The 60,948-nt window shown below is 45.5% G+C and overlaps 1 protein-coding gene across 1 annotated transcript; it reads right to left on the bottom strand.

The window, feature by feature from the left end:
• Positions 1–15,358: 15,358 nt before the first annotated feature.
• LOC116971768 (extensin-like) lies at positions 15,359–25,737 on the bottom strand. The gene is made up of 3 exons (XM_033018873.1): positions 25,729–25,737; positions 22,276–22,857; positions 15,359–15,427 (listed from the first exon to the last, which is right to left on the bottom strand). Exons 1-3 carry the CDS (start codon positions 25,735–25,737, stop codon positions 15,359–15,361), a joined length of 660 nt encoding a protein of 219 aa, XP_032874764.1.
• Between the last annotated feature and the right edge of the window lie 35,211 nt (positions 25,738–60,948).

Here is a 60,948-nt window from a genome sequence, read left to right as displayed (position 1 = left end):
TCCTAGGGAATATCCTGTCCGGACCTGGAGACTTATCCACTTTTATATTTCTCAAAAGTGTCATTACTTCCTCTTCTTTGAATCTCATAGTTTCCATAGCTACTCTACTTGTTTCCCTTACCTCACATAATTCAATATCCTTCTCCTTGGTGAATACCGAAGAAAATAAATTGTTCAATATCTCCCCCATCTCTTTTGGCTCTGCAGATAGCTGTCCACTCTGACTCTCTAATGGACCAATTTTCTTTCTTTTTTTTTTCTTTTTTTTTTTCAGAGCCAATAAAATCATAGGAGACCCCTTCCACCCCTGCAACGGACTGTTCCAGCTGCTACGGTCAGGCAAACGCCTCCATTGCCATGCTGTGAGAACGGAGAGGTTGAGAAGAAGCTTCTTCCCAGAGGCTATTAGGACTGTAAACTCCATCTCACCAGGGACTAACCTTTTACTGTACCACTCTACTGCTTTTGTTTTAAATTGCTGTTTTTTTCCCTTTTTCCTTCCGCCTACAATATTTAATATGAAAAAGAACATGTGATTCCGTTCCATTCTGTTTGTAGTTTGTTTGTTTGTCTTTTTGCACAAAGTCCGCGAGCATTGCCACTTTTCATTTCACTGCACATCTCGTATGTGTATGTGACGATTAAACTTGACTTGACTAGACTTGACTTAACCTTCCTGTTCATCGCGGTGTGTCTGCATCACCTTGGCTTTGAACCATGTGAATTTCAGACAGCGCTCCCCCGCTTTCCCTGGCCCCCATCTTTGCGATGTGTGTGTTTCACTCTTCCGGTTTCACTTTCCGGTTTTTCAGCAAATGCCGCGAGATTGACTCGTCGGCAGTATGCTGAAAAATAGCGTAAGTGAGACGGGCACTTTAGCCCTCATCCCGTGTAGGATTTTTCTACCTTTTTGAGGTAATCTCTTATTCTTCTAATTTTCCAGTGAAAGTGATCTTAAACTAGTCTTAATCTCTCTCAATCTGTCAAATTACACCAGGTTAGGTGTGGCCTCAATCTGGCAATGGAGGAGGCCCAAGACAGAAAGGTCGGCATGGGAATGGGAATGGGAAGGGAGATTAAAATGGATAACAACCGGGAGAACGTAGGGCTTGGTGGACTGAGTGTAAGTGTTCGGCAAAATGATTGGCGAGTCTACGCTTGGTCTCACCGATACATTGGAAGTGACATTGGGAATCAGAGATGTAAAACTTGTACCTTGTGCTTCTTCGCTCACCTCCATCCTAGGACCCCAGCAGTCCTTCCAGTTGAGACAGGTTCATGTCCACCTCGTCTAACCTCATCTACTGCATCCTGAGTTGCCAATTTGGTCTCCAAAGTAATACGAAACATCGCATATCCATGTTCTCCTAAGATGCTACATGACCTGCTGAGGTGCTCCAGCTTCTGCAGTTCCTTGTCTACATTCCACAACCCAGTAGTCAATCCGGTTGTTGGAGAGAATTGTGTATTTGACCCGAATCGGGCAGCACACAAAGACCATGTTGTAGAGCTGTGGTTTCTCGAACAAGTCAGGTTATTCAAGGCCTTAAGGGCCTGTCCCACATGCCGGCATCATTGACTGATGTATCAGGTCACTGAAAAAGTCGCGGCGTGATGATGTATCGACGCACAGTGTTTCCTCAAGTGCAACACATTTTTTTTGTTGCAGCTGGATTTTGAAATGTTCAAACTCTTTTGGCGACCCTGATATGACGCGGGCAGTCGCCGAAAAAATCGCCGAGGGCCAGGCCCTTTAACAATATATACTGGGATAAGCTTGGGGAGAATCCAAAATGTTTCAAAGATTCACAGCACCCACTGCCTCTTGTATTGTGTTTCAATGGTTCCAGGCAGATTTTTACATTTTTTAAATAATACATGTTATCATAGTTTCTTTGTGGTCCTTAATCTTTGTTTTCTCTGTCACCTTCAACTTTCTGTTTCATCTTAACTAATTAAAAACCCATTGTCTGACAAATGGGTGACAGAGCACCCTTCTTATCTCACGATTAGTTTTTATTGTCCTTGGCCTGGCTCTCAACATTCTATGTTTATCTCTACTCTAACTGGCTGCACCTTGTGATCTAAACACCTCCTAAACCTATCTATTGCCTCACCTTGCAAGACTTTCAAGAGTCGTACTGAGTGCAAACATGCCCTTCAGCCCAACTAGCACACACCAGCCAATATGCCCCATCTACACTCGTCTCACCCGTCCGCTCATGACCCATAACCCTCTAAACCAATCCTATCCATGTACTTGTTCAAATGTCTCTTGAATGTACCTGTCTCAATTATCTCCATTGGCAGCTCGTTCCATACACCCTTGGGTTCCTATTAAATCTTTTCCCCCCCTCACCTTAAACTTACATCCTCTTATTCTTAATTCCTTTGCTCTGGGCGAAAGAAACTGCATTTACCTTCACTATGTTGGCCTCTTTTCCATTCGTGCTTTCCCAGTATGTACACTCTTGGGTTAATTACAGTACTAAATTGCCCAATATATTTAATGTTTCCAGAATTTCCTACATCATTGGTAAATCTGCATTTAATTGACCTCAAGACTAATGTTTTCTTCTTCCGGTACTCAAATCGGAACTGTACACAGTATCCCAATGAAATTATCATCAAAACCCCGCATAGATGTGGCTATGTTTTGTACTTTAGGCCAGCAAACTATTTGCTCTGCTAATTACTTCCACATTGCCTTTCTGTATCTCATGGTCTGGAACAAGAAATCCTTCCATGTACCAACTAGCTTCTCACTGTTGCATCTTGTTCTTCTATACTTCCCACCAGAATGCGTAACCTCATGTTTTCAAATATTCTATTCCATCTACAACCTTCTTGTCCGATCCATTAACCATCTGTCTCATTATGTGGACTCTTCATAGTTTACTTTTCTAACCATTTCCGTATCACCTGCACATTTGCATTCATCATATTCTGACATTTTGTTGATAACAAAGTAATGATATCTGTAGCACTTGCTACTATGAGTTTGTCCAAAATGTGAAAATTGACATTTAATATTTCCCGTTGTTTGCTGTCCTTAACCAATCTCTATTCATATTCTTATGTTACCAACAACTCCACGAAATATCTTACATTATCATTTCTATAATTAATTTGTGTTCTGAATTAATAAAGGATCTTTGACAGGGCCGCTAGGTGAATTATTTAACATGACGATACTAGTTTATCAATAAGATGTGTTTTTCTTTTGTGCAGCAATTCCTTATTTTCCCCGCACTTGTGTAAAAGTTACCAAATTCATAAGTCAAATCCCAACGTGACTCAGTGGTGGAGTTGTGATTGTATTGCTGCTTGCTGCTTGGATTTGACTCCATAGAGCTTTAAAAGTATTATGTATAAATATAGGAACATGAAAGACAAGCAAAGGACTGCAGATCCATCTAAACTGCCCCTTATAATTGCTTAATACATTATTCATTCCCAGGAAGCCATCTGAGAAAAGTGAAAGCACAGATGTTTGAAATGAACAGGTCAGATTTATTCTGAAGGCAACTTCCTCAGAAAAAGGTGATCCCTACCCCACTCAAAAGATGCTCCAATTCTTGTAAAAGAATACAGTGAAGTAACGTACACCATGCAAGCTGGTAACTTGCTTCAATGGTCCAGCGAAATAATATAACCGTTTATGGCAATAGTGTTTACATTAATGAGGGTTAAGCATAAAGATTTAGTTTGGAGATACAGCGCGGAAACAGGCCATTAGACCTACCGAGTCCGTACCGACCATCGTTCCTCACACACTAACGCTGTCCTACACACACCAGTGTGGGAGGAAACCGAAGATCTCTGAGAAAACCCACCCCGGTCACGGGGAGAATGTACAAACTCCATACAGACAGCACTCGTAGTCAGATTCAAACCCTGGTCTCAAGAGCTGGAAGGCAGCAACTCTACCGCTGCGCCACTAGGCCGCCAGGGTTGACAAGGGCAAGGCTGTATACGTTGCTATTTGGACTTATGCAGGGGCTTTGATAAGATTCCACGTGGTAGGCTGCTCCGGCATCATGTAGGATGCAAGAAGAACTAGCTAACTGGATGCAGAATTGGCTTCATGGAAGGAAGCAGAGGGTGATGGTGGTGGAAGGCTGTTTTTTTCAGACTGGAGATGTTTGGCTAATGGTGTGCCTGGGGCATTGGTGGTGGACCCGTAACTATTTGTGGTTTACATCAATGATTTGAATGAGACTGTACACAGCAGAGAGCCAGAAAGTCATACAGCATGGAAACAGACCCTTAGGCCCAACTTGCGCATGCATACCCACCAAGATGCCCAAACCACACTGGTCTCACTTTCCCAAGTTTGACCAATGTCCCTCTAAACCTTTCCTATCCATCTACCTGACCAAATGTCTTTTAAATGTTGTTATATAATCTGAATCAACCAGCTGGTAACTCGTTCCATACACCGACAACCTTTTCAAGTGAGGAAGAGATTTACACTCTCTGTCTCCGAACAGGTCTACTACCATTAGGTGCTCTCAATGTGAGAGATGTTTTCAATGTGACAACTTAGATAAACAGGATACTGTTTTGTGGGCACCCATGTTCTTTGACCATCTTGAGTTTCCAGTCGAATGTCACTTCAACTCCCCTTCCCACTGTCATCGGTCTTCTCTACTGTTACAATGAGACCAAACAGACACTATAGGAACATCTCATGTTCTGCTTGTGCAACCTACAACTCAATGGTACGAACATTGAATTTCCAGTTTCAGGTAACCCACCCCCCCCCCCCCCCCCCCCGTTTCTTTCCCGCTCCAACAGTCCACCCATGGTCTTCCTCCCTTTGTTCACCTTTTCAAACCTTGCCTCACCCCCCCCCCCCCCCGCAACCCTTGCTACCAAGGTGTGTTAACCTTCACTACCTGATTTTCATCTGCTCATCATCTACATACCTATTCCACCTACATTTCTGCTCCCATGGTTCACCTTTCTTATCCCCTCCCCTACCTGGTTGTATCTGCCTCCCTTTCCTGGTTCTACCTATCACCTTCCAGTCTCTGCCTCAACATTCCCCCATCCGTCTCCCCTACATGGCTCTAAATACCCCTCACCTTCACTCCCATTCTCCTGGTTCCATCGGTAGACAAAATTGCTGGAGAAACTCAGCGGGTGCGGCAGCATCTATGGAGCGACGGAAATAGGCAACGTTTCGGGCCGAAACCCTTCTTCAGACCCTTCTTGGAATTAATGTAATCACTATTGCCATAAACCATTCTTCAGAAATAGTTTCGGCCTGAAACGTTGCCTATTTCCTTCGCTCCATAGATGCTGCCACACCCGCTGAGTTTCTCCAGCAATTTTGTCCTCCTTTGATTCTACAGCATCCGCAGTTCCTCTTGAACACTCCTGGTTCCATCTGTCATCTACCAGCATTGTTTCACCCTTCTCTTTCACCTCTTTACACTCCTTAATTTTCCTCTTCACCCACTCCTGCTCCAAGGCTTTAATTTTAAATATGGACCATTCCTTTCTCAACACTGAGTTCCTCCAGATTCTGGTATCAATAGTCTCTTGTTGCACTTCTTGGAAAAGTCAGTGTCAGCTTCAGTCAAGGACTGGAAGGTTAGGTTAATTATTGTCATGTATACCATGGTTCAGTGAAAAGTTTTGTTTTGCTTGCTATTCAATCAAATCGGATAAGACCTTGTATAAATACAACCAAGCCAAATCCATGGATGAGGAATAGAGTGAAGGAAAGATGCAGAATAGAAAGATAGAAAATAGGTGCACGAGTTGAGGTACAGGTGCCCTTCAATCCAGTGCAGCCATTCAATATGATCATGGCTGATCATCCAAAATCAGTACCCCATTCCTGCTTCCTCACCATACCCCTCTATTCCGTTAGCCCAAAGAGCTATATCTAACTCTCTCTTGAAAACATCCAGTGAATTGGCCTCCACTGATTTCTGTGGCAGAATTCCACAGATTCACAACTCTCTGGGTGAATGCTAGATTTACAGGTTGAGAAGATATTTAAAAGAGTAGGGGGTTAGTGATAGATTCTGCTCTGGGACCAACAAACAAAGAGTCACCATGTTTTGGCACCATCATTCTTTCAGGAATCAGGAATGTACTTTGTGACATAGACTGAAAGCAGCAGCTTTGGACTTACCCATATTTAAATTGAGGAAATGTGTGGTCTTGTAGCAATGAATGTTATACATAAATATGAAAACTCAAAAGTGGCAAAGAGGTCAGTAGTTGTAAGAAGATCATAATATGGTGAAGTTGGGTATTGTCAGGTTTGCTTGTGAAAGGATGCATTTACAAGAGATGTCAAATGGAGAGAACTGGCGGACTGTGGTGGTAAGTGTTTGAAAGGGAAATTCACTGGAGCTTCCAGATGATCAGGAATAGAGAGTAGACACAAAATGCTGGAGTAACTCAGGGGGACAGGCACATCTCTGGTGAGAAGAAATGGGTGGTATTTGGGACCCTTTTTGAGTGATTTTAGTAGTGGAGAGAAAGCTGGAAAAGAAGTGAGGGCGGGGCAAGTTGAGGGGGATATCATTAGCAGATGAGGGGATGAAGATGAAGAGGAGACTAAAGGGTATCAGATAAAGAGAGAAGCGGAGTGAAATAAAGAGCCAGAGAGAGGAATATAGGTGGAAGGGGATGTGAGGAAAGAGGGCCAGGATAGTGGGAGAAGTGGATGTGGGACACAGGAAAGAGAAGTGAAGGAGGAATGTTACTTAAAAGTTTAGAATCCCATGTTCATACTGTTGGGTTTTCACACGTCCTCACTCTAGCAATGGAGGAAGCCCTGCGCAAAGGTCGAAATGGGAATGGGAAAGGGAGTTAAAATGATTAGCAACCGAGAAATCTAGAAAGTCTTGGTGGACTAAGCACAAGTGTTCAGTGAAATGTTCGCCTTATCTATGGTTGGTTGTGCCAATATAAAGGAGGCCACATCGGGGGCAAGGAGTGCAGTCAAAGTAGGTAGAGAGGTAGACATGACCCTCCATCTCACATAGAAGGGCTGCTGGGGTCCCTCGATGGATGTGAGCAGGGTGGTGTAGAGACTGGTCTTACATCTCCTGTGGTTTCAGGGGATAATACCTGGGAAGGGGGCAGTTTGGGCTTTAAGGAATGAGTGAACCACAGATTTGCAAAGGGAGCCGTCTCTGCGGAAAGCCGTAAGGGGTGAGGATGGGTAGATGTAACTGGTGGTAGGATCATGTAGAATTAGTGAACATGGTTAAAAAGGATACAAATAAATAAATAGGTGGAATAGCATGATTTGGTGAACTATGTAGAAAACTGCAGGTAAGTGTAGGAGGATGAGGATTGGTTCAGCACATTCATGGCCACAAACTATAACATGTTTCACTTGGAAAAGGGATATTTTAATTGTGAAGGTAAAGATCTAATTGAAGAGCACAAATGCAGGGTCACTGAAACAGCTAATATGGTTTTTGGAAGCAACAATACATTCAATACTTTTGAAGAGATTGGAGTTTGTCCTTGGCATTAGAAAAACATATTAGATAACCTGAGCATGAAATACACAATCTCGATGTAATGTCTTTCAATCTATAGTCCAAATGGAGCCAGCTCAATAACCTGGCTCTCAACACCAGCAAAACCAAGGAACTGATTGTGGACTTTGGAAGGGGTAGGATGGGGACTCACAGTCCCGTTTATATCAACGGGTCAATGGTGGAAAGGGTCAAGAGCTCCAAATTCCTGGGCCTGCATATTTCCGAAGATTTCTCCTGGTCCCAGAACACTGATGCAATTATTAAGAAAGCACATCAGCGCCTCTACTTCCTGAAAAGATTACGGAGAGTGTGTTTGTCAAGGAGGACTCTCTCGAACTTCTACAGGTGCACAGTAGAGAGCATGCTGATTGGTTGCATCATGGCTTGGTTCGGCAACCTGAGCGTCCAGGAGCGGAAAAGGCTGCGAAAAGTTGTAAACACTGCCCAGTCCATCATCGGCTCTGACCTCCCGACCACCGAGGGGATCTATCGCAGTCGGTGCCTTAAAAAGTCTGGCAGCATCATTAAGGACCCACAACATCCTGGCCACTCACTCATCTCTCCGCTGCCATCAGGTAGAAGGTACAGGAGCCTGAAATCTGCAACATCCAGGTTCAGGAATAGCTTCTTCTCCACAGCCATCAGACTATTAAACACAACTTCAAACAAACTATGAATTATAACAGCCTATTGCACTTTATCTGTTTATTTATGTGTATATATATATATTCTATGTATATGGACACAATTATCTGATCTGTATTTATGCCGACAATATTCTGTTGTGCTGCAGCAAGCAAGAATTTCATTGTCCTATCTGGAACACATGATAATAAACTCTCTTGACTTGACTTGACTTGACTTGACTTGACTTGACTTGACTTGAGCTTCCAATTCGAGGGGCTGGTATTCCTTAAAGTTATTTCATTGAAATAGTGGCCCACATAACATAAAGTTTTAACTAATCACCTTGTTCACGTGTGAAGATACTCCACAGATGCACTTTAACAACATTTATACTTTGGTATTTGTAAACTTTTAGTCTGAAAACAGATAGAGAATTAAGCCCGTGTCCCACTTTCCCGAGTTACTCACGAATTCTCCCGAGTTTTCCCCTTGATTCAAACTCGGAGATGCCAGCAGTAGGTACTCGGGGCTATTTTTTTTAACGTGGACATTTTTCAACATGCTGAAAAAACGTCCCGATTTACCTGATGCCCCGAGTACCTACGGCTGGCATTATGAGCCGCTACGAAATATCTACGGACTCTTACGGACTCGCTACGGACATTCCCCGAGTTTGAATCAAGGGGAAAACTCGGGAGAATTTGTGATTAACTCGGGAAAATGGGACAGGGGCTTTAAAGTGTCATCATATTAGTTTAGGTTTCAATTCTGTTGCTACAATGGAAATGCAACATTGACCAATTAACCTTAAATACGTTACATTTGATTGTATTTGAATGGCTTTTATAGGAGTGCTGAGTACAAACATTTGATTCTTCAAGTTCAAGTTTACATTTATTTGTCACATGTACCAATAGGTACAGTGAGACGCGAGTTGCCATACAGCCATACAAATAAAAACACATCACACGATAGAATTTAACACAAACATCCCCACACAGAGGAATCAACGTTTCCCACTGTGAGAGAAGGCAATAAAGTTCAGTCATCTTCGTCTTTGTTCACTCGTGGTTGGGGCCTTTGAGGCCTCCGCAGTCGCCGCTACGGTGGCCCGATGTTCAGGCCCTCTTGCCGGATGATGGAGCTCCGGGGTCGGAAGAGCACTATCAGCGGATTGGTTCTCAAGCTTAAACTGTGTGTCACTAATCCCAAATTTATTGTATCAAACCAGAATTATTCAATCTAAGTTTCATTTAGAGACACAGCATGGAAACAGACCTTTCAGCCCATTGAGTCTACTAGGACTATCGACCACTCTTTCACAGTAGTTCTATGATAACCCACTTTCTCATCCATCCTACATTGAAACATATAAGATTGTTAAGGGCTTGGACGCCAGAGGCAGGAAACATGTTCCCGATGTTGGGAGAGTCCAGAACCAGGGGTGTCAGTTTAAGAATAAGGAGTAAGCCAATTAGAACAGAGACGAGGAAACACTTTTTCTCACAGAGAGTGGCGAGTCTGTGGAATTCTCTGCCTCAGAGGGCGGTGGAGGCAGGTTCTCTGGATGCTTTCAAGAGAGAGCTAGAAAGGGCTCTTAAAAATAGCGTAGTCAGGGGATATGGGGAGAAGGCAGGAACGGGGTACTGGTTGGGGATGATCAGCCAAGATCACATTGAATGGCAGTGCTGGCTCGAAGGGCCAAATGGCCTATTCCTGCACCTATTGTCCATTGTCTACATATTGGGACAATTTGCAGAGGCCAATTAACTAATAGACCTGCACAACTTTGGGAGGTGGATGGAAACTGGAGCACCTCGAATAAACCCTCATGGTCACGGGAAGAACGTACACACTCGACATGTGGTGTGGACAGTACTTGAGGATCCCCGGTCACTGGTGCTCATCCAGCTGCATATTGTGTCCTGTTTAATCATTTATTTATCCCCATTGCAAAGATATTTAACACAGTTTGTCAAAGCGATTCAGATTGAATTGGATTGGCCTCTTTCCGCACATGCTAGCTGACGGGCTGAGTGTTTCCAGCATTGGCATAAAATATATTTTGTAACCGTTTCAAAGAAGAGCAGGGAAGCTATCCTCAGTGTTCTATGTAACATTTGTCCAATTAACATTACTTATAAACAGATTAACTTTTCATGGTCACATTGCTGATTGGAGAAGCTTGCTGTTTGCAAATTAGCTGCAGTGTTACTAACTTCAAAAAATAATGAATTGGCTCCAAACCATTTTTGGCATATCCTGAGGCCTGAGGCTGTGAAAGCTGCTCTGTAAGAGCAATTCCTTCTTCCTATTTCATTAACTGAATACAACTTTGTGATGAATGCCTGAGGTCTGAATATGCTTGTATCCATGTATGAATGAATGAGGTGCTGACCATAACACATGTTACATGTAAGGAAACAACTGGAAGGTGTAGTTATCAACCTTCCTTCTGAATAAATTCTAATAGTTGCTGAACAAATGGTGGATTCAGATACTTTTCCTGCAGTTTTCAATGAAAACAGAAGAAGCTTGCATTTATGTAGCACCATTTACATCTCCACTCATGTTGTAAACCAATGACAAGGATTTTCTGTTTCTAAAGAAGAACAGAATGAATATAGAATAGGAGGACATTTGGGGAAAGTACAACTTTCATTTCAAAATCTGATTAAGAAATTAATGGAGGCTTATTCTATCTTGGAAATATTTGTGCAATTGCCATTATGGTTTTATTGAAAACTGAATAACTCTGACCCATTTATCAAAGAGCAGTTAGTGTTGTCTCAGAAAGATGCTGGTGCAGTCAGAAATCAGGATATGCCATCAAAACGGCCAAAAGGGACTTCTGCTCCAAACTGGAGGATGAGACAGATGTTCGGCAGCTGTGGCAGGGCCTGAATGCAATCACCTCCTACAAGGCGAAGAAACCAGGAGGCAGCTCGAATGTCGGCGAAACATCACTCCCTGATGAGCTCAATGCGTTTTACGCACGCTTTGATAGGGAGAATACTGATGTGCCTTCCCGATCCCCCATTCGCTGTGATGGCATTTCAGTTTCAGTCACAGAGGCCGACGTCAGGAAATCCTTCAGAGGGGTGAACCCCCGAAAAGCACCTGGACCTGATGGTATACCCGGTCGTGTTCTAAAAACCTGTGCGGATCAACTGGCTGGAGATTTTACAGACATTTTCAACCTCTCACTTCTGAGGTCTGAGGTCCCCACCTGCTTTAAAAGGGCATCAATTATACCAGTGCCCAAGAAGAGTAAGGTGACGTGCCTCAATGACTATCGACCAGTGGCACTAATGCCGGTGGTGATGAAGTGCTTTGAGAGGTTGATCATGGAGCAAATCAACTCCTACCTCGACAAAAACCTGGACCCACTGTAGTTCGCTTACCGCCACAACAGATCAACGGTGGATGCGACCTCGCTGGCCCTCCACTACGCTCTGGACCACTTGGACAACAAAAACTCATATGTCAGGCTGTTATTCATCGATTACAGCTCGGCATTTAACACAATCATCCCCTCCAAGCTGGTTACCAAACTCGCAGAACTGGGTCTCTGCGCATCCCTCTGCAATTGGATCCTCGACTTCCTCATTCACAGACCACAGTCTGTTCGTATTGGTGGAAATGTGTCAGCCTCGATAACAATCAGCACGGGAGCACCTCAAGGCTGCGTGCTCAGCATCCTGCTGTACTCACTCTATACTCATGACTGCGTAGCCAGTCACAGTGCGAACTCCATCATCAAGTTCGCTGACGACACCACTGTTGTGGGACGTATCACTGATGGGGATGAGTCAGAGTATAGAAGAGAGATCGAGCAACTGTCCATATGGTGCCAGCGCAATAACCTGGCCCTCAACACCAGCAAAACCAAGGAACTGATTATGGACTTTGGAAGGAGTAGGAGGGGACCCACAGCCCCATTTATATCAACGGGTCGATGGTTGAAAGGGTCAAGAGCTTCAAATTCCTGGGCGTGCACATCTCTGAAGATCTTTCCTGATCCGAGAACACTAATGCAATTATCAAGAAAGCTCATCAGAGCCTCTACCTCCTGAGAAGATTACAGAGAGTCGGTTTGTCAAGGAAGACTCTCTCTAACTTCTACAGGTGCACAGTAGAGAGCATGCTGACCGGTTGCATCGTGGCTTGGTTCGGCAATTTAAGCGCCCTGGAGCGGAAAAGACTACAAAAAGTAGTAAACACTGCCCAGCCCATCATCGGCTCTGACCTTCCACCGAGGGGATTTATAGATAGAATAGAATAGATAGAATTTATTTGCCACGCAACCAGGGTCGGTGGAATTTGGGTTGTCAGCAGCGGTACAATAATAAAGAACACAACCACAATAAAAATGTAACACAAACATCCACCACAGCATTCATCACTGTGGTGGAAGGCACAGAACTTGGCCAGTCCTCCTCCATTTCCCCCCGTGGTCGGGACCTCCACCCTCCGCAGCCGTTGCTGCGGGCGTCCAGATGGTAAGGGACAAAGTCAAAGTCAAGGTGAGTCCAGGGTCGGCTCTTCCCAACCAGAGACCGCGGCTTCAGGCTGGTGTAGGCCGCAGGCCGGCGGTCAAAGTTTTAAAGTACCTGCCGTGCCGTAGCCGGAAGCACCACAGTCTGCAGGGCCGGTGGTCGAAGCTCCCCTCCAGGGGTGATGGTAAGTCCATGCTTGACCCGCGGTAGAAGTTGGCCGTGGGCCGGCAGTGATGGCTTCTTCTTCCCCCGGGTCCCCCACGAGGGATCCTGGGCTGTAGACGCTGCCCCAGCTGGAGCTGTGCAGACCGCGCGCGGCTTCAGGCTGCCGGCTGCCCCGGGCCAGCAAAACGGAGCGCTCCCCTCCAGTGAGCCCCAACGAGGGCTCACCCGCTCCACGCCGAGAGTCCACGCTGCGCCCGCCGCTGAAGCCCCGGGCGCGTCTCCGGTAAGGCCGCGCCGATCCTTGCTGTTAGGCCACGGGGGAGGCGACCTGGAAAAAGTTGCCTCTCCGTGGAGGAGGCGGCCAAAACGGTTTCCCCCTTACCCCCCCACACCACCCCCCACACAAAACACACCGAGAAACATCAAAAACATACTTTAAAACATACTAAAAAAATAAAAAAAGTTGAAAATACTAACGCGCTGCTGACAGGGCTGCTGCCACTGCAGCGCCCCCTACTTTATCACAGTCGCTGCCTCAAAAAGGCTGGCTGTATCATCAAAGACCCACACCATCCTGGCCACACATTCATCTCCCTGCTACCTTCAGGTAGAAGGTACAGGAGCCTGAAGACTGCAACAACCAGGTTCAGGAATTGAATTGAATTGAATTGAATTGAATTGAATCCTTTATTTGTCATTCAGACCTTTTGGTCTGAACGAAATGTCGTTGCCTGCAGCCATACATGTAATAATAAACAACACACAATAAACACAAATTAACATCCACCACAGTGAGTTCTCCAAACACCTCCTCACTGTGATGGAGGCAAAAGTCTTAGAGTTACTGTCTCTTCCCTCCTCTTCTCCCTCTGTGCTGAGGCGATACCCCACCGGGCGATGGTAAGTCAGTCCCGCGGTTCAAGCTCCGCGGCCCGGGGGTGGTCGAAGCTGCCGCCCTCTAGTCCAGCGGACGCAGCTGTTGCCATGGGAGCTCCGGAAAACAGGCACCAGCCTGAGACCTGAGAGCTCCGACGATGTCGTCCACTGGCCCGCGGCCGAGCCCCGGATTCAGGTCGCTGCCGCCAGAACGCCGCCTCAGCCACCGGAGCACCGTCTCCGCTCCGCACCGGGCCGCCCTCACGGGAGCATCTCAGCCCCGCACCGGGCCGCCCTCACGGGAGCGCCTTCCAGCCGGGACCCAGGCCGCCCTCACGGGAGCTTCTCAGCCCCGCACCGGGCCGCCCACACGGGAGCGCCTTCCAGCCGGGAGCCGGGCCGTCCTCACGGGAGCGTCTCAGCCCCGCGCCGTCCGCCCTCACCGGAGCGCCGAGTTGTGCCGCTGCCCGAACGCCACCGCAGCTCGAAGGCGGCCAGCCTCGCGTTGGTAAGTCCTGGCTGGCTCTACCTCCGGAGCCTCGAGGTCGGTCGCAGGTTGGAGGCCTCAGCTCAGACGGGGGAAGAGAAGGGGGATACGACAAGAAAGTCGCATTCCCCCGAAGGGAGAGACAGAAAGCCCAGTTTCAGCCCCCCCCCCACACACACATAACACAACCTAATAACCAAAAGTTTAACTGAACAAGACAAAAAAAAACAACACAAAAAAAGTAAAAACAGACAGACTGCAGGTGAGCTGCAGCCGTTTCACAGCGCCGCCACTTCCGGAATAGCTACTTCCCCGCAGCCATCAGGCTATTAAACCTGGCTCGGACAAAACCCTGATTATTAATAACCCATTTTCTGTTATTTGCACTTCATCAGTTTATTTATTCATGTGTGTATATATTTATATTATGGTATATGGACACACTGATCTGTTTTGTAGTAAATGCCTACTATGTTCTGTGTGCTGAAGCAAAGCAAGAACTTCATTGTCCTATACAGGGACACATGACAATAAACTCACGAACTTGAACTTGGCTTAGGCTGCATCTGTTGAGGGAATGGACTGATGATATTTTGAGTCAGGCCTGAAGAAAGGTCCCGAGCCAAAATGTATAAGAAGGAACTGCAGATGCTGGAAAATCAAAGGTAGACAAAAGTGCTGGAGAAACTTAGCGGGTACGGCAGCGTCTATGGAGCGAAGGAAATAGGCAACGTTTCGGGCCGAAACCCTTGTCGCTTATCTGTTCCTTCCCAAGTGCTGCCTGACCCTCCAGCATGTTGTGTCTTGCTGAAGGATTGGGTAGGGAAGTGGTTGCGAGGTTGCAGAATCGATATGTGTATGTTGGTGTAAGGTGATGGAACGACATAGTAGTATGGTATACCCGAAAATTGTAGTTAAATGCATTTCTTCTGTCCTGGGGTAAAGATCTCAGCAGAGTTTGTCCAGCTAGAAAACTGACACAGCCCAATCCAATGCAGTATTTTGTTTGTTATTATATCCAGTTTAATAACTCTATGTGTTTCGTATTATAAGTACACTGGGTAAAGTCAGGAACATGTACAGTGGCTGTAAACAGGGCAATAACTAAGCAGCAGGATGTCTCCATTTTACTGATCTGCCAGGAGAGTGTTTAATCATTGATACAGGAGCTAAACTGTCAGGGTTTACTGCTCCTTGGGCACTACCTTGCAACACAGGATCTGATCAGATGAAATCTCCCAGCAACCAACCATCTGCAAAAGCCACATGAAAGAAACAAGTTAAATCAGAGGAAGAGAGGAAGTAGGTTGGACAGGTAAGAGCAAGCACTTTGTGTTATTTTAAGTGCCCCCTGGAATTGGTTTCATCCAGAAACAAGGAATTCATATGTGGGGATCTTTGCATAAGGTTTCCCTGTTCCTAATCATTTTAGTTGCTGTAGATTGTGAATGGAAGATTGGCATGCCCAAGCCTTAATTAGCTGTAATTATGCCTTGTTCAATCAGTTTGCTCAATCATACACAATAAGGACCCTCACTTTCTCAATGGAGGCTATCGTGGCATCTTCATTCTATTTTACAACTAGGACACCAACGTTGAAGCTGGAGCATTGTAATTCCCCTTGATGGTTACAAACAACATTAATTTATCTTTCATACTGATTCTTGCTACAAAACCTTGACCATTTACATTTGATGGTATTAATGAAATGGGAAAATTGCACAATGTGATCTACTACAATGGGTATTTTGTTTTATAATCTTCCTAAAGCTATAATAGACAATAGACAATAGACGCAGGAGTAGACCATTTGGCCCTTCGAGCCAGCACCATCATTCAATGTGATCATGGCTGATCATCCACAATCAGTACCCCGTTCCTGCCTTCTCACCATATCCCTTGACTCCGCTATCTTTAAGAGCCCTATGTAGCTCTCTCTTGAAAGTATCCAGAGAACCGGCCTCCACTGCCTTCTAGTAATCTGCCTTCCTGTTTTTTATACCAAAGTTGATAACCTTACATTTATCCACATTAAACTTCATCTGCCATGCATCTGCCCACTCACCCAACCTGTCCAAATTGCATTTTCAACTGTAAGTTGCTTACATTCATGCCCTTGAGGCAGAACATTTGTTGTCTCATTCCATGGACCTCTGTACAAAAATATAAATTAACCCTTTAGTTAATACTAAAGGATCTAAGTGGGAGATTAGGCTGAGACCCTGTCTTCCCTTCCTGAAGCAAAAAGACATGTTGACCTTATTTTGAAGAAGATTGGAGAAGATATCCTTCGTATCGGCAGTCCTTGTTCCTCACTCAACATTATTGAAAGTAAATCAATAACTGTCTTACAGTTTATGGGAACTTGCACCCCACACATTGCTAGTCAAATTTTCTATATTACACAGTGATTAAACTTCATAAGGTACTTCCCTGACTATAAACTGTACAGCATCATTCAGATAGGCATTGGAAAGCACTATATAAACATGTTTATTCTATCAGCAAATGCACTCTTAGATTTAGGTTAATTATTGTCATGTGTTTTGATGTACAGTGAAAAGCTTTGTTTTGTATGCTATCCAAACAAATCAGATATACTATACATAAATACATTCAAGTCAAACGTGTGTACAATAGATAGAGCAAAGGAGAAGTTACCGGGTTCAGAATATCGTTCTCAGCATTGTCGTGCACCAGTTCCAGTAAAATAGTTCAATGTCCACACTGGGGTAGAGGTGAACTAGACAGTACCCCAGCTTACTGAAGGACGGTTCAGAAGCCTGAAAACAAAGGGGAAGGAGCTATTCCTGAGCCTGGTGGTGTGCGCTGTCAGGCTTCTGCCAGGCTGGAACAGGGAGAAGAAGTAATGACCTGGGTTGAACAAGTGTTTAAGAAGGAACTGCAGATGCTGGAAAATCGAAGGTACACAAAAATGCTGGAGAAACTCAGTGGGTGCAGCAACATCTATGGAGCAAAGGAAATAGGCAACGTTTTGGTCCAAAACCCTTCTCAGACTGATCAAGGGTTTCGGCCCAAAACGTTGCCTATTTCCTTCGCTCCATAGATGCTGCTGCACCCGCTGAGTTTCTCCAGCATTTTTGTGTACCTTGAATTGAACAAGTCTTTGATTATGTTGCCCTGCAATGTTGTAGGTATATTAGTGGAGAGGTAGGCACCAAAATGTTGAAACAAACCTAGTTCCATCGCTCAAGATAAGAGTGAAATGATCATGCTACTCCAGTCTGAAGAATGGTCCTGACCCGAAATGTCACCTATCTCCAAGTTTGCGGATGACACTAAGCTGGGGGGCAGTGTTAGCTGTGAGGAGGATGCTAGGAGACTGCAAGGTGACTTGGATAGGCTGGGTGAGTGGGCAAATGTTTGGCAGATGCAGTATAATGTGGATAAATGTGAGGTTATCCATTTTGGTGGCAAAAACAGGAAAGCAGACTATTATCTAAATGGTGGCCGACTAGGAAAAGGGGAGATGCAGCGAGACCTGGGTGTCATGGTACACCAGTCATTGAAAGTAGGCATGCAGGTGCAGCAGGCAGTGAAGAAAGCGAATGGTATGTTAGCTTTCATAGCAAAAGGATTTGAGTATAGGAGCATGGAGGTTCTACTGCAGTTGTACAGGGTCTTGGTGAGACCACACCTGGAGTATTGCGTACCGTTTTGGTCTCCAAATCTGAGGAAGGACATTATTGCCATAGAGGGAGTGCAGAGAAGGTTCACCAGACTGATTCCTGGGATGTCAGGACTGTCTTATGAAGAAAGACTGGATAGACTTGGTTTATACTCTCTAGAATTTAGGAGATTGAGAGGGGATCTTATAGAAACTTACAAAATTCTTAAGGGGTTGGACAGGCTAGATGCAGGAAGATTGCTCCCGATGTTGGGGAAGTCCAGGACAAGGGGTCACAGCTTAAGGATAAGGGGGAAATCCTTTAAAACCGAGATGAGAAGAACTTTTTTCACACAGAGAGTGGTGAATCTCTGGAACTCTCTGCCACAGAGGGTAGTCGAGGCCAGTTCATTGGCTATATTTAAGAGGGAGTTAGATGTGGCCCTTGTGGCTAAGGGGATCAGAGGGTATGGAGAGAAGGCAGGTACGGGATACTGAGTTGGATGATCAGCCATGATCATATTGAATGGCGGTGCAGGCTCGAAGGGCCGAATGGCCTACTCCTGCACCTAATTTCTATGTTTCTATGTTTCTATCCATTCTCTTCACAGATGCTGTTTGACCCATTGAGTTCCTCCAGCAATTAGCATTTTGTTCAACATTCCAGAATCTGCAGTTTCTTGTATCTCTCTGCTCCTAATATTGTGTAGCCAATGATGTTCGTCGGAAATGTTGCCATAATTAACTGAATTTTTCTGCTGTCTTGCAGGAAAGCTCTTCTGAGGTCATGTGGAAGCTATCTCAAACATCTTTAATAGTCGATGAGGAAAGACGATTCTGATCCAAGGAAGAAAGCTTGTTCAGCTGGTCAATCCCTTTGGGTATGAGCAATAGTACAAAACTCAGTAAGGGAATTACATTGCGTTGCCAAAGGAAATAGAAATGTCATGAGTGGACAATCAAAAATCTCTTTAACTGAGCTCGTAGGAACAAAGAAATCCAGCAGATCCTGTTGATGAGATTCTGGCTGAGCTGAAAATCCTGTAGCAAACTGTACCCTTAGAAAGAGTGGAAAATAAATATTAAATTATTAAAGAAGCTGAGATTTCAACACTGTAGAGTGAAATGAGTAGCAGTTGTTTTGATTGCTGTTAAATCCATGTTTAAGTATATCAAATGTTTATGATCATGGGTATAATGCATTCTGATATGTCAGATTAAAAAAAACCTACCATTCTAAATTAATTTAGCTTCTTACATCTGACACTGAAAGGCAAATCAAAGAACCTACTTGTTCACAAAGAAATACAATTAGCTTTCAGATTCCTACTCTTCCAATGCACGAAAAATAATATTCAGCATTTCTTCATTCTGGTAACACAAGTACTTGGCTCTGTTCCTCACTTTGCTAGATCCTAGTGAAATAGTAATTAATTTTGAAAGTAGGATTTTTAAATCATTGCTGTTTCAAATAGTAATTAAGCTCGGGGTTTGGTGTTTCCTTCTTAAAGGTTATAATTTAAATAGTTTTTTTAGAAAATAATTTCTGCTTAAAAAAATGTTAAACAAAGAATTTTATTGAAGGCCAGCTGCTAATCTTATGAACGTGTCAGAAAGGACATGTCTGCTCAGGAAGAAGGAGGTTTTGAGAGTCTACTTACTCATTCAGAGCTGCTCCTACCTTCTTAAAACAAAAACGCTCTCTGTGATATCAGAAACCTTACACACACACTGTGAATGGGAATGACTTTATTCTCCAGGCAGTACTCGGGTACTGTGCCTCGGGAGCAGTGTGGTTTTGAAATTGGCCTCAGTCATGATAATTTCAGCTTAGCCATGACTTATGTAGAAGGAAACTATAAAACGACTAAATGTGTAGGAAGGAACTGCAGAAGCTGGTTAATGCCAGAGATAGACACGAACTGCTGGAGTAACTCAACTGGTCAGGCAGCATCTCTGGAGAAAAAGAATAGGTGACCTTCCGAGTTGGAACCCTTCAGTCATCAGTCTGAAGAAGGGTTTCGGCCTGAAACGTTGCCTATTTCCTTCACTTCATAGATGCTGCTGCACCCGCTGAGTTTCTCCAGCACTTTTGTCTACCTTGGAACCCTTCTTCAGACCCAAAATAAGAAGATCCAGCACTGTTTGTGATACATAAACTGTTATTTTGATGTGTGTGTTTGTGTGCAAGTGTCTACAAAATCATGTTCAGCTTTATTCACCAACTTTTTGTTTTAACCAATGTTTATGGATATTAATGGCTACTTAGGATAAGTCCTGGAATCTACACATCGCACAATATGCCACTGAGTATCCAAGGCCCATTGAAAAATTTTGGAAAATAGAAATATATAAATGCAAAACTGTATTTAAAATACATCACATTTAGAGTTTAATTAGTTAGTGCTTGTAATTACCTTGCAAGCTAAAACAGGCACATATGTACAACTGATAATCAGAAAGTAGATTGCTCTAATCACTAGTTGATTCTTGAACTCTGTGTTTAGTTTACGTATAGACTTAATCTGGGTAAATTAACCTGTAATTTGATGAAATTCTGCGTGTAAGCACTGGCTCAGTATTTCTTGCTTTGTGAACGGCACTTTATGCCCCATTGCCTTAATCTTCTTTCCCCCTTCAAACATTGACTACCTTCCAACAAGATGACTGAATCTTTCACTGTTCTTCCAACTTCTCACACTTCTCGTACCACTTTCCCTCCAAGACCCAGACTGGTGTTCCCTTGTTTTTGTCTTCCATGCCACCAGCCTTGCCATTCAGATCTTTGCTTTTCCACCATTTCCACTATTTGCATAACAATGTCAATACCAAACACTTCTTTCCTTCCTCCCTTCCCTCTCAACTTTATAAAGGGGCTGTTTCTAACGCAGCGCCCAGGTCTACTCTTCCAAAATGCATTCACCTTCCCATTGCAGCTACCCATACATGTGCAAGAGAGGTGATACCTGCATTTTTATTTCTTTACATTTCATCAATTTTTTTGGTAAAAAAAGTAAACTTGTTTCAAGTTTAAAGGATAACTAATACATCATTGTACGGAATTGTCGATCCAAAGAAATATATGCATACAAGCAAATATCAAATAAAAATGTTATTGTAATAATCCAAGATGTACTCAAGCCTCTGTGGCACCCAGCGGTCAGGGAAAATGGCTCAGATGCCCTTGGACACCAAGTGCTTCCTCTCCAGAGACTTCTGGATGTAAGCCCAGAAGAGAGGCAGGCAGTCAGCCCAGGCAGGTTCATCATGGCTTCCCATTTACCATGTCACATGAATGGCCAGTTTGGCCAGGCCCAGCAGCAAACTGACCAGGAAATCCCCCAACTAATTGACCCCCTATTTGCACCAGATGCCGGCTAAAAGCGATTTGTGCACACTTCCTTCAACTTTGTAAAGAGTATTTGCTACCTGTGAAGCAGGCTCCTGTAAGTTGAGAAGACAGGCACATATTGTGGGAACACCTTTTGTACTGCTGCATCCATCTTCTATCTCTCCTCCATCTATACTATTACTAAAACTCTCCTCTTGTCCTCTTTCGGTTCCCAACGTTTTGAAATTTGCGTAAAAACAGTACCCTATATCGCTTGGAATTTTTCGCCACCATACTCAGCGTTCTCTTCTGCTCCAAGCGCACCAGGTTTTGTTCCGATCGGTGAAATATTACAAAAGTTATTGGTATGTTATTCGCCGGGACAGCGATGTCCCTTCCGGCACCCGCTGTCAATCACCGGCACCGAGAATAAAGCTGATGGAGCGGAGTGTGGAATGTGTTTCGCGGGCGGGGGCTGTGTGTGTTCGCGGGCGGGCGGGGGCTGTCTGTGTTCGCGGGCGGGGGCTGTGTGTGTTCGCGGGCGGGCGGGGGCTGTCTGTGTTCGCGGGCGGTGGGCTGGGGTGTTCGCGGCGGGGGCTGTGTGTGTTCGCGGGCGGGCGGGGGCTGGGTGTGTTCGCGGGCGGGCGGGGGCTGGGTGTGTTCGCGGGCGGGGGCTGTGTGTGTTCGCGGGCGGGGGCTGGGTGTGTTCGTGGGCGGGGGCTGGGTGTGTTCGCGGGCGGGGGCTGGGTGTGTTCGCGGGCGGGGGCTGGGTGTGTTCGCGGGCGGGGGCTGGGTGTGTTCGCGGGCGGGGGCTGGGTGTGTTCGCGGGCGGGGGCTGGGTGTGTTCGCGGGCGGGGGCTGTGTGTGTTCGCGGGCGGGGGCTGTGTGTGTTCGCGGGCGGGCGGGGGCTGTGTGTGTTCGCGGGCGGGCGGGGGCTGTGTGTGTTCGCGGGCGGGGGCTGTGTGTGTTCGCGGGCGGGCGGGGCTGTCTGTGTTCGCGGGCGGGGGCTGGGTGTGTTCGCGGGCGGGCGGGGGCTGTGGTGTTCGCGGGCGGGCGGGGCTGGGTGTGTTCGCGGGCGGGGGCTGTCTGTGTTCGCGGGCGGGGGCTGGGTGTGTTCGCGGGCGGGGGCTGGGTGTGTTTGCGGTCGGGGGCTGGGTGTGTTCGCGGACGGGGCTGTGTGTGTTCGCGGGCGGGGGCTGTGTGTGTTCGCGGGCGGCGGGGGGCTGGGTGTGTTCGCGGCGGGGGCTGGGTGTGTTCGCGGGCCTGGGGCTGGGTGTGTTCGCGGGCGGGGGCTGGTGTGTTTCGCGGGCGGGGGTCTGGTGTTTTCGCGGGCGGGGCTGTCTGGTTTCGCGGCGGGGCTGGGTTTGTTCGCGGGCGGGGGCTGGGTGTGTTTGCGGGCGGGGCTGGGTGTGTTCGCGGACGGGGGCTGTGTGTGTTCGCGGCGGGGGCTGTGTGTGTTCGCGGGCGGGGGCTGGGTGTGTTCGCGGGCGGGGGCTGGGTGTGTTCGCGTGCGGGGGCTGGGTGTTTCGCGGGCGGGGGCTGGGTGTGTTCGCGGGCCGGGGGGCTGGTGTGTTGTCGCGGCGGGGCTGGGTGTGTTCGCGGCGGGGGCTGGGTGTGTTCGCAGGCCGGGGGCTGGGTTGTTTGCGGGCGGGGGCTGGGTGTTTTCGCGGGCGGGGGCTGGGTGTGTTTCGCGGCGGGGGGCTGGGTGTGTTAGCGGGCGGGGGCTGGTGTGTTAGCGGGCGGGGGCTGGGTGGTGTTCGCGGGCGGGGGCTGGGTGTGTTCGCGGGCGGGGGCTGGGTGTGTTTGCGGGCGGGGGCTGGGTGTGTTCGCGGGCGGGGGCTGGGTGTGTTTGCGGGCGGGGGCTGGGTGTGTTCGCGGACGGGGGCTGGGTGTGTTCGCGGACGGGGGCTGGAGGCAGGAGCCGCTGAGTGAGTCTGGAGCCGGGTCCTGGAGTTGTTGAGTGCAGTCGGAGCCGGGGCCAGAAACGGGTGAGCCCACACTCCCCCCTCCCACAACCCCCCTCCCACACTCCCCCCTCCCACAATCCCCCCTCCCCTACTCCCCTCTCCCCAACAACCCCCCCTCCCCTACTCCCCTCTCCCCAACAACCCCCCCTCCCCTCTCCCCACGAAACCCCCCTCCCCTACACCCCTCCTTCCCATACACCCCATCTCCCCTCCCCTACATCTCCCTCTCCTACACCCCCCTCCCCACCAACCCCCTCCTCCAGAGCCCCCATCCTCTAAAGCCCCCTCCCCTACCCCCACACTCCCCTACACCCCCCCTTCTCCTACACCCCCCTTCCCGTACACCCAACTCCCCACACCTCACCACTCCCCGCACCCCCCCCACTCCCCACACACTCCCCCTCCCCACATCCCCACACCCCACCTCCCTCCCTCCCCCACACCCCTCCCTGTCACTTCTTATTTAATCCTCTGTCCTTGTACCCCTCTGAATTCTCTGTCTTTGACTTCCAGCACTGTTCAATGAAGTTCAATAGAAGTTCAAGGAACAACACTACATCTTTCAACCAGGCACATTTCAGATGCAATATTCAGAAAATTCAAATTATAGCCAATTTCTTTCGGCTTCAAGTGCTGGTAATGATTTTACTGAGCTTTTAATCACTTCCTCCTGTGACCTTGTCACATATTTTCCTTTGTCATCCTTGCTCCCTCCCACCTCTCCATATCCTTGTACTTTCTGCTCCTTTTCAGAATGTTTCTGTTCTGACAAATGTTTACAATTAACTCTTTCCAGGCAGAAAGATTTCCCCCAAATCTGTCCTACTTACAATTCTAATGTTCTGCAGGGTGTTTTACTTGTGAAGAAATGATGCCGTCAATTTTAGTCTCCCTGTTACAGAAAGGACTAGACTAAGTGGGACCCGTTGGGTCCCATTTTCACATGGGAGGGCTGGTCCCCCAACGCAATATTCCACCTCTCCACCAATTCCAATATTGGTGGCCAGTGGGTGGGGAGCTTTCTAGAGCGTTAGTATGGGTGTTGTGGGCCAAAGGGACTGGTTTCCATGGGGCTCGTATGGACATTGTGGGTCGAATGGATTCTTGGCCTGGCAGTTCAGTCACTCAGGCCTGGCAGCTCAGTCACTCAGGCCTGGTGGGTTGGCAGCTCAGTCACTCAGGGCTGGTGGGCTGGCAGCTCCGAAACTGCCAGAAATTCTGCCCAAAACAGGTGAGAGGCTTTGTGAGAGAGAAGGGTTTGAGGGTAGAGAAACAATTTTAGACATTTGTCATCTTTTCCTACAGATCACGGCAATGAAGGAGGAAAATATAACCTGGAATGGATCTCACAGTGAGCCAATGAAGGGAGGGAGAAAAATACAGGAGTGAGGTTTAATACTTACAGGAGGAATACGTACTGGTGCACTGAAGGGTCTCCTCCTGGGCTAGCACAGGCCTGATGGGCCAAAAGTACTCTTTTTAATTAAAAAACAGTGAAATCAGTACAGGCCTTTTGGGCCAAAATGCTCCTCCTGGGCTAATATGGGCATTTTGGGCAAAAGGGACTGGTTTCTGGGCAAAGGGGCCGTGGGCCGATAGTAGTGGTTTCAGGTTGGCCAAAGGTGTGCTGGCAGTTGACTCACGGCTGGTGGGCGCACACACACACACACACACACACACACACACACACACACACACGCACACGCACACGCACACGCACACGCACACGCACGCGCACGCGCACGCGCACGCGCACACGCACACGCACACGCGCGCGCGCGCGCACACGCACACGCACACGCACACGCACACACTCACACTCACACTCACACTCACACTCACACACACACACACACTCTCCATCTCACACACCCAATCCATCACACACACACTCACAGCCACACACACAGACACCCTCTATCACACACACACATCATCACACAGCCACACACACAGCCACACACACACACATACACCCTCCATCTCACACTCACACACAATCCATCAAACTCGCAGCCACATACAGACACACTCCATCTCACACACTCACACCCACCCTCCATCTCACACACACTGACTCACACACACTCACTCACACACACACTCAACATATCTACGACAGTAAAACTGTCTTGAATCTACTCATGTGGCTGAGCGCGCGCGGCCTCTCCACTGAGCGGGACTTCCGGAGTGAGCGGGACTTTTGGATCAAGCAGAGCCAACAATCTAATCCATTGCATTTCAAGTCAAGCACAGTGAGTGCAGGGCCAACAATCCAATCCATTCCATTTCAATTCAATTCAATTCAAGTCAAGTCAAGTCAAGTCAAGCACAGTGAGTGCGGGGGCAACAATCACATCCATTCCATTTCATTCCATTCCAATTCAAGCCAAGTCAAGCACAGTGAGTGCAGGGACAACAATACAATCTATTTCCTTTCATTTCAGGTCACGCAAAGCATAAGCAAAGCACATGGCAGGCACGGCAGGCAGTGCCAACAATACAATGCATTTCCTGTCATTTCAGGTCAAGCACAGTTCAATTTACTCTTGGGGCAGGCAGATCTCTGTTTACATAGAATCACAGTTGTGGCCTCTCACTCACGATATTCCAGAGTGACTGACTCACTTCCGGCATCCAGGGCTTTATACTCCTGGCCCCACCAGAAGGGGCGTTACCTTCATCATGGTGATTGACAGGCAGGAGGACCAATCAGCTGATCTCAAGATTATTTAAATATTCATAACTTTTTTATTTTTCAGCGATCGGAAAAATCCTTCGGGCTGCTGCAGCAGAGGACTGTGTGTAAAATTGCCAAAAGTCATAGTGATATACAATAGCATTTTTTCTCAAATCATTTAACAACGTAGACAGGAAGTGGTCAAGATGAGACTTTTAGTATAATAATAGATGTGGAGGTTTTGGAGATGGTGCAGAAGAGGTTTACCAGAATGTTGCCTGGATTAGAGGGTATTAGCTATAAGGAGAGTTTGGATAAACTTTGAATATTTCCTCTGGAACATCGGAGGCTGTGGGGGAATCCGGTAAAAGTACATAAAATTATGGGGTAAACAATCAAAATTTTCGAATTAAAGATTTTAGGGCGTAGCTTGAAGGTGAGAGGGGCAATGTTTAAAGGAGATGAGCAGGAAAAGTTTTCTTTTTACATAGAAGAATGATGGGTGCCTGGGATGCACTGCCAGGGGTGGTAGTGGAGGCAGATAAGATTTATGATTTGAGATTTAAGGCATTTAAAAGGCCTTTAGATAGGCATGGGGATAAGGAAGGATATGGATCATGTTCCTGTTCAGCTTGGACAGTGTGGGCCAACGATCCTGCTCCAGTGCTGTACTGTTCCATGTCCTATGTTCGATGTTCTATGTGCTATGTTCTAGCATTGCTTTGTGATCACAGCTGTCGATAGCATCAATTTGCCTTTGTCAGGGAGGTGGGGATAAGGAGGTCATTTTCATGCTTCATGTAAATGGAGGAAAATCAGTTCAGGACATGACAGTACTAGCTAGAGCCAAGACACCCTCTACATAGACAGTGGCCTGAGTTTAGTTGCAGCATTTAATTTTGAATCCAGATCTCAGCAACATCACGGACCTGCATTTCACAGCTTTTACATATCCTTTTGTCTTTTTTAAATATCTCATCGCTCAATAAACAAAAATGGAGTGATCATTGTGACACTGGCCTAACCCCTATGGTCCCATCAATCCTTCTCCCATCCTCATGCAACTTAAAACTGACTTGTTTTCCCAATTCTAATGAAGATCTAAACCTGAAACGTTATCTGTTTCTCTTTGTACAACTGCTGCCTGACTTGAGAGTTTCTGGCATTTTCTGGTTGCATTTCAGATTTCAGTCATGCATAGTTTTGTTTTATTTTTAATTCGTGCAGGGTGGACTCTGCTAACCACACTCATTGTTCAACTAAGCTAGTGTTGCTCATTGGCCCTGTCTACAGTCCAAGATGGCATTGGAGCCAGATAGCAAAGCTTAAAGGGCGTGTCCCACTTGGGTGTCATTTGCGCGTCACGCAGGTGGCGTGCAAGGATTTTGAGCTCCCAAAATCCTGGGGTGTCGCGCGCTACTGTGCGTCACTGCATATGCCACCACACTGCACCACGCGCCATGCACGTCATGCGTCTGTCACGGCGCGCCAACCAATTTTTATATGTTGCGTAAATGACACGCAAATGACGCCCAAGTGGGACACGCCCTTCACACATTGCCAGATGATGTAACAGAGGCATGTCGCCAGATCAGACAAGCCTCAACCCATGAAGTTCCTGTGAGATATTTTGTCTCCAAAGTCATATCCCAGACTGAGCTGTCAAGATTTTGAATGCTTCTCAATGTCTCCGACATATAAAGAATTTTATAATTATAATTTAAATAAGCATTTAAAATATGTTACAAACTCACTAAAAAATAATACCCAATATCCTTTAATATACTGTACCTTTCAATAACTAAAAAAAATTACAAACAAAAATATCATATTTACCTTTTTTTCCTCTCATTCGTAAAAAAGCTCCATTCAAATGTACAGGAACAGAAGAGACTGTAGTTGCTGGTATTTGGAGCAACAAACAATCTGGTGGAGGAATTCAGCGTGTTGAGCAGCATCTGAGGAGGGAAATGGGAAGTTGGTGTTTCAGGACCCTTCTTCATCAAATGAAGAGGCTTGTGGATTTGTACCAGGATGAAAGTGACAGAGGATTTTGGTTTAATTTAGTTTAGAGATACAGCACAGAAACAGGCCTTTTGGCCAACCGAGACCTCACCCACCAGTGATCACCACACACCAGAGACAATTTACAATTTTTCCAAGCCATTTAGCCTTTAAACCTGTACACCTTGGAGCGTGGAATGAAACCGGAGCTGCTGGAGAAAACCCACAAAGTTCTCGGGGAGAACGTACAAACTCTGTAAAAGCAGCACAAGATCTGGCAGGACTTTTCCAGAAGTTAGTTCTGGGAAAATCTCAACTAGATCCTGCTCCAGCAATTGACTCCATGCAGATTTTAGGATGGGCACAACGGGGAAATCCCTGACATCGGACTGCAGGTTTTGTATTCTCCTAGCATGGCTGAAGTTGGGAGGAGGAGGGCTTCAGGCAGTGGCCGGGTGGGGCTTTCTGCAGGGCTAGTATCGGTGTTGTGGGTCATAGGGCCAGGTTTCCAGAGGGCTAGTAGAACATTGTGGGCCAAAGGGACTTTTCTTGGGCTAGTACAGGTATTGTGGTCCCGAGGAACTGGTTTCCAGAGGGCTACTAGGATATTGTGGGCTGAATAGACTTTTCTTTGGCTAGTAGGGGTGTTGCGGGCCAAATGGACTGCAGCTGGGGATGGGACGGCTTCAGGTGGGGGCCAATGGGGAACGTCTTCAGGCACGGGCCGGCTTTAGTTGGGGCAGCGGGAGCGTCCTGCAGCTGGGAGGCAGGGACGGCTTCAGGCGGGGGCTGCCGGGGGCCGCTGCTGTGGCCTGCGTCGCCTATTGCTGCCACTGCCTTGACCCACCGCAGCCTACCCCTGCTGTGGCCTGTCGTTGTCGTGGCCTACTGCTGTCGTGGCCTGCCTCTTCTGTAGCCTACCACTGCCACAGCCTACCCCTGCCATGACTGCCACTGTAATGGCCTATCGCTGTTGTGGGCTAATGCTGCCGCTACCCACCAGCTTCAGGCGGGGACCGCTGGGGGTGGGAAAGCGTCCTGCAGTTGGGGATGGGATGGCTTCGGGGGGGGGGGGGGGGGTGTCCTGCAGCTGTCATGGACACAGCTGCCATGGCCTACCCCTGCCTCTGTCTACCACAACCCTGGCCTCTGTCGTTGGCATGGTCTACTGCTGCCGCTGGCCACTGTGTGGAGGGGTGGGTGTGTGGGGTGGGTGGGTGTGTGGAGAGGTGGGTGTGTGGAGGGGTGGGTGTGTGGGGTGGGAGGGTTATGGGGGAGTGGGAGCGTGTGGGCGGGGGTGGTGTGGGAAAGATTGAGAAGATTGACGGGGATCTTATAGAAACTTACAAAATTCTTAAGGGGTTGGACAGGCTAGATGCAGGAAGATTATTCCCGATGTTGGGGAAGTCCAGAACTAGGGGTCACAGTTTAAGGATAAGGGGGAAATCTTTTAGGACCGAGATGAGAAAATCATTTTTCACACAGAGAGTGGTGAATCTGTGGAATTCTCTGCTACAGAAGGTAGTTGAGGCCAGTTCATTGGCTATATTGAAGAGGGAGTTAGATGTGGCCCTTGTGGCTAAAGGGATCAGGGGGTATGGAGAGAAGGCAGGTACAGGATACTGAGTTGGATGATCAGCCATGATCATATTGAATGGCGGTGCAGGCTCGAAGGGCCGAATGGCCTACTCCTGCACCTATTTTCTATGTTTCTATGTTTCTATGAAGGTGGGGTGGGAGAGGTGTGTGGGGGAGGAGGGTGTGGGGAGAGGGGGGTGTGGGGTGTGCTGGTGGGAGATGTGGGGGTGTGGGGGTGTGGGAGGGGATGTGGGACAGGAGGGGGGGCTGGGAGGGGGGTGTGTGGGCTCAGTGGCTCCCAGCCCCGGCTCCGGACTCACTCAACGGCACCCGGCCCCGGCTCTGGCCATGCTCAGCGGCCCCCTGTCCCGGATCCTGCAGCACTTTGTGGCCCCCTGTCCCGGCTGCACTCAGTGGCTCCCGGCTCGTCGTGGTGATGGTGGTCGCTGTCTCTGCCGCTGCCCGCGGAACACAGTTACCACACATGGAAAACAGCCCCCACCCACAGAACACAACTCACTCCTGTGGAACACATCTCCGCTTACTCCACTCCTTCAGCTTTATTCTGTGTGTGTGTGTGTGTGTGTGTGTGTGTGTGTGTGTGTGTGTGTGTGTGTGTGTGTGTGTGTGTGTGTGTGTGTGTGTGTGTGTGTGTGTGTGTGTGTGTGTGTGTGTGTGTCTCTTTCTCATTCACCATCTCTGCGTGCGTGTGTCTGTGTCTATTTGGCTGTTCATGGAGTGTGTTGGATCGGTGAGTGAGTTGGTGATCAGAGGTGAGAATGGATATCCAGCTGTTCTGCAACGATTGAAGCAAGAGACATTGATGGGGAGAGGCGATGGTTATGAAGCTGCTACCGGGCACAGCAATATGCTGGCTGATTATTTGCATTGCATCACACATTGTGATTATGGCCTTTCCGCCAGTTGCTGGCTGATGACTGCAGAGTGTATCATCACCACCACCCACTCCTCCAGCTGAGTCGGCCGCTGATTCCGGAGGGGGCCAGTATCATGTTATGCTTGGCGCAATTCCTGGACGTCTTCTCCTGCAGGACAGAGGGAAGAGTTCTAATGCCTCTCAAAGTGTTTTGAAGTGGTCTGCTACCATAGTTGTGTGTGTGTATGTGTGTTTATGTGTGTTTGTGTGTTTATGTGTTTATGTGTGTCAATGTCAGTGATGGATCATAGCACCATATTTGAACAGCAAAGGTACATCACTGAATTTTTTGTCGCACTTGGGCCAGGTATCCTGCGAGTAACTCACGTGGTGACTTGAGCCCAACATTTTAGGGAGACTGACAGTGGTGGCTGTGGAATAGTAACACTGGATGGTGTCGAGGGCTTACAGAACAAAAGGGAGAAAACTGGCAGGGGGGGGGGGGGGGGGGGGGGGGGGGGGGGGGGGGGGGGAATGTGTAGTAAACTGGAAATCCAGGATATGTGTGAACTTTTAATTTGCTCACTCTAAATAATTTTGCTTTCTCTTGGCTCCTCGGAAGCCTCCTCTCTCTCTCCCCTTCTCTCTCCTTCCCGGCACTGTACTAGAGCTTTCATAGAAACATAGAAACATAGAAAATAGGTGCAGGAGTAGGCCATTTGGCCCTTCGAGCCTGCACCGCCATTCAATATGATCATGGCTGATCATCCAACTAAGTATCCTGTACCTGCCTTCTCTCCATACCCCCTGATCCCTTTATCCACAAGGGCCACATCTAACTCCCTCTTAAATATAGCCAATGAACTAGCCTCAACTACCTTCTGTGGGAGAGAATTCCACAGATTCACCACTCTCTGTGTGAAAAATGTTTTTCTCATATCCTTAAACTGTGACCCCGTGTTCTGGACTTCCCCAACATCGGGAACAATCTTCCTGCATGGATGTGGATCCGTCTATGGTACGGACCGTCTCGGGTCGGAACTATCTCAGGTCGGATCCCTCTCCCCCTCCTCCTCCTCTCCCCCTCCTCCTCCTCTCCCCCTCTTCCTCCTCTCCCCCTCTTCCTCCTCTCCCCCTCCTCCTCCTCTCCCCCTCCTCCTCCTCTCCCCCTCCTCTCCCCACCTCCTCTCCCATCGCCTCCCCTCCCCCGGCCACTCTCCCCTCCCCCCCCTCTCCCCTCTCTCTCCCCCTCTCTAACCCCCTCTCTAACCTCACTCCCCTCCATCTCCCCCTCTCACCCCCTCTCCCTCTTCTCTTTCCCCCTCTCTCTCCCCCTCTCTCTCTCCCCCCTCTCGACCCCAACTCTCTCTCTCCCCCCTCTCTCTCTCTCTCCCCCTCTTTCCCCTCCACTCTGCTTGAAATGCTATGAAATTGAATGTGGTGGCCTGCACTCTGCTTGAAATGCTATGAAATTTAAATTGAATGTGGTGGCCTGCACTCTGCTTGAAATCTGAAGAAAGACATTCTTGCCATAGAGGGAGTACAGAGAAGGTTCACCAGACTGATTACTGGGATGTCAGGACTTTCATATGAAGAAAGACTGGATAGCATCGGCTTGTACTCGCAGTTTAAGGATAAGGGGGAAGTCTTTTAGGACCGAGATAAGAAAAACATTTTTCACACAGAGAGTGGTGAATCTCTGGAATTCTCTGCCACAGAAGGTAGTTGAGGCCAGTTCATTGGCTATATTTAAGAGGGAGTTAGATGTGGCTAAAGGGATCAGGGGGTATGGAGAGAAGGCAGGTACAGGATACTGAGTTGGATGATCAGCATGATCATATTGAATGGCGGTGCAGGCTCGAAGGGCCGAAAGGCCTACTCCTGCACCTATTTTGTATATTTCTATGAATTGAAATTGAATGTGGTGGCCTGCACTCTGCTTGAAATGGAATTTCAAGGAATAGCCATGAGTGAACTGCCAGTCCACCAGCCCTGAGTGACTGAGCTGCCAGCCCACCAGCCCTGAGTGACTGAGCTGCCAGCCCAAGAATCCATTCGGCCCACAATGTCCATACTAGCCCTCTGGAAATGCAGCTTACAAGGGGGAAAGAGATGGACACATGTAAAGGAAAAGCCTACAAGGCAACGGAGTAATTACATTTGTAGAAAGGAACTGCAGATGCAGATGCAAACTGAAGATTGACACAAAATGCTGGAGTAAGTCAGGCAGCATCTCTGAAGAGAAGGAATGGGTGACGTTTTGAGTCGTCCCTTCTTCAGACTTCAGACTAATTAAATAGTTTTAAAATGGACGTGAAATACAGTGGTTCATTGTATATTTTGCAACATATTGACAAAGATGGGTTAAGAAATATTACTCAAACCATTGGAAGAATCAAATTGAAACTTTAGATTTTTCTTCCTCGAAAGAAGCGAGCAACATTAAATACACAATATGCTGCCAGAGGCAAACTCCTGATGATCCACCATACTATCCTGTCAGGAGAAGCAATCTGGTTGTAATACTCAGAGCAGGCTAATGAATGTCTGTCCAGCTGTTGCCTTTGGCAGCTCTAAGATTTGAATATTCACAAAAAACAAAGAGTGGGGCCTGATAACTGCAAGCCAATTTGCAAAAAATCCCCTGAGATAACCAAGCAAACACAGAACCTTTCCCTGCAGCTCTTGCACACACCCTACAAGCTTTCGCCATACTTCCTGCAATCTAACCCATAATGAAGTCCATCCCTTCAAACGAAGCAGACATTTTCAGAGGAATAAAATGCAAAAGTGGAGAAATTATGTTAGCTATAAATAGAACTTAATTTGACCACAGATGGACACAAGAGAAGGGTCTGAAGAAGGGTCTTGATTCGAAACGTCACCTATTCCTTTTCAGCAGAGATGCTGCCTGTCCTGCTGTGTTACTCCAGCTTTTTGTGTCTGTCTTCAGTGTAAACCAACATATAACCATATAACCATATAACAATTACAGCACGGAAACAGGCCATCTCGGCCCTTCTAGTCCGTGCCGAACACGTATTCTCCCCTAGTCCCATCTACCTGCACTCAGACCATAACCCTCCATTCCTTTCCCGTCCATATAACTATCCAATTTATTTTTAAATGATAAAATCGAACCTGTCTCCACCACTTCCACTGGAAGCTCATTCCACACAGCTACCACTCTCTGAGTAAAGAAGTTCCCCCTCATGTTACCCCTAAACTTCTGTCCCTTAATTCTCGTCATGTCCTCTTGTTTGAATCTTCCCTACTCTCAGTGGGAAAAGCTTATCCACGTCAACTCTGTCTATCCCTCTCATCTTTTTAAAGACCTCTATCAAGTGTAGTTCAACATCTGTAGTTCTTTCCTCCACATTAATTGGACCACACGAGTATTGTGGTGCAGATGGCATTAAGGTAATAGTGACATTTCAATGGAAGATACAATCAATACGGGAAGAATGCAGCATGGAGAAAGCCTGCAAGAATCCTTAAAAATATGAAGGTTTTGTTAGGATGGATGAAGAAAATCTGTTTACACCTATTAGTTAATGATGAGAGGACTGTCAAAAACTTACCAGTTAAATCAGCTATTGGTTCTATTACTGTCTGATAGATACAGAGCCCAGATTCAATCCTGACCTCCAAAGTTGGATGAATGGTGTTTGCATCTTTTTTATCTGACTGCATGGTGCTCTGCTTTCCTCCCAGATCCTCAAACACATGCCAATTGGTAGGTTAATAGGCCATGGTAAATTATCAATAGTGCAGGTGAGGGGAAGAATGAATGTGAAATTAGTGAGAATGTGTATTGGTGCTTAATGTTCCACATGGAATGGACTTAGTGGGCTAATGGACTCTATCACGCCATGATTCTGTGATGCTTCTATCACACATGAACTGGTTGAGGTAAATGGTATACATGAGGGAAAGGAAATAAAGAGTATTGAGAAAAATCAGAAGTGGTAATTAAAGCATGTGAAGGCCTGTGTAAGATATGCCTGTATATTATGGTGTAGATCATGTTGAAAGCGATCCATTCTGTGCTATAAATTGTATAGAGAAAAGTGGGACACGGTTATAGAAATGGGACACGGTTATTTCACATAGATCATTGAAGATTCAGAATCAAATGCTAATGTGTGCACACATATTGATTTAAACTAGCAAACAACCCGAGCATTGCAGGATTTCTAATGATTGCAATGTGAGAGTTTGAGGAACTCGGTCAGGGATCTCTTAACTGAAAAATATCCAGCTGGAAGTGCATTCCTGTTTTATCTGGGATGAAAATAAAATTGAGCATTAAGTCATTGGAGCGCAGAAGGTTAAGGGGGGACATGGTAGAGGTCTTTAAAATTATGAGAGGGATAGACAGAGTTGACGTGGATAAGCTTTTTCCATTGAGAGTAGGGAAGATTCAAACAAGAGGACATGATTTGAGAATTAGGGGACAAAAGTTAAGGGCCAACATGAGGGGGAACTTCTTCACTCAGAGAGTGGTAGCTGTGTGGAATGAGCTTCCAGTGGAAGTGGTGGAGGCAGGTTCGATGTTCTCATTTAAAAATAAATTCGATAGGTCTATGCACGGGAAAGGAGTGGAGGGTTATGGTCTGAGTGCAGGTAGATGGGACTAGGTGAGAGTAAGTGTTCGGCATGGACTAGAAGGGCCGAGATGGCCTGTTTCCGTGCTGTAATTGTTATATGGTTATTCCCCTTCTAAGCTTAAGTGAAGGCTTAAACAGAAACAAGGTAATTGAAAAGGCATCCAGTGAAGAATCATTTCATTGTGCGGAAAAAGGGAAGAGGAAAAAGACAGCAATGCAAATAATACTTTGTAAAGATGAAAATAAACCTCAAAGAGAAAGGAACCAATCAGACCAACTTGTTAAAATGTCCAATTAAACATCTATATAATTCAAATGACATTTGAATTATCCAGATAGGGCAGAATCTAATTGGATGACATTCAAGTATTTAAAGAAGTTAATGTGAACTGATACCCTTCAAGTCCCATTGTATTAGGAATTTTGTTTGGCTTTCATCCTTAAAAAGGTTATCCTTCCACTTTATCTCCGCACAGAGATATTGTCCTCCCATGCTATTCAATTCATTGGCTATAATTATAATTTCCTTTCAAAACATGTTTGTTGCTTTTGTGCCATGGAGCAGCCACAGTTTAATTTACTTCACAAAAGTGCATTCTGTCAAAATGAGCCACAAGAGATATCATGCACGTGATTTTATTTTTATTCCACTGAAGGTCAAGTTGAGAATTAATCCAAAATTTAAACCCCAAAATTTGCCCAATCTTCAAATGAGAAACATAGAAACTAGGTGCAGGAGTAGGCCATTCGGCCCTTCGAGCCTGCACCGCCATTCAATATGATCATGGCTGATCATCCAACTCAGTATCCTGAGAGTCCTTAATTGGAACGACCTGCAATTTTCTGCACAGTATCTGGCTTGTAAAAACAATGATGTTTTTTGACGTGTTTTGGGGAATTCTATAAGGGGACAAGGGAGGGGGCAGGATGGAAGGGAGGGAGGGTTAATGATGAAGGGGAGGTGTGAGGATCAGTCAGAGAAAACTGAAGAGGAGATCCTTCAGTTTGTTGTTATCATGTTGGAATTGTAGTACAAAAGTAAATTACATGCTGGGAAAAAAGCATCAGTTCAGACAGCGTCTGTGGAAGAAGAATTTAAATTTTGAATTGATTTCATAATCCAGCAGAGATCAGAGCTCAGATTCCACGGCAATCCAAAGATTATGGGAACATTCACGCAGACTGGGCTCATGAGCACAGCTGGTTCTGGTTCTGGTTGATTACTGCGCAAACACCTCATCAGTGGTTATCTCGCGCAGGTCGGAGTGAGTAGAGTAGTGATTAAATTTTGAAGTGGGCCTTTTTGACCAAGTTGAGGAGATCTAGTTGCTCAATCCCCTTTTTAAATCCCCTTTGCTCAATCCCCTTTTTAAGCTCTGGGTAGACACAACTCTCACCTAGGATTCATTAATTGTTTAAAACTGCTTGTACTGGAATCTGAAATCTGAATGAAAAACAGAAAATGCTATAATACTAGAAAAACAGAAACTGCTAGAAATATGCAGTGGGTCAGACAGCATCCGAGGAAGGAAAAAACAGAGTTAATGTTTCGCGTCAGACCATTAGCTCTGAGAATGAGGAAGAAACATGGTGGATGTAAGTTATAAACAAGGTTGAGGGAAGGTGCCATAGGTTAAGGGGAATATATGTCTCACATATATTGTGAGAGACCAAGTCAAAAGTGTAAATTGAGGCCGTTGGAGTCTGATTATGCCTCTTTGTCCGTGTAATGTGTTGTTAATGACATAGCTGTGGGATATATAGGGAGAAAAAAAAACTGATCTGATCTCACAGTTGGATGACTTATAGAGATAAGAAGCAATTCCTATACAGACAAATAAAGCGAGTACATCATGTTGAAAAATATGACATTGGGTCCAGAAGTCTTCAATGGTGCCCAGACAGAAAATTGGGTGTTGTTCCATGAGCTTGCACTAGGCCTTGTTATATCAGTACAGGAGGTCACAGGTGGACAGGTTAGACTGGTAAGGTGGAAAATTAAAGCAGCAGGAAACCAAAAGCTCAGGCTCCCCTGTGGCCTGAATTCAGTTGCTCCAGAATGATTTCACCCAATCTTCAATGTAAAGAAGACCACATTATGAACACCAAATACAGTAGAATTTATTGGATGTGTGCCAGTGAATTGGGATAATGGTTGGTGGGAAGGGAAGAGATGAAAAGCAGATGTTGATCTTCTGCATTCGTAGAGAAAAATGCTGTAAGGTAGGGAGTGGTTAGAATGGAAGAGTCCCTTAGAAGCATGAAAAGGAAAGAAAGGAGTATATGTATACAATCAAGAAATATGTAGAAAATGGCAGATAATTTGAAGGATAATCCATAGAATATGGTGGTGTGGAAGGTGTGGGCCAGGGTAAATCTGACCAGGGTCTCCAAGTGAAACGATTGCTCTATTTATACATCTACGGATGTTGCCTGACCTGCTGAGTAGTTATCTGTTCAAGAGGAGGCAGTGAGAGTGGAGATGCAAGAAATATATTAGATGCAATTAGGGGCGTCACCCATAATGGTGAAGGAAAACCACAGTTCAGGAAGAAGGACGTCAATTCAGAGTCAAAATCACATCTTTGGAACAAATATGACACCGATTGAGGAGCAGGAACATGGAATCGATTCCTTACTACAGGCACGGCGAGAGGAAGTCTAGCCGAGACGTCTGTAGGGTCTATAGGTGTGCAGTGGATAATTGTTAAGGGATTGGACAGGCTAGATGCAGGAAACATGTTCCCGATGTTGGCAGAGTCCAGAACTAGGGGTTACAGTTTAAGAATAAGGGGTAGGCCATTTAGGACTGAGATGAGGACAAACTTTTTCACCCAGAAAGTTGTGAATTTGTGGAATTCTCTGCCACAGAAGGTAGTGGAGGCCAACTCACTGGATGTTTTCAAGAGAGAGTTAGATATAGCTCTGAGGGCTAACGGAATCAAGGGATATGAGGAGAAAGCAGGAATGGGGTACTGATTTTGGATGATCAGCCATGATCATATTGAATAGTGCTGGCTCGAAGGGCTGAATGGCCTATTCCTGCACCTATTTTCTATGTTTTTATGTGTCTATGGGACTTTGGATGATGAGAGCAGGGTAGAAATTGGCAGCAAAAATAATGCATTTGTCAAACTCTTGATGAGTGCAGCAAGCAACATCATCGCAGTTATTAATGCTCTGCCAAAAAGCTGAGAGATGATGATCAAGTAGGAATGAAACATAGTCGTTTATGCATACGCAACCAAAAGGCAAACATAACTTACACTCTTGTAAGTTTCCAAGGTTATATATTTTATCTAGATAAAGTGAATGAACTTAAATGTGAGTATCAGTGTATTGGTGGAGAGGAACTGGTTGGGCCTCCGTTTCAGAAAAATGGAAAGCCCTTAGGCCCTTCTAGTGTGTGATTGAATGTGTGATGGGGGTGTCGGAGGTGCAGAGCGATTGAAAAATCATTGTTGAGATGAACCTGTGGGGAGCAAGGAATCAGAATGCATTAAAGTGGCAGGAGACATTAAAAGTGTCAGAGGTTCAAGTGGAAAGTGACAGGACCAGGGGTGAAAGGAAGGAGTCAGTTTGGAAGAAATAAGCTCAGTGAGGAAAGACCAGGATGTAACAGTGGCTCTGCCCAGACAATTGTTTGTGCATCTTGGGTCGCAGATAAAGCAGGGTGTGGGGATTTGGAGCACCATAAGGTTGAATGAGGTGTGGGCTGAATCACCTGCAGCTTAACACCAACAAGACTAAAGAGTTAGTGGTGGACGTTAGGAGGAGAGGAACACCCCTGACCCCTGTCTCCATTAATAGCGTGGATGTGCAGTTTACCAAGGAGTACAAATACCTTGGAGTGTACGTGGACAGTAAACTGGACTGGTCCAGTAATGCCGAGGCCCTGTACAAGAAGGGACAGAGCCGGCTGTACTTTTTGAGAAAACTCCACTCCTTCAACTTCTGCAGTAAGATGTTGACCCCCTCCATGACACATTGAGGAGTACCTTCAGCAACAGACTGATTACACCAAGATGTAGTACAGAACGCCACAGGAGATCCTTTTTTCCTGTGTCTATCATAGAAACATAGAAAATAGGTGATGGAGTAGGCCATTCGGTCCTTCGAGCCTGCACCGCCATTCAATATGATCATGGCTGATCATCCAACTCAGTATCCTGTACCTGCCTTCTCTCCATACCCCCTGATCCCTCTAGCCACAAGGGCCACATCTAACTCCCTCTTAAATATAGCCAATGAACTGGCCTCAACTACATTCTGTGGCAGAGAATTCCACAGATTCACCACTCTCTGTGTGAAAAATGTTTTTCTCATCTCAGTCCTAAAAGATTTCCCCCTTATCCTTAAACTGTGACCCCTTGTCCTGGACTTCCCCAACATCGTGAACAATCTTCCTGCATCTAGCCTGTCCAACCCCTTAAGAATTTTGTAAGTTTCTATAAGACCCCCCTCAATCTTCTAAATTCTAGCAAGTCAAACTGTACAACTCCTCCCCCTTCAGTTGTGAGGTAGACTGACTCCCCTCCCAACCCATCCCCTCCCCCCCTCCCCCCTCCCCCCTCCCCCCATCCCTAATCTTTGCACATCCCACATCCATTCCACTCATCACCTTAATTTCATGTTTCATGCATCTTGTGTTTCATGACTTGCCTGATCAATTTCCCTCCTGGGATAAATGAAGTTCTACCGTATCGTATCGTAATGTTACGGAAATAAGATCTTCTGTGGAAATGAGGTCCCATGGCCCTATATTTACAATGTCCTGATGTTCACTGGTGGGTCCATGGTGTAGTGGCAGATTTTTATATCGTTCAATCATGGTGGATCTATCTCTCCCTCCTCTCCATTCTCCTGCCTTCTCCCCATAACCTCTGACACCTGTACTAATCAAAAATCTGTCTGTCACTGCCTTAGAAAATATCCACTGAGTTAAGCTAAATGGCTACTACACATAGTCCTGTGGGAGACATGAGGCTGTGTCTGCGAGTTGACATTTATCCTCTACAAGATAGACAGTTGGTCAGTCCACAACAGCATCAGCCTACACACCAGGTTTGATGGCAACATTAGGCTTGTCTCATTTGAATGGAGTGCGGTAAATTCAGAAGTTTAAAGTAAGTCAGGGGACTAGAAAAATCATGACAATCTACATCTCAACAATTGTTAGCAATACATAGATCTAGAGAAGAGGCCAAAGGAAAGGGATCTATAATTTTGGTGGGTGAAGAAAAAGCCCACAGTCTGGGCTGAGGAAACAGACACAGAGACAGAAGAAGACTTCAATGTCTTGTCGGGCTTGGACATGTGGGATGAAGCTAAGGACTCTGCTGAATACAATGTCTGGGATCAAAGAGGGGAAGATTAGAAATAACGTTGAAAATATTGCAGGAAGTAAGACTTTGGGGAGAGACTGGATCATCTACACTAGGGCAGGTGGGACTGGTGCAGATGGGGCATGTTGGTCGGTGTGGGCAAGTTGAGCCGAAGGTCCTGTTTCCACGCTGTATGACTCCATGACTAAGAGAAGAAAGTGAAAGGGGAAAAAAAATCAGGCGTAGGATTGGAATCCAAAACATTTAAGGATTGTGGTTTTTGACATCTGAAGGAAAGGAAAAATCATGTCTGTTGCCAGCTTTAACAAAGGGTCTCTGATATAAAATATTTAGCATTCCTTTTACAGCTGTGGCCTGACCTGTCAGTCCTCGGAGACTCGGTGAGTAGGAGACTGGCTCCCACTACACTCCATGTCATAATCATGTGCAGGAACTAAAATTGACAATGACTTTTCCAGTTATGATGAATTAATAACAGAATGAGAAAACCAGTAGATCCAAATAGTCTTGAGTGTGGACCACATCCAGATTATAAGGCCATTAGATCATGTGATAGGATTAGAATCAAATCTACTCCACATTCCATCATGGTGAATCTATCTCTCCCTCCTAATCCCATTCTCCTGCCTTCTCCCCATAACCTCTGACACCTGTACAAATCAAAATTCTGTCTATCACTGCCTTAAAAAAGATCCACTGAGATGTCCTCTACAGCCCTCTGTGACTATAGCTTCATCATTAACCTGCAGTTATTCTCTCTGGAACTTGTGTGTCGGTCCTGGGAGATAACGGGACCTTAAACAATGTAATTGGAAAATAGAGATAGTGCAAACTTTGTCCCTGGCAAACTCCTATGGAAATCTTTGCAATGGAACCACGTCCTCTCTCCCACTTTCCCATCTGCCAAAACTGTCAGCGTTTTACAACTTTTCTCAATGCCTCTCACTTTAAAAAATGTGAAATACTAAATATATAAAACAAGATCAACTGAAACACTCACATAAGTTATAAAGTTAAATTATGTTTTTAAATTATAACTTAGCAAATCTTTCTTCTCCATTGTCTTACAATCCCCATTCAAAGTTGTGCAAGTTCCACAAGCAGATTAAATGTGTAAAAAGAAACTGCAGATGTTGGTTTAAACCGACGATAGTTCTTGACCCGAAACATCACCCATTCCTTCTCTCCAGAGATGCTGCCTGTCCCGCTGAGTTACTCCAGCTTTCTGTGTGTCCATCCACAAGCAGATTACCCCATCCAAGAGCTGGTGAACACCAGCAATCTCCCTGCTCCATAGTTGGACTCCATGAGGACTTCAGTGTTGAAGTGCAGCAGATAAATCACAGAAGGAAATAAGCTAGTATGGTCAGGGTGTATGCATTCATGTTGGTTTAACAGCACTTCTGCTGAGAAATGCCAGAAGATGTCTATGAAATTTCTGGCAAAAACAAGCAAAACCTGGACCAGTACTGTCCAGTAGATATAAAGGGAAGCTTTGTACCTAAATTGTTAGTACTTTTACGCACTTATATTTACAAATTATCTTCAGATGAGGAACAGCTTGCCCACACCCAATCTGCTAACAAAACAGTCAAGGAGCTTGCCAGGACAACCAGTGTGTTTGCAATGGTTCTGGGAGGCAAACACAGTAACACCTTTTAAAAGCAAGTGTGTTGCTAATAATTCTATGGCACTTAGCAGTCAACATTGCCAGCTTAGTTTGCCAATAGCTTTCATCATTATATACATACGAGCTAAAAGTGACACTGTGTGTCTAAGAAAAGAAAGATAACAGTGTAAAGGGGAATATCTATGAGCCATGCCTTATTTTATAAATATGGAAGTGAAATATGAATGACAAATGCAGGTAATGTATTCTTAGGTAAAGGAGCTCTAGCTGAAAATAGTAAACAGTCAGTGACCACAGTGGCGTAACATTAGAGCTGCGGCCTTATGCCCCTGTCCCACTTAGGAAACCTGAACAGAAACCTCTGGAGACTTTGCACCACACCCAAGGTTTCCTTGTGCTTCCCGGAGGTTGCAGGTGGTTGCCGGAGGTTGCAGGTAGTGGAAGCAGGTAGGGAGACTGACAAAAACCTCCGGGAACCGCACGGAAACCTTGGGTGGGGCGCAAAGTCTCCAGAGGTTTCCGTTCAGGTTTCCTAAGTGGGACAGGGGCATTACAGCACCAGAGACGCAAGTTCAATCCTGACTATGGGTGCTGTCTGTACGGAGTTTGCACACTCTCCCTGTAACCGCATGGGTTTTCTCCAGGTGGTCCAGTTCCGGATCATTCCATATCCCAAACGTGCAGGTTTGTAGGTTAATTGGCTTTGGTAAAATTGTAAATGTTCTCTAGTGTGTAGGAGAGTGTGCAGTAGAGTGTTGCACACAGGGTGACTCGATGGGTCGAAGGGCCTGTTTCTGCAATGTATCCCTAAAGTTGAAAGTCTAAAGTCAAAATTTGAGACTTTGAGGAAGAAAAATCACCCTTGACCCTGGTGCTAAATGCATGGTGGTATACCAACTGTACTCAGTGCATGTTTGGATCTGTTGATTTCAGCATCTAATGGGCCTGTCCCACTTAGGCGACATTTTAGGTGACTGCAGGAGACTTTCCAATCACCACTTGGTCGCCACATGTCCGCGGGTGGTTGCCGGGGAGTCGCCTTCATGGTCGTGAGGAGTTCCCACATTTTGGGAACTAGTCGCGGCTTCATTATGGTCGCCGAGAATTTTTCAACATGTTGAAAAATGAGTGGCTGTAGTGGCCCTTTGGCTTAATTTTGTGTGTCATAAATTATGGTATTTACCTTTAAATTTTGTCTGCCTGTAATTATGCGGGTGTGATTTTTGTACGTTGTCGGAGGCGTGTTGGCTGCTGGTAACTGTTTACTTTAGTTGGGAGGAAGCATGGCGGGAAGGCATATCTTTCAACCACGTGGACCTATCTATCATGGGTTAGAGCTTTCCAACATTAAAGAAGTTTTCTAACGTTTCGGAGCCATGCGGAGCTTTCTAACATTGATCAGTCTGGATGAATATCTTACTGTCTTACTTCAACAATAAAGAAACTATTAATCAAGAGACTGTGTTATGAAGATTTATCTTTCGAGAAGGAGGTTTTTTGTCAGTCCCCCTACCTGCTTCCACTACCTGCAACCTCCGGCAACCACCTGCAACCTCCGGGAACCGCACGGAAACCTTGGGTGGGGCGCAAAGTCTCCAGAGGTTTCCGTTCAGGTTTCCTAAGTGGGACAGGGGTATAAGATTCCTATTGTGCAGCAACTTATGCAGCCTGTATTATTCAGAAAAACAGTTAGAACTAAATAAGTTGATCTTTCTCAGCTTACAATTCATTGAAATAAAGGTAATCATAAAGCAATCTTCCACAGATTCACATTTGCTTCTATTACTAAAGTTAATTAAATAAACTAAAATGTAGCTCTTTCTGCATGCTCTTTTCTTTAATGTCACCTATTAGGCCATATCTGGAATAAGTGGCCACAGATTTTTTCCGGTTAAAAAACCAACTCCGACTTTTAATATCATGGCAAATCTGATGGTAATCCCGTCTGTATTGCCCTCTACATAGTTTTTCTTCCCTTGGCTTATCACAAATCTATCTACTTCTTAAACATATTTGAAGAATCTGCTTTCAGCTGCTAATTGTCCACAACATCTTTTGGATGCCAAGTGTTGTGCTAGTTGATCTAGGAATGCCGTTTTGCCACATGAGAATGAAATGTGTGAAGAAAGGAGTGTATCACAAGTTTATTATGCAGTGTTCGTTCCTACCAATAATGCCACGGACAGGTGAATTTGAAACTGCTAAATTGCTTACAGCAGAGTTAATTGGATTGTCCCCCTGTGCTGAACTTTACACCAGCTATTTCAGTTCCTGTCTGACTGCATGTTCTTCAGTAATCAGTAGTGGTGCTGCCTAGGTGGTAGACATGATTGTCCCAGCAAGAGACCATTCAGTCTCCTTGATTCCCCTTGGTCTTCCAAATAAGTATCATTATGGAAGTTACATTGGCTTAGGAACAGGGAAAGGTGGTACTTACAGGAACTGTTTAGACTTCTTGCTGAGTCAGGTGGATGATGTGCAACAACTATCAAGGATACTATAGGGACAATACAGCCGGGGTTAACAGTGTTGCTTGATAGAGGTAATGCTGCAAGCTTGCCCACGTCAGGCTGTAACTTGACTGGACTCTGGGACAGCTCTGTAAATTGTACCGAGTCACCAGCTGTTACTGAAACAAATTTTGTGAGCTTGTCAACTTTTGTGAGTGTCTCTGTCATATCCAGATATAAAACCTAGATTGAAACCATGTGATACTTCCATTTTAATTTTAATGTGAAATCTGCTCAAAGTTTATGAATTTACCCACAGTACGAATCTTACTTTGCCGGAAGAGAACAATGAAGGCAACCTAGCTTAATGATTAAATTCATGCAAAAGATGATTTGCAATTTGACCAAGTTAGTAGAACTCCCAAATAAATCGCAGTGCTGTGCTATTACGTTCCATTCTACAATATAATTGGTGCTGGAATACTGGCTGCTTTCAATGCTTTGCTTATTCTGTATCAAGGATGATGGCTAACTTTCACCAAGTGAAACTTCTACCTTATCTATTTTGTTCATCATTAGATTGCATCTGCGTTGATATGGATACATTTATATGGCACACTTGCTCCACAGCCAGTTCCCAATCCTACATTGCCAGCACCAGCAAGCAATTAAGCCACTATGGTTGTCTAGGTTTTAATTGTCTTTAAAGGTTGTATCCATCCTCACCCTAAATAGATCTATTTCATACACAATTAATGACATTGAATCATTGACTAAATATTCTCACACATTTGCATTATTTTCCCCTTTTGAAGTTTACTTTATTATTACCAGATAAAAGAATATTGGTAGCCAAATTGCCCTGAGAGTGGAGCCTAAAGATTGCCCTGCACGGCCATTCTGCTGTTTCAGGGTAATGTGTTGTGCTGAGCTTCTGAAACTCATAACATTTGGATTCCAGGTCTGAACAAATAAAAAATTCAAAATCTTAATGCATAGAATCTCTTAGATTATTTTATCAATTGGAAAAACTATCTCTGAAGAAATCATGCTCATTGCTTCACCTCATTTCAAACATTGTGGAAGATGGAGACACCAGGAATTACAGATATTAAAATCTGAGCAAAATGCAATGTGCTGGTGCAACTCAATTGGTCAGGCAGCATCGATGGAGGGAATGGATAGGTGATCTTTCAGGTCGGGATCCTTCTTCAGATTATTTGTAGAAGTTAGTTGGAATCATGGAATTATTATCTTCTCTACGCCATAGAATCAAACAGCATGAAAGCAGGCCCTTTGGCCAAACTTGCCCACGCCGAACAAGCTCCATTCTTCATTAGTACGGGTGTCGGGGCTTATGGCGCGAAGGCATGTGAATGGGGTTGAGAGGATTAGTTGGAACCGCAATGATTGAATGGTGGAGTAGACTCGATAGGCCGAATGGCCTAATTCTGCACCTAGAGCTTATGACCTTATCTACACTAGTCCCACCTGCATGCGTTTGTCCCTTAACCCTCCAAATCTTTAGTTTAGTTTATTCTCACAGCCTTCCCTCACAGTGGGAAACTTTTGATTCTGCTGTGTGGGGATGTTTTTATGTTGAATTCTATCGTGTGTTGAGTTCTTTATTTTTATTGTATGGCTGTATGGCGATCACATTTCACTGTGCCAACTGGCACATGTGACAAATAAATGTATCTTGTATCTCGCATGACCCATGAAAAGCTTTTGGTGCGTGCTATCCAGTCCTAACGTCCTATCTATAAGCATTTTGTGGCTCTGGCCAGGAACTTCACTCCTCGGAAAAATACAGGAAAAATGTTCCCGATGTTGGGGGATGGCCTGAACCAGGGGTCAAAGTTTCCAAATAAGGTGTAGGCCATTTAGGACTGAGAAGAGAAAAAACCTTTTCACCCAGAGAGTTGTGAATCTGTGGAATTCTCAGCCACAGAAGGCAGTGGAGGCCAATTCACTGGATGTTTTCAAGAGAGAGTTAGAACTAGCTCTTGGGGCTAACAGAACCAAGGGATATGGGGAGAAAGCAGGAACAGAGTACTGATTTTTTAGATGATCAGCCATGATCATATTGAATGGCAGTGCTGGCTCGAAGGGCCGAAGGGCCAAATGGCCTACTCCTGCATCTATTTTCTATGTTTCAATGTTTCAATGTTTCTATTAGAGGTGTAAAGGGACATCACTTTGTTTGGTGAAATATATTTTATTTTACTCCCATGTTATCACAATTAACTTTAAAAAAGAATGCTGGTCAATCACCAGGGATTAGATAACACGTTGTTTTTCTTGAACTGTGCAATTCTTGGATACATCTCAAACCAACAACATTGGTTTTTATTAGTGAATAGTTTAGTGAATGAAAGCTCTTACTAAACTTGTTGATTTTTTGCTGAGAGATAATTCATACAAACCAATATAAACCCTTTCAATATTTTCCAAAAAGGTGCTATTAAAAAGTTTCTTTATAAATTAAAACCAGATACAAGCAGATATATGGGTTCAGCAGTTTCTGGGATATCTAATGTAGCAACCTCAATATTTCTTACACATTTTAACATCTGTGCTTCTATGTTTTCCTCAGTTTTAGAATCGTTTTCCAAGATTCATCATTAATGTCTCCTGTTTTTTGACTTTCCCCACCCTAAAACATTGTGACAGTAAGATTCATAAAATCAAGATGCCACATCCTGTTGAGGCAGCAAAATTGGCTCCACATCCAATTTCTGTTGTGTTGCGTGAATATGGTTAGCATGGGTTGACGATGCACATTAGTTGCAGGAACAAACCCTACAACCTGTAAACAGGACTTCAGACTTTGTTGAGGCCTTAAAACTTCCTATATTCCAGTTGTGCATCCTCAGACAACTTACTTGTGACTGAGGCACAAGATGCAAATTAGAAAAGTTGAAGTATGTAGAATTAAGTGGCTACAAACATAGGAAGTAGGCCAAAGGCAGAAAGCAAAAGAAATGGTGATAAATTGTATTGGTATTGGTTTATTATTGTAACATGCACTGAGAAACAGTGAAAAACAATGTGTTGCAATGTCCAGGCAAATCATATACATGAGTACATTTGGAAGTGCTAGAGAGAAAATAAACAGAATGCAGGATATAGTGTTACATCTACAGAGAAAATGTAGATTTTAAAAAGTGCAAAGGCAACAGTGATGTAAATTGCAAGATTGGGAATTCATCCCTAGCATATTAGAGGCTGGTTCAAGAGCCTGCAAACAGCAGAAAGAAGGTGTTCTGGAATCTGGTGGAACGTTCTTTCAAGGTTTTGTCTGAGAGGAGAAGAGAGAATGACCAGGATTAGAGATCCTTGTTTATGTTGGCTGCCTTCCCACAGCAGTGTGAAGTGTAGATGGAATCAATAGCTTGCAGGTTGGGGAGACTGGTATGTGTGATGGACTGTCATGCGATCACAATTTTGTGTGCTTTTGAAGACGGGATATTGGTAGACAGTGGTATTATCCAGGGAACAGTATTCTCCCAGCTAGATCCTTTGTTATTTCGTACGTAATCTAATCACGTTGGTATTTATGTATACAATATGCTTTCACATTTGTGGAGAGCAGTTGGGATGCATGGTAAACAGTGGGAAGAATAGTCATACGATGTCAAAAGAAAACAATATTTGGTTGTTTAAGAAAGAACTGCAGATGCTGGAAAAATCGAAGGTAGACAGAAATGCTGGAGAAACCCAGCGGGTGAGGCAGCATCTATGGAGCGAAGGAATAGGTGATGTTTCGGGTCGAGACCCTTAGTCAGATTGATGTTGCGGTGGGGGAGGGGGGGTGGGAAGAATAAAGGAAGAGGCAGAGACAGTGGACTGTGGGAGAGCTGGGAAGGGGAGGGGAAGGGGGAAGAAAGCAAGGACTACATGAAATTGGAAGTCAATGTTCATACCGCTGGGGTGTAAACTACCCAAACAAAATATGAGGTGCTGCTCCACCACAGGAGCAGTCTTTGCGGAAAGCCAAAAGGGGAGGAGATGGGAAGATGTGGCCAGTGGTGGGATCCCGTTGGATGTGGCGGAGGATTATCTGATGTATGTGACGGTTCAATATTTGGTTGAATGTGCAAACAAGTGCATATAAAAATGAATGCAAAAATTGTGTATATGAGATACTTCGGCACTAAATAATAATGAGAGAAAATGTAGACTAAATGGCCTGTTTTTAAACTAAGGAACCTGCATGTAATTGTGCGTCAAGGGCCTGTCCCACGAGCATGCGACTCCATGCGGCAAGCGCGACCTAACGTGGTCGTTTGAGCTGTACGGCCTCGCGGGGCCGGTCCCACTTCGATCGCCTGAGCCGTATGGAGTTGTGCGGGGCTGGTCCCGACATGGCGCGGGGCTCCGAAAAACTGACACTGTCCAAAAAGTCCACGCGGCAACAGCCTGTCGGCCCGCAGCCGCATTGAGGCCGTACGCACCGCATCGACGGGTGTGCTCAGCGTCTCTACGCCGTATGCAGCGTCTTGACGCCATACGCAGCGTCCTGATGGCGTACACCTAGCGCGAACATCCCACGGACATCGCTCGAACTTCACGTCAACTCGTACGGGATCACTCGACCTCCGCGCGGCCCCCGCTTCCGGTTTGGTCGCGCTCGCCGCATGCAGTCGCATGCTCATGGGACAGGCCTTTTAATTCTTGAAAGTGACTGGGAAAGTCGAGAAAGTAGACAGTAATACATGAGGATTTCCAGGATTCATGAATAGATGATAGTTAACTTTAACCTATATTAAACATTAGTCAAGTCACAATGAAGTAGTGGTTAATTAAATTCTTGTTTCCTACCTTTCAGTAAGATCTAATGTTAAGGGATTTCATCTCTATAATTAGACTGGAGAAGATGGGATTGTGCTTCTTGAGCAAAGAAAGTTGAGAGGAGGTTAGGTAGAAGTATACATGACATAACTTCCATGAATATAGTATCTGCTGCTTGCTCTTTCAAACAGGAAAAATAAACCATGTCAAAGTTTGTCAGTGTTGAAATGGCCTTTGACAGAAGATGCCAAAAATTACAATAAAAGTCAGACCAGTGCAGGAAAGCCAAGCACCCTAAGTTTAAAATGAGTCCAATAAAAAATGTATTGAATTACAAAGAATTGTGGAAAATGGCAGTGGTGAGCTCAAAAGAATATTTTAACAATTCACAGGGAAGTGAAAATTACATTTGCATCAACACCACCTAGTGTTCGATTTGACCGTTTTGACTATTTCAGAGATCATGTCAACTTTTGGCAAATGGTACGGATTAGTTCACGTTGGTGCCTACTGCAAATGTATCAAGGTTAGATATATACACTGGCAGAATGTGCCATTGAAGAGTTGAGAACAATGGAAAAAGCTGAAACTGCCGGATACAGATTAGGTTGCATTTTAGAGAGAGAATCAAAGTAATGTTTCCGGTCAAAGTCCTCGAACTGGAAGAGAGAGAGAAAAAAACAAGTTAGTGGGAGTGACCAGCCCTCCCCTGTGAAGCGCCCCCCTTAAGTGCAGACATTTCAATAAAGTTTGTGTTTTGTGTGATTCAGTATATATACACGCACACACGCACACGCACACACGCACACAAGATGGCGGCGCTGGCTTAACAGCTGTGGCCCACCTGCAGTCCGTCTGTTTTTTTCTTTCGTTTTGTTCATTGTCATGTTTTAGTTAATTTTGTTTTATTAAGTTGTGTATGTGTGTGGGTGGGGTGGGAGAAACATGTTTTGGTCTCTTCCTTCGGGGGATGCGACTTTTTCTTCGGTCGTATTCCCCGTCTCCGTCTGCGCCGAGGCCTAATGGCGGAGCTGGCGACATCGGAGCTGTAGCAGCAACAGCAGCGGCAGCGGAGACCTGACTCGGCCCTGGAGCTGTAGCAGCGGCAGCAGCGGCAGCGGAGACCCGGCTCGGCACAGAAGCTGTGGCGGCGGCAGCAGCGGCAGCGGAGACCCGGCTCGGCCCTGGAGCTGTAGCGGCAGCGGCAGCGGAGACCGGACTCGCCCCCGAAGCTGTAGCAGCGGCAGCAGCGGCAGCGGAGACCGGACTCGGCACAGAAGCTGTGGCGGCGGCAGCAGCGGCAGCGGAGACCCGGCTCGGCCCTGGAGCTGTAGCGGCGGCAGCAGCGGCAGCGGAGACCTGGCTCGGCCCTGGAGCTGTAGCTGCAACAGCAGCGGTAGCGGAGACCCGGCTCGGCCCTGGAGCTGTAGCAGCAACAGCAGCGGCAGCGGAGACCTGACTCGGCCCCGAAGCTGCGGTGGCGGCAGCAGCAGCAGCAGCGGCGGAGACCCGACTCGGCCCTGGAGTTGTGGCGGAGGCAGCAACCACCCGCGGAGTTTGAACCGTCGCCTCGGCGCAGAGGGAGAACAAAGGGGGAAGAGACAGAGACAGAGACTTTAAGATTTTGCCTTCCACCACAGTGAGGAGGTGTTTGGTGAACTCACTGTGGTGGATGTTAAATTTGTGTTGATTGTGTGTTTTTGCCATTTTTTAAAATTATATGTATGACTGCAGGGAAACAAAATTTCGTTCAGACCGAAAGGTCTGAATGACAATAAAACGAATCTAATCTAATCTAATCTAATCTAACACATGCACACACATATATATGCATACTAGACTAAGTGGGACATGTTGGGCCCATGTTCACATGGGAGGGCTTGTCTCCCAATGCAATATTACATCTCTGCACCAATTCCAATATTGGTGGCCAGTGGGGAGGGGGGGAGGGCTTTCTGGAGTGCTAGTCTGGGTGTTGTGGGCCAAAGGGACTGGTTTCCAGAGGGCTAGTATGGACATTGTGGGCCGAATGGATTATTTGCCTGGCATGTCATTCACTCAGGCCTGGTTGGCTGGAAGCTCAGTCACTCAGGCCTGGTGGGCTGGCAGCTCAGTTACTCAGGGCTGGTGTCTGGTGGCTCAGTCACTCAGGGCTGGTGGACTGGCAGCTCAGTCACTCAGGGCTGGTGGTCTGGCAGCTCATTCACTCAGGGCTGGTGGGTTGGCAGTTCACTCACGGCTATTCCTTGACATTCCATTTCAAGCAGAGTGCAGGCCACCACATTCAATTTCAATTTAACAGCATTTCAAGCAGAGTGCAGGCCACCACATTCAATTTCAATTTCATAGCATTTCAAGCAAAGTGCAGGCCACCACATTCAATTTCAATGTAACAGCATTTCAAGCAGAGTGCAGGCCACCACATTCAATTTCAATTTAACAGCATTTCAAGCAAAGTGCATGCCACCACATGCAATTTCAATTTCATAGCATTTCAAGCAGAATGCAGGCCACCACATTCAATTTCATAGTATTTCAAGCAGAGTCCAGTCCACCACATTCAATTTCATAGAATTTCAAGCAGATTGCAGTCCACCACATTCAATTTCATAATATTTCAAGCAGAGTGCAGGCCACCACTTTCAATTTCATAGCATTTCAAGCAGAGTGCAGGCCACCACATTTAATTTCATAGCATTTAATGCAGAGTGCAGGCCACCAAATTGCCAAACAGCTCAATGCATTGTCATTAAGGGCTAACAGATTATTTATTGCAAGTACATTGCAGGCTCACAGTTCAGTTGATTCACAGTTATGGACTCTCACTCGCAATCTTTCAGAGTAACTGACTCACGTCCAGGCATCCGGGGTTATCTAGTCCTGTACATCCCCCCCCCCCCCCCCCCCCCCCCACCCCGGAAGGAGCGTTACCTTCATTGTGGTGATTGACAAGCGAGAGGACCAATCAGCTGATCTAAAGATTTTAAAAGTAATACATAGACTGCATTATTCCAAAGCACAATTAAATAGAATTTTTTCTAATATCTCTCCTATCTGTGATAAATGTCAATTCAACATGGCTAATTCAACCCATACTTTTGTAAACTGTATAAAAATTAAAAATTACTGGATTGATATTTTTAAAATAATCTCTGTAGTCGTCAATATCCAAATGGATCCCGATCCTAAATTAATAATATTGGGCATATCAGAACAATACCTAAAACTCACAATAAACCAAATAAATTTCCTTGATTACAGTGTAATAATTGGGAAAAAATTGATATTAAAATTTTGGAAAAACCCAACAACGCCCACAATCAAGATGTGGATTATAGAGATGTCGGAGACCTTACATTTGGAAAAAATTAGATATGTCTTAATTGACAAACCAGAATTATTTATTAGAATATGGTCTCCATTTATAGATTACTTGAAGGGGTAGATCGGACCGGAGCGGAGGCTGGACTGAAGCCTGAACCCAGGACTAGATGAATAATTATGTTCTCTGACCTACAGACCTATCTCCCAAGTTGTATTATTGATAGTTTACCCTATTTTTCTAATTTCTTTCTTTCTGTCTTTCTTCCTTTATTTTTCCTATCTATAAATATAAATAAATAATTAGAGGCAATGTTAATAGGTAGCCGATAAAGGAGGATCCCAGCTACTTTGGTAACCGAGGCCCTGGAAACCTGGATATTTAATATGTAACCATTAAACAAAGTCTGTACTGGTTTGGATTATGATATGCAGATGCCTCAAATTAAAATTTATTAAAAAATAAAAAATAAAATATTTTTTAAACACTCATAACTTTTTTATTTTGCATCGATCGGAAAAATCCCGGGGGCTGCCTCAACGGAGGAGGACTGTGAGTAAAACAGTCAAAGATCTTAGCGATAAATTGTAGCGTTTTTTCTAAATTCAACATACAGCGCAGAAAGGAAGTGGTCAAGATGAGACTTAGTTATGTAGATAACTGATACTAGTGTGTTAAGTTAAATTGGGATAGTTGTTGACAATCATAACAGTCATAAATCTAAGACCAACTGCTCACATCTAGCATGTAATTCTGTTTCTTTCATGAATTGGTTTTCATCTCATTATTACTTCCTGTGCTTCACTTATTGCCTGCTGCAGTACATTCTGTCTAGGGGCAGAATAGTTGACAGCTTAGATTGCACATGGACAAATGAACTTAACATAACCTACTCCCTGCCCAGGCAGTGAAACACATGGGACAATCTGTTTCCCACAAAGCTGTACAAAGTTATGCTCCTGCCAAGTCTTCTCAGTCGAGAGTCTAGAAGCTAGTTTTCTAAATATTAACATGCAGTAATGTTATGACAATCTCAGCCAATTTGGCCCTCTGCATTCATAAAATGGAAGAGCGGGGGTGGTGCAGTGATTCGACCCATGACACAGGGATGTGGTAAGCTGGATCATGGATGGACAATGCAATGACCCGACAAAGCTGTGCACCAAGAAACATGCATTTTCATCTCTTCCTACATCCTGCCCTGGCAGCAGTACAGATAGACAGGAAGTCAAGCTCTGGTGGTGTGCTATTAGGAGGTAGCTCTGGAATCCTTCAGCATTTCTTCTCCAACTCACGAAGACTCATTGCAATGGATTGATACAGACAAGGGCATGTCTTGCTGATCTCACTCCATCATACCAATCTAATGCCAGTTGATGATCAGTATCCTTCCATATTGAATGTAGTCAGGCCACAAACTCTTTTCTGGGTGTAGACAAATATTTCACAGAGCTGGTTGAAACCCGATTGTATCAGATTAAGTATGCAACTCATGCACGTAGTGAGCCAAACAGTGGCAGTATTAAGCCAAGGAACCCAACTTGCATATTATAAGCATAATATAACTGGGATGTCATAGAAACATAGAAACATAGAAAATTGGTGCTGGAGTAGGCCATTCGGCCCTTCGAGCCTGCACCGCCATTCAATATGATCATGGCTGATCATCCAACTCAGTATCCCATACCTGCCTTCTCTCCATACCCCCTGATCTCTTTAGCCACAAGGGCCACATCTAACTCCCTCTTAAACATAGCCAATGAACTGGCCTCAACCATCTTCTGTGGCAGAGAATTCCAGATTCACCACTCTCTGTGTAAAAAATGATTTTCTCATCTCGGTCCAAAAAGACTTCACTCTTATCTTTAAACTGTGACCCCTTGTTTTGGACTTCCCCAACATCGGGAACAATCTTCCTGTATCTAGCCTGCCCAACCCCTTAAGAATTTTGTAAGTTTCTATAAGATCCCCCCTCAATCTTCTAAATTCTAGCGAGTACAAGCCGAGTCTATCCAGTCTTTCTTCATATGAAAGTCCTGCCATCCCAGGAATCAGTCTGGTGAACCTTCTCTGTACTCCCTCTATGGCAAGAATGTCAAACTAGTGCAACTACATCTCTGGATTACATGCTTGCTAAATAGTAAACAGGATGGACTATAGATAGAGGTAAAATAATCACACACATCTACAAATCAGTTCATACAACTTTGCCACATGCTATGGTAGATGTTTAGTTTAGAGATGCAGGGCAGAAACAGGCACTTTGGCCCACCGTGTCCATGCTGACCAGTGATCCCCGCACCATGACACTGTCCTACACACACTAGCACCAATTTACAATTTTACCAAGCCAATTTGGTTACAAACCTCTGCGTCTTTGGAGTGTGGGAGGAAACTGGAGCTCCCGGGGTAAACCCTCATAGATCACAGGAAGAACGTCAAGTTCTGTACAGACGGCACCCGTAGTCAAGATTGAACCTGGGACGCTGGCGCTGTGAGGCAGCAACTCTACCGCTGTGCCGCCCGTGTCAATGTTGACAATTAACAAGGAGATAGATTCCCACTTTCAGTGATGGCAGAGTTCAGAATGGCAATGCATTATTTGTTTTTGCAATCCCTTTATACTCTCCTTAAAGTTAATTTTCTGCCTAGCTTTGTTTCATCATCTATAATTGATAGGTTAGAGTTGGTCTCTTCATTTAAATAAGTAATATGGATAGTAAGCAGTTGGGGCCTACACAAATCAAAATTATACGAAAATGTAGAATTCAACTATACCACCCTGAAAGAGGCCTATATATGACAAGTTGGTAGCCAGGATTTTGCTGAGTGGAGCATATTTCCCTCATTAACTGCTGAACTCATGCTGAACTCATTGTATGCAATGGAAGACATTTAAAGACTGCATGGATGAACTACAAAAATTGTTCATCCCAGTTTGGCAAAAGAATAAATCAGGGAAGGTAGTGCATCCGTGGATAACAAGGGAAATCAGGGATAGTATCAAAGCGAAGGATGATGCGTACAAATTAGCCAGAAAAAGCAGCATACCGGAGGACTGGGAGAAATTCAGAGACCAGCAGAGGAGGACAAAGGGCTTAATTAGGAAAGGAAAAATAGATTATGAAAGAAAACTGGCAGGGAACATAAAAACTGACTGCAAAAGTTTTTATAGATATGTGAAAAGAAAGAGATTAGTTAAAACAAATGTAGGTCCCTTGCAGTCAGAAACGGGTGAGTTGATCATGGGGAACAAGGATATGGCGGACCAATTGAATAACTACTTTGGTTCTGTCTTCACTAAGGAAGACATAAATAATCTGCCGGAGATAGCAGGGGACCGCGGGTCAAAGGAGTTGGAGGAATTGAGTGAAATCCAGGTTAGCCTGGAAGTGGTGTTGGGTAAATTAAATGGATTAAAGGCCGATAAATCCCCAGGGCCAGATAGGCTGCATCCCAGAGTACTTAAGGAAGTAGCTCCAGAAATAGTGGATGCATTAGTAATAATCTTTCAAAACTCTTTAGACTCTGGAGTAGTTCCTGAGGATTGGCGGGTAGCAAACGTAACCCCACTTTTTAAGAAGGGAGGGAGAGAGAAAACGGGGAATTACAGACCAGTTAGTCTAACATCGGTAGTGGGGAAACTGCTAGAGTCAGTTATTAAAGATGGGATAGCAGCGCATTTGGAAAGTGGTGAAATCATTGGACAAAGTCAGCATGGATTTACAAAAGGTAAATCATGTCTGACGAATCTTATAGAATTTTTCGAGGATGTAACTAGTAGCGTGGATAGGGGAGAACCAGTGGATGTGGTGTATCTGGACTTCCAGAAGGCTTTCGACAAGGTCCCACATAAGAGATTAGTTTACAAACTTAAAGCACACGGCATTGGGGGTTCAGTATTGATGTGGATAGAGAACTGGCTGGCAAACAGGAAGCAAAGAGTAGGAGTAAACGGGTCCTTTTCACAATGGCAGGCAGTGACTAGTGGGGTACCGCAAGGCTCAGTGCTGGGACCCCAGCTATTTACAATATATATTAATGATCTGGATGAGGGAATTGAAGGCAATATCTCCAAGTTTGCGGATGACACGAAGCTGGGGGGCAGTGTTAGCTGTGAGGAGGATGCTAGGAGACTGCAAGGTGACTTGGATAGGCTGGGTGAGTGGGCAAATGTTTGGCAGATGCAGTATAATGTGGATAAATGTGAGGTTATCCATTTTGGTGGCAAAAACAGGAAAGCAGACTATTATCTAAATGGTGGCCGACTAGGAAAAGGGGAGATGCAGCGAGACCTGGGTGTCATGGTACACCAGTCATTGAAAGTGGGCATGCAGGTGCAGCAGGCAGTAAAGAAAGCGAATGGTATGTTAGCTTTCATAGCAAAAGGATTTGAGTATAGGAGCAGGGAGGTTCTACTGCAGTTGTACAGGGTCTTGGTGAGACCACACCTGGAGTATTGCGTACAGTTTTGGTCTCCAAATCTGAGGAAGGACATTATTGCCATAGAGGGAGTGCAGAGAAGGTTCACCAGACTGATTCCTGGGATGTCAGGACTGTCATATGAAGAAAGACTGGATAGACTTGGTTTATACTCTCTAGAATTTAGGAGATTGAGAGGGGATCTTATAGAAACTTACAAAATTCTTAAGGGGTTGGACAGGCTAGATGCAGGAAGATTGCTCCCGATGTTGGGGAAGTCCAGGTCAAGGGGTCACAGCTTAAGGATAAGGGGGAAATCCTTTAAAACCGAGATGAGAAGAACTTTTTTCACACAGAGAGTGGTGAATCTCTGGAACTCCCTGCCACAGAGGGTAGTCGAGGCCAGTTCATTGGTTATATTTAAGAGGGAGTTAGATGTGGCCCTTGTGGCTAAGGGGATCAGCGGGTATGGAGAGAAGGCAGGTACGGGATACTGAGTTGGATGATCAGCCATGATCATATTGAATGGCGGTGCAGGCTCGAAGGGCCGAATGGCCTACTCCTGCACCTAATTTCTATGTTTCTATGTTTCTATGTTTCTATGAACAATGTTGGTATTGGAAACTTTGTCTCAATATTTCTAAATACTTGTCAATGTAGAGAACCAATTCTAGCCTATCCAATATTGGTCTCAAGCCTTGATAAAGGCTAGTCATCAAGAAGGGTTTTGGCTTCAAAAACAAAGCCCTCTGCTAAATCACCAATTAATTTAGGGGACAAAGACACTCATGGCTGAAATTAGTGGAGAGCCAGGATCTGCTAAAGTTACGCAATTTTAACAGGAAAACTCAGAAGAAAGAAATGAAAAACTGGTCAAGTATTGCTAAATTTGAGCTGGGTGTCTTACCTTGCATGGATACACCACCATATTTTATCATGCATCACATACAAAATTTGATTTTATTGTATTCGCTGGAGAATGTTAAGTTGGAACACCCTTATTGCAGCTGCGTGTAAGCGGTTGTGTTATATACATGCTGCATTTAGATATGACATTGTGTGTTGGTGAGTTCATGGACAATAGACACAAAATGCTGGAGTAACTCAGCGGGACAGGCAGCATCTCTGGAGAGAAAGCATGGGTGAAGTTTTGGGTCGAGTTTGAAGAAGGGCCTCGACCCAAAACATCACCCATCCCTTCTCACCAGAGATGCTGCCTGTCCCGCTGAGTTACTCGAGCATTTTGTGTCTATCTTCGATTTAAACCAGCATCAGTTCTTTCCTCCACATACTTATAACTATAAATCTCTCATCTTGGGTGTGTGTGTGTGTGTGTGTGTGTGTACGCGTGTGTGCGTGTGTGCGTGTGGGCGTGTGGGCGTGTGTGCGTGTATGCGTGTGCGTGTGTGCGTGTGTGCATGTGTGTGTGTGTGTGTGCGCGCGTGTGCGTGCATGTGCGCGTGTGTGCGTGTGTGTGTGTGTTTCTTTGTGTGTGATCGCATCTACTCATAGAAACGATGAGCTAATGGGAAAATATTTACATATTCCGGCAGAGATTTACCCCTGAAGATTTTGTGCTTTATTTCTTGAGTAATTAATAAAAATGTTCACAAATCCGATCCAACTTTCAATTTAAAACGCCTGTTTCTTTTGGGGTTTTTTCGCTGATGACGTGACAATGGATCTTCCTGCCGTCTGCTCGTGCTGCGACTGACGTCACCTGCCACCCCTCCCTCCTATCCCATTGTTCAAAAGTCGCCCTGTCGACTGAAGACGTTCGCCCGCTCGCGCCTCGGCTCGGGCCCTGTACCCAAGAGCTCCCGAGAGCTTTGGTCGATGCACGCTGCCCCCCTGCGAGCCGCACAACCCGCCATGAGCTGCCGCCCCCCTCGCTGACCAAAGATCTTAGTTGAAGACTGCTTCGGCATAACCGCCGCTCCTTTGGTCAACACTTGCTCGCCCACTCGCGCCTCAGCTCGGATCTCTCCCCCTCCCCTCTCTCCCCCTCCCATCTCTCCCCCTCCCCTCTCTCTCATCTCTTCTCCTCTCTCTTCCTCTTGGCTGGGCCCGGGCTTCCCCCCCTCTCTCCCTCCCCCACTCTCTCCCCCCCTCTCTCTCCCTCCTCTCTCCCCTTTCTCTCCCGCCCCTCTTCCCCCCCTCGCTCTGCCTCTGCCCCTCTCTCTCTCTCTGCCCCCTCTCTCTCTGCCATCACTCTCTATCCCCCCTCCCCCTCTAGATGTGCCTGCAAGTTGGGGGCTATGCGTCAGTGGATCGGGTGGGTATGAGGTAAAAGGAGTCAATGAATAATATTAATATAATATAAAAAGGTGGTTATTGTGTGTGGGGGGAAGTTAGTGTGTGTGTGGGGGGTGGTAATAGTGTGTGTGATGCCGCAGGCCGCCTTCCCTCCCCCTCCCCCACCCCCCCCAACAGCAACCGCGCGTTGAGGGGACGGGACCCAACGGGTCCCACTTTGTCTAGTAGCTAATGAATAGTCAGGTTACAACTCCCAGTGAAACCAAGACCACCTCTGGTACTCCACCAACAGATGCTATGTGAGATGTGATATAACATCTGTTTCAGGTTTTTACTGGACTGGAATCCTAAAGGACAGCGACTTATCTTAGCTGTCATTATTTGGCTGAACACACTTAAAATACTAAATAAATTGTTAGATGAAAATGTTTTGTAATCGGCTAACTTACTGGACCAATATGTTATATCATGCTTTTAATTCAGTTCCTTGGCTAATTAAGATGTTTCTGGTATTTATTAATACCATGCAGAAACGAGTTTGCCTGAGTGATTATGTTGATCTTGTTTATGCATCTGTTTCTAGGCTCATACCTACATATTATTATCCATAAGGAAAATGTTCAAACAAAGTTTGCAGTGATGAAAGCAAACTTCTTCTGTACACTTCTCAGTTTGAAGCAATCTGTTTTGGGGTTCTAAGTGACTATCCTTCAGCTCCATACTGTGCACTTATCATTTGTCTGACTTTGAAATCTATGCTTTGAGAAATCAACAAAAGACATTTCAGCATGAAATGAGGAAAGGCTAGATTATCACCATGTTCATCAGCTATACCACCACATCTTTTCTGTCTCTTGTTCCTCCATTATCTCACCAATTAATTATTTAGATCTGATCCAACTGAGAGCCTGAATCAGATTCCTACTCACCAATTAAACAATGACTCACAATCCCGCCTCCAACCGAGAATGATCTGACACTTGACCGAGGCCTCTGTTCGACTGCATCCAATTCCAACCCCTCTCCCCTGTGAGCATCAGTCAAATGGTCAGACACAGCTGCAGTTCAAGGCACGCCTCATGCAGGTTCCCCTGTGTTCTTGGTAATGACACAGACAGGAAGAACATGTGTAAGGGCCATTCAGTGACAGTATAAACCTTAGGCTTCAGGTCCACTGTGGGTCATGATCAAATTGGTCTTTTGCCTGACAATTAGTGACCGTTTAATGCATCTTCCCCAACACCAATGTATTTCCATACCAAGCAGTCTCTCTACAGAGAGCTACAATGAGGGCCCAGTGGAAATTATCTGCTGATCTGACTGTGTGACTTCCAACACACAAGGCATTTAAGACATTGATCTTCATCAGCCAGGGGATTGATTATAGAAGTTTGGATGTTATGTTACAGTTATACAAGATGTTGGTGAGTCGGCACTTGGAGCATTGCATCACACTTTGATCACACTGTTACAGGAAGTATGCTATTAAGCTAGAAAGGGGAAGAGAAGATTTACAAGGATGCTGCCAGGACACAAGGGGCTGAGCTATTGGGAGAATTTGGGCAGGCCAGGATTTTATTGCTTGGAGCACAGGAGACCCAGGGGTGATCTTATAGAGCGATATAAAATAATGAGGAGAAAAGATAGGATAAAGATAGTCTTTTTCGTAGGGTAATGGAATCAAGAACCAGAGGACATAGGTTTGTGAGAGGGGAAAGATTTAAAAGGAACCTGAGGGGCAATGTATTCATCCAGGGGATGGTGGTTAAATGGAATGACTTGCCTGAAGTAGTAATTGAGGCAGGTACAGTAACAACTGAAAACAAATATTTGGACAGGTAATGGTAGGAAAGGTTTAGAGGGACATGGGCCAAATGTAG

The sequence above is a fragment of the Amblyraja radiata genome, chromosome 4, assembly GCF_010909765.2.
Source record: "Amblyraja radiata isolate CabotCenter1 chromosome 4, sAmbRad1.1.pri, whole genome shotgun sequence".
NCBI lineage: Eukaryota > Metazoa > Chordata > Chondrichthyes > Rajiformes > Rajidae > Amblyraja > Amblyraja radiata.
The sequence above is the reverse complement of the archived record's forward strand: the minus strand, read 5'-3'. Positions and strand labels throughout refer to the sequence as shown.

Coding starts and splice junctions, on each gene's coding strand:
- LOC116971768 (XM_033018873.1), bottom strand. Junction 15,428..22,275: donor AACACACCCAGCCCCCGACC/GCAAACACACCC, acceptor TGGCTTTTGCAG/ATGGTTGGTTGCTGGGAGAT.